General features: G+C 46.8%; 4 protein-coding genes across 6 annotated transcripts in view; 3 read left to right on the forward strand and 1 right to left on the reverse strand.

The window, feature by feature from the left end:
* Positions 1-2,203, forward strand: part of LOC135896571 (sodium/iodide cotransporter-like) — a 39,255-nt gene extending 37,052 nt beyond the window's left edge. For both annotated transcript variants that reach the window (XM_070525857.1, XM_070525858.1), the window contains one exon: positions 1,566-2,203. The gene's annotated coding sequence lies outside the window, so the exon portion shown is untranslated. The remainder of the gene's footprint in view (positions 1-1,565) is intronic.
* An 11,556-nt stretch (positions 2,204-13,759) lies between these two features.
* On the forward strand, positions 13,760-56,445 carry LOC139049943 (putative sodium-dependent multivitamin transporter). 2 transcript variants are annotated; one of them, XM_070525852.1, is made up of 17 exons: positions 13,760-13,876; positions 19,443-19,717; positions 20,477-20,542; positions 21,181-21,232; positions 22,424-22,491; positions 23,868-24,025; positions 24,668-24,808; positions 38,780-38,909; positions 43,845-43,933; positions 46,757-46,866; positions 47,929-47,997; positions 48,133-48,200; positions 48,709-48,795; positions 52,747-52,910; positions 53,539-53,639; positions 55,489-55,586; positions 56,150-56,445. In XM_070525852.1, exons 1-17 carry the CDS (start codon positions 13,810-13,812, stop codon positions 56,300-56,302), a joined length of 1,896 nt encoding a protein of 631 aa, XP_070381953.1. In that variant the 5' UTR covers positions 13,760-13,809; the 3' UTR covers positions 56,303-56,445. The 2 variants fall into 2 exon arrangements, with proteins under 2 accessions (XP_070381953.1, XP_070381954.1); XM_070525853.1 differs by lacking the exon at positions 47,929-47,997.
* Positions 36,304-37,425, forward strand: LOC139049912 (uncharacterized). The gene has a single exon (XM_070525786.1). It carries the CDS (start codon positions 36,411-36,413, stop codon positions 37,371-37,373), a length of 963 nt encoding a protein of 320 aa, XP_070381887.1. The 5' UTR covers positions 36,304-36,410; the 3' UTR covers positions 37,374-37,425.
* A 4,956-nt stretch (positions 56,446-61,401) lies between the features above and the next one.
* LOC139046762 (heat shock protein 68-like) lies at positions 61,402-64,245 on the reverse strand. Its single transcript, XM_070525834.1, has one exon. It carries the CDS (start codon positions 63,452-63,454, stop codon positions 61,541-61,543), a length of 1,914 nt encoding a protein of 637 aa, XP_070381935.1. The 5' UTR covers positions 63,455-64,245; the 3' UTR covers positions 61,402-61,540.
* Positions 64,246-71,664: the final 7,419 nt, after the last annotated feature.

Genomic DNA, 71,664 nt, shown 5'->3' on the forward strand with positions numbered 1-71,664 from the left:
CCCAGATATGGCCTTACACTGCCATATAAGGATCACAGTAAGGACTTATATTGCCATATAAGGGTCCAGATAAGGCCTTACACTGCCATATAGGGGCCCATATAAAGCCTAATACTGCCATATGACTGCAAGCAGGGCTTTATAGCGCCATATAAGGGTACAAATAGGCCTTATACTTGCATATATGATTGAAAGTGAGCGCCTTATATTCTCATGTAAGGAGTTATAAGTATGTCTAAGTTTGAATGCAAGTCATATTTCATACATTTGCTGTCATATTTGCATTGCCTAATGAGAGCGTTCAGAAGATCGCATGTATCCATATACGACTAAATTAAGGCCTTTATGAGTACAGCCGGTTGGCACGCATACCGTCCATATGTAGCGCTTTCTCTCGTGCAAAGCAGAATTTTTGTTCACTAACAGAGAGCTCGTTCGAATCCCTCTAATTGCAGCTCAGCGGACCATTGCGTCTTACCTTACGAATTACGTAAAGCTTATTTCTCGCTTACCAGCTGCTGTCGGGAAACAATAACGAAATTTTTATCCAAAATGATTTATAACGCCCTTTTTTGTTTATAAAGAAAGATAGAACCGTTGGGCCTGGCGGCGTTAAGAAGGCATAGTTATCACGTATCCATGGCGGCGCTTCTTGTAATCATCATTTTCCAATTAACCTTCAGTGCGGTACTGCACTGCCTCCCAGAGGAGCTGTGGCGTTAAGGGCCCCGTGTCACAGAAAATGCGGCGTGGGCGGAGTTCTCCGTGAGCGATAATTTCCGATTATTTTAGGTATATGCATATATGCCACGCCTTGTTATATGACATGCGGTATATACGGGTTACATTGCCACAGCATTCTATCTCTAAAGTTGCTCATATCTTGTCTTGCATTTTTGACAAAGGTATTCTAGGAAGTTTTGACAATGACGGCCGACAAATAAACGTCATGAAACAAAGCACCCACAGCGCACGTCTGTTTTGTGAAAGCTTCTCACTTAAATATTAAAAGTGCGAAACTATAACAGACAGCTGCAAATGGTATAATTTTTGGGCGCGGCTGTGCACAACCTCCGGGATCCGCACACGCCAGAGGCCGCGTTTCTACCAGAAAGCTCACCTTCGTGCATAGCGTTCGCCGCCAGCGTTTCCCGGTAAATACAGTTACATAAGCTGCAGTCGACGGGACGCGTGAGAAGCGGTCAGGGATCTTCGAATGCTATCGTGTTTCACTCTTAAAAGTGAAGCTTAAGCGTATCTTCAAGGGGAGTACGGTAGCGCGATTCAAAGACGGGACAAAAGAAGACACAAAGGGACACACACAGCGCTGTGTAGCGCTGTGTGTGTCCTTTTGTGTCTTCCTTTGTTCCGTCTTTGAATCGCGCTACCGTACTCCCCTTGAAGATGCATTACCAACAAGCCCACATTGCAACCCTCGTTAACTTAAGCGTATTCCAGGGTTCTTTTTTTTTTCTCGCTTCGACTTCCCTAATAAAACCCAAGAATTTGGTGTTGCTATTATAAACGATTTATTATTTGCCGCTTTACTTTCGTTTCATTTGCAGGAACCTGAACATGGAGCAGTCAACGAGCGAGGCGATAGGATATCGTCTTACGAAATTCGGCCTTTGCAAGATAAACAAGACGAAGCCTAAGCCACGCGCGGGGAATACGAGCATCACGGAGTCAAGACTCATCTCTCTCCGTGTCGAAAAGTGACCGGCACACCTGAGCAATACGAAGACTTGTCCGTGAACACCGACCAGTTGCCTAACCCAAAGTACGGCTTTAGAACATCCCTTTCCAGGTGCAGGACAGCCAATCCGGATCCACCAGTTCGGTTCAACTTGATGCCTTCCCCTTGCCAATTCGCTCTCTCCCAGCTACCATACAACATCCCGTACTATAGGCGCCGTGTACGCCGACGGACGCGCCACTTGTGGCGCCCTTGCGCAGAACTCGGTGAAATACCGGTGAAAACGTGTTGGGGATACGGTTCTAATTATTCCCGGCAAAGCCTCATCAGCGGGAGCAACGGTAGCAAAAATGGATCGTCGCTTCGAAGGGAAATTTCTTGTTATCATCCTTTCCTTTGTCGCTTCGGTGTTGTTTTCCATTCGATCGTAGTTAGACGCTTAAGCGACGAAGTTCGTCTGCAGTGCAGCATGCGGTTTAAACGCATTTCGCTAATGTTCGGAATGCTGTTTGCCGCTTATGTTGTTTTCCGCTTCTTTACAGCGTTGCGCTAGCTACGCAGCACGACTGCACGAGCGCATTGCGTTGTACGTTAAAGCTACTGAACTTTGCAAGAACTGAAATGGTTGGTTTCATGTGGCGCGGTAAATCCTCGCACCAGCTGTCGCGCACTTCATGTTTTTACATCTATTTTATGCGTGGCTTTTCACATGTTTAACTGTTGCTAGTTGCTCCATGCATAACTCTTGTCGATTCTTTTGAGCTGCGCAGTTTTCACCCTGCCTTTTTTGTAAAGGGTATATATCACGCTGTGTCTTATCGGAATACCAAGGAAGTGCTTCGTTAACAGCTTTATTCTTTTCGCCCGAGGGCATCTTAGATATTGTTTGCCTTTTTGGAAATGTGTTTAGAAAATAGGTAGTTCAGGGCGAGAATTGCTAATAGCTGCTGCATATGGTATTTTTGTTCCATTTCTCGCTGAAAAGTTCGCGTCCCGTTTGGGAAGTCATCACACCTCGATGCTGCCTGAGCAAACTTAACACGCCGAGTGATTTGTTTATTTCACAACGTAGTCCCTTCTTGCATGTGAGTTTTGTACTCAACTGAATTCTTTCTTACACTTACGCTGCAGACGACTAAACCGGGCCTTGCCGCCAGCGCTCATCTACTTTGACTGGCGCTGCTCTGCCTTTAAATATATCACGTGGCACCTCTCTCTAGTAATATAAAAAAGTACTGAAAAGTTAGTCAGTCTTTAGCTTTGTACGTTTCCAAGCAGCTCCCTTGGGGAATTTAAAATTGCCCAAACTGCAGCGGGAACGGTTGTTCATCGGCGTATGCAGCAGAAGTGCATCGACGGTGCAGTACTAACACGCGCTTTTATTATCCCGTGTGTTTGGTGACTTCGTTGGCTAGTGTACGCGTTTCCATCAATAAATTGGCAATTACTCTTCTTGAGGCGACTTCGACTGCACTTATTCGGTGATGTCAGATGTATTCATCGGCAGAAAAATCACAATGGCATATGCAGATATTGCACCGTGCGGATTTGTTTGATATAAGTCTGCACTATAACGGCGGGTGCTTATAATTCAGGTACAGAAGCAGCATTGCGGCAAGGGCGGAATAAAAAATACCATCGAGAGATCGCATCACTCAACAAAATTTATCGGCTAGTGAACATGAGCTCCATGTCATGTAAATGGAGTTCATGGCGTTTGTCTGCGGGACACACCTTGCACGTATGTGGACCATTTTGCCCCAAACACCGGTAACATCGTGTCCATACCCAGTCGCACAGAGGTGCGCATCTTCCCTACAGCTGTCACCGCAGAAGAAGCAGCCTGGCACCCGAACAAAGGAGATATCGCAGCCGCGAACTTCAGCCATCCTTGCTTCAAAGGGTTGTCGTCTGCTACTGCTCCCGCGTGTGCTGTTGGAAGCGTCCGCTAGCTAGGTGGCTTTCAGTGGCGCCTCTATAGGCAGTGCACTAGGAGTATAGGGTGGCTTTTGCGAACGCTAGCTGTATTCAGTGGAACGATTTGACACGCCTATCTGTCCGGCTTGCGCAAACGTGAGCAAACAGTCGAACACCTGTTCCCGTTGCTGCAATGTTCATGCAGCCCAGCTTGCTTCGGACTCTGCTGAACCGCACTCGAGACCATTCTCAAATACAAAGGTTCTCGCACCATGGTCTCGCGCATCGCAGGTTCAGGAAAGCACTCCTCGCTTTACTGTTGTTCCTATAAAGTCTATAGTGGCCTCTGTGACCACTTTGTTGGCATGATGTGCGCCAAGTTAGTTCCACCTGCTGGCGTTTCTTTTCAGGCTTCTTTTTTTATTGCGACAACGAATACGTGGACACTACAGGCGTATTTCTGCCGTCGGCATCGTCGTGATGTTCCGTATAAAGTCCGAGCGCGATAACATTGCCACCGCGCGCCGTATGCTGTATGTGCGAGTGAAAGCGTGCGTGGGCGAGCCAACGATGGCGGCTGAATCTCGCGCGCTCTAGAGAGGAAAGCGGGGAGTAAGCGCGCTGTCTTCCGTCGCGGGGAGAGGGGTATGGTGCTACTCGGGTGGCGGCTGCGTATGGCGCGGTCGCGCGCGGCCGCCCGGGCCCTATCTCGAAAGCGATCTGTGATGAGCACACAGTCTAGGAAGGAAGGAAGGAAGGAAAAAGTGGAGAAGGAAAGGTAGGGAGGTTAACCAGTTTAGCGTAACCGGTTTGCTACCCTACACATGGGAGAGGGATGGGGGAGATTAAAGATGGGGAAGGGGGAGAGGGAGAGAGAGCACATAGCACAGCACACACATATCGTCCGTTGGAGTCCATCAATCTGGCATGGTACGCGACATCACTCTCACAGCCGCTTGTCCAATCCTGTCTCTTTCAAAAACCGAAGTCTAAGTACATCAAGGGCTCATACCTTCGTGTGCGCTCTGTTCTCGCCGCTTAGTTCGCGTAGAAGCGAGAGGCAGCACGAAGGTCGATTCGCTCGCTGCTGCTGCCGCGCTTTCTCACTCCAGCGCTGTAACAGCGAGCGCGCGGTCATTGAGCGAGACGTGTTGGCGCGTGACACTATGCTTGTTAATTTAGTTGGTAAACGAACGTTTACAAGTTTATACGGCCTATAAAACTACTATCCTTACGTATAGCAGTCGTATGGCAGTCTACTAATTTGCTAACGCAATCGATGCTTCGCCTTTCGGATGGAACCGCAACGTTGTTCTGAAAGCCTGCACTTCCTTCTACAGAGGAAATATGGAACTAGGAGGGAGCGTCACAGGATAAAATTGAAACCAGAGGAAAGTCGATCTGCACGTGATCCCGTCAAGGTAAGTGTTAGTGTCTTCCACCGCAGCGTTCGCCGCGCTCAGCGCACGCTCCCGCCCCCCCCCCCCCAAAAAAAAGACAACGAAGGCGACAGCAACGTGCGGCTGCCGTACTCGTACATTGCAATGAAGACAACAAAGTATACGCACAAGTATATGTACTAAGTATATCCAAAAACATATCAGGAAGAAAAATGTCAAAGTGGTTGGCAAAGCACCTGAACAAGTGCGCGTAGATTAAAACCTACCGAGAACCAAGCAAACGGGGCTGAGACCAATGAGTGTCATGTTTTTGGGCCATCTTTTTGAGCTAGAGAAGTTAAGCAAAAAGCATCGACGAAGATTGCAAGAGTAAGCGAATATAGTTTCTGAATCTACTGAATTATCTGTGAAACTCATTGGTGCGAGGTTTCTTCCAGTTCCTCCGCAAACATGGCGTCCGCATATTGTTTCCGAGGTTCACGTCGCATTTCCAACTCGTGTTCTTTTTTTGCCACAGTCATCGCCGAAGCACGCTGGCGTGCTGCTTCGCCGACCCACGAGGTTCACGCACACGACCTGACGTCGACGCCTCTCCGACCAACCAGCGAGGTTCCGAGACACAAGCGCCTTCTCCTTTGCCCAGTCACCAGCTTTTATCCGCTGGCTCCGCCTTCGTGGCAGCCATCTCCTCCTCCCTACTGCACTTTCTCATTATGTCAACGGAACGAAAGCGGGTGAAAGAGCCTAAGAAAGATGGTCGCTGTAAAAGCGAAGTGGATGGCTTCAAAAAAAGGCTACCTGCGTGACACATTGCTCAATCTTGTAGTTTATTTCCTTCTTCAACTCTCCCTACCATTGCCAAGAACGGCAATCCGAGTGTGCGTCTGCCTGACTTCCTAACTTCATAATAATGAAAGTTGTGTTTTAAAGGATTGCAATAGCCAAGCAGTCACCATCCTTCAAGGAAGCAACACTGATAATTGCCAGAGGGCGCGATACAAGATCAACCAAGATCAGAAACACAAGATCAACCTGACCTCTGCTGCATTTACTCCGGCGCACAGTCATCTTACCATGAATGAATGAATGAATGAATGAATGAATGAATGAATGAATGAGTGAATGAATGAAGTTTATTTTTGTTTACCAAAGAAGTGCTGCATCCTGCAGCGGAGTCGACAATTTGTGATTTTCAGGGCCTACAGGAATCGCATCAGAAGAAATGCAGTAACTCTAGATCGGCCTGCAAGGTACCGCCACCTGGTGGGGCAGAACTTAACCAGCCAAACACAGAATTCATATTGCTGTAACCAAGTGTAAAACATTTTAAACATTTAAAAAGACAACATGACCATGATAACGCTCCTGCCGAAAGTTTACATCAGCAAATTAGAATACACTTGGTTACGCTATATACACTTGGATCAGGCACGTACCCAGGGGGGGGCCCGGGGGGGCCCGGGCCCCCCCCCCCCGAAATCAAGTGGCATACCCACCCCCCCTCCCCACCCACGCCACCACTCCTCACACATTCCTAAAGCGCCGCCAGATGAATGTTGAGACTTCGCAGTTGATCAGCGGTCAGCATTATGCTGCCTTTTTCACTCCTTTTAGATGGCAATAGTTATCGGCATCTCTCGTAAAGTGAAGGAAAGTTTTCTCGTAGATTCCGCACCCGCGCGATTAACTCGAGATGCGTTCAGTTGTCACCATCTATTCAACCATCACGCGCATAGCTGTTGCTTTTGTTAGTTCAACCTTCTTTGTTTAGGCTGATCCTGGGACCAGGAGAGGGATGCGGCTGTTACTCAGCTGGTCTGTACTCTCATGGAACTAGTTGCGGCTGGAGAAAACACCAATTCCGTTTAACTTATCCCTTAGCTTCATTGTTTCCTTGAGTTACGGCTCGCCCCGACGCTGGCAGATGGCTGGAACCACATACACGTTATATGGGTTAGATAAGGTGGGAAATAGAATAATGTGAAAGAGCGTCCATCATGAAACCCTGCAATAACCCTTAAACCCACTAGCAAGATGACCGTTGCCCGTTACCTTGTCTGTTTTAGCCTAACTATATAGCAGTTTTCGTGCAAAATTGGCAACTGGAAACAAAAATCGCAAGGAGTTGAGAAATTAAGCGATCTACTAAGGGAGAGAGCCAAGGCAACAACCAAACTACAAGCAAAAGCGAATTATAAAAATGTTAACCGTTGTTTATGAGAATATTTATGGATCAACATCTTTTTACTTAAAAAGGAAGTAGAGAAAAGGCCGCCGGAAGTGGGGAACAGTTACTTGTTTTGAATGACGCTTCTACAGTTATCGGTCCAACCGCCTCACGTAGCCACTTCTTTGCTGTGCTTATGTGGGTGTTTTTCTAACCTTTCGCAGTGAACGCAGTACGTCTAGAATCGCAGAGTCCTGCGCTCTACGTGGTTGTATGGGACTGGCGGCCGCACAGCGTTACGCAATTCGCGGAACTGTCAAAACTGATCAACAAGGCGAAAATAACTGATATTCGAAACTATAGCATGAGAAAGACTGAAGAAGCCGTAAAAAATGAACGCAGCCAGAAATCAGTAAAAAAAGAAACCTGGAATAGGACAAACCATGATGTATTCACTAAAAGATAAGAAGGATAATATCATCAGCAATCTCGAAGATATAGTAAAAGCAGCGGAAAAATTCTAAGCTGACCAGTATACGGTACCCAGAGGAGTCACGATAGTTCACTTAGAAACAGTAATGAACGGGATACAGAAACCCTCCTATAACTAGCGATGAGGTCAGAAGGACCCTGCAAGACATGAAACGATGAAAACTGGCAGGATAAGGTGGAATAACAGTCGATTTAATCAAAGATGGAGGAGACATAATGTTTGGAAAACTGGCGGCTCTTTATACGAAGTGTCTATCGACTGCAAGGGTCCCAGAAAACTGGAAGAATGCAGACATTATACTAATCCACAAGAAAAAGGAGACGTTAAAGAATTGAACAATTATGGGACCATTACCATGCTCCCATTACTATATAAAATATTTACCAAAATAATATCCAATAAAGTTAAGTTAACACTGGATTTTGTCAACCAAGGGAACAGGCTGGCTTCAGGAAGAGATACTTTACAATGGATCACATCCATGTCATCAACCAGGTTATCGCGAAATGTGCAGAGTACAATAAGCCTCTCTATGCGGCTTATATAGGTTACGAAAAGGCATTTGATTCAGTAGAGATACCAGCAATCGTAGAGGCCCTACGTAATCAAGGAGTACAGAACGCTTACGTAAAAAGCTTGGAAAATATTGCTACATGCGTGAGTTATCTGTTTGTTTGAATGAGGCGCGTAGGCGCCATCACTCCAGAAAAGAGGAGGAAGAACGAACTGGGCTCACGCTGTGAATCTAACCGGTCAGTGCTGCAACCGTTGTTGTAAATATAATCTGTAAATAGTTTCTCGTCTTACTGACTCGTCTTTCGCGTTAGAATATCTACGAGGTTCTAGAGCTACTTTAATTCTACACAAGAAAATAAAGGAGATACCTATAGAGAAAGGGGTCAGACAGGGAGACACAATTTATCCAAAGCTATTTTCTGCGTGCTTAGAGAAATTCAAGCTATTAAACTGGGAAGGCTTAGGAGTAAAGATCGACGGCAAATATCTGAGCAACCTTCGGTTTGCCGATGACATTGTTCTATTCAACAACAATGCAGACGAGTTACAACAAATGATTGGAGACCTTAACAGAGAGAGTGTAAGAGTGGGGTTGAATATTATTATGCCGAAGTTGAAGATAATGGTAAATAGCCGGGCAAAGGAACAAGAGATCAGGATGGCCAGTCGGCCACTAGAGACTGTGAAGGAGTACGTTTACCTAGGTCAATTAATCAGAGGAACTCTGATCATGAGAAGGAAATTCACAGAAGAATAAAAATAGATTGGATCGCATACGGCAGACATTTCGAGCTCCTGACTGGAAGCTTACCATTATTATTGAAAAGTAAGGTGTGCAATCAGTGCATTTTGCCAGTGCGATATGTCCAGTGCCAATGCATTTGCCAGTGCATTTCCCAGTGCCTTTTGCCAGTGCACATGGGGCAGAGACTTGAGAGCAAGTTAAGGACCACGCAAAGAGCGATCGAACGAAGATTGCTAGGCATAACGTTAAGAGTGAAAGAGAGTGGTTTGGATCAGAGATCGAACGGCTATAGACGATATTCTAATTGACATCAAGAGGAAAAAATGTAGCTGGGCAGGTCATGTAATGCGCCGGTTAGATAACCGTTGGACCATTAGGGTTACAGAATGGGTACCAAGAGAAGCGAAACGCAATCGAGGATGACAAAACACTAGGTGGAGCGATGAAATTAGGAAATTCGCGGGCGCTAGTTGGAATCGGTTGGCGCAGGACAGGGGTAATCGCAGGGAGAGGCCTTCGTCCTGCAGTGCACATAAAACAGGCTGATGATGATGATGATGACGACGACGACGACGACGACGATGATGATGATGATGATGCTGATGATGATGCTGATGATGATGATGATGATGATGATGGTGATGATGATGATGATGATGATGATGATGATGATGATGATGATGATGATGACGATGATGATGATGATGATGATGATGATGATGATGATGATGATGATGATGATGATGATGATGATGGAGGTGGCGGGCCCCCCCCGAAAAAAAATCCTGCGTACGTGCCTGACTTGGATACACCATACACCATATTACAATTGGATACACTACAGTAGCTCTGTGTTGTCTGGTTGAGCTCGTGTCACCAGGAGGCTTAACCGTGCCGGTGGTTCATATTTGCGCCACCACTCATCCGTTAAAAGAACAGGCCACTTGCGCTTGCGTTTGCCCGAATAGCGAAACGTTACTGTATTAGGGTAGTAATCAGCCGGCGTGAAGTGACGGCCGCAAACGCGTAGATGCTGGTGCCGATTAGATACCGACAGTCCGATACGCTGCAGCCACTCCGCTCGCATGCTGCCTTGCAGAGGGACACGGTGTGGCATGATGCACGTTCTACCAAATAGGTGAACCCAGAGCGCTGAATAGGCTTGTTGGAATGTTGGATTCATGGTTACGAGGCGTCAGCGTAAAGACAAAAGACAAAAGAAAGGAAGTGTACAAAACAGGGGCGGACCGCAGCCAAGCTGGCTGGGTCATGAAGTTCTGGGTTAAGACATGGAAACGTGCCCGTTGTACCAGAAATGTGGCAAATCAGGAGTGTTAATTGAGCCATTTGAAATGTTGGATTTATAGTTACGATGCTTCAGCGTAAAGACAAGGGACAAAAGAAAGGAAGTGCACAACAGAAGCGCTGATCGTAGCGAAGCTGGCTGGGTCATGAAGTTCTGGGTTAAGACATGGAAAGGTGCCCGTTGTACCAGAAATGTGGCAAATCAGGAATTTTAATTGGGCCAGTTGGAATCTTGGATTCATGGTTACTATGTTGCAGCGCAAAGGCAAGGGGCAAAAGAAAGGAAGTGCACAACACAAGCGCTGACCATAGCGAAGCTGGCATGGGTCATGAAGTTCTCAGTAAAGGCATAGAAAGGTGCCCGGTTTACCAGACATAAGGCGAATCAAGAGTGGTAATTGGGCCAGTTAGAATGCTGGATGCATGGTTACGATGCTTCAGCGTAAAGACAAGGGGCAAAAGAAAGGAAGTGCACAACACAAGCGCTGATCGTAGCGAAGCTGGCTGGGTCCTGAAGTTTTGGGTTAAGACATGGAAAGGTGCCCGTTGTACCAGAAATGTGGCGAATCAGGAATGTTAATTGAGCCATTTAGAATGTTGGATTCATGGTTACGATGCTTCAGTGTAAAGACAAGGGACAAAAGAAAGGAAGTGCACAACACAAGCGCTGACCATAGCGAAGCTGGCATGGGTCATGAAGTTCTGAGTAAAGGCATAGAAAGGCGCCCGGTTTACCAGACATAAGGCGAATCAAGAGTGGTAATTGGGCCAGTTAGAATGCTGGATGCATGGTTACGATGCTTCAGCGTAAAGACAAGGGGCAAAAGAAAGGAAGTGCACAACACAAGCGCTGATCGCAGCGAAGCTGGCTGGGTCCTGAAGTTTTGGGTTAAGACATGGAAAGGTGCCCGTTGTACCAGAAATGTGGCGAATCAAGAGTGCTAATTGGGCCAGTTGGAATCTTGGATTTAAGGTTACGATGCTTCAGCGTAAAGACAAGGGGCAAAAGAAAGGAAGTGCACTATACAAGCGCTGGTCGTAACGAAGCTGGCTGGGTTATGAAGTTCTGGGTTAAGACATGGAAAGGTGCCCATTGTACCAGAAGTGTGGCGAATCCGGAGTGTTAATTGGGCCAGTTGGAATGTTGGATTCATAGTTACGATTCTTCAGCGTAAAGACAAGGGGCAAAAGAAAGGAAGTGCACAACACAAGCGTTGATCGTAGCGAAGCTGCCTGGGTCATGAAGTTTTGGGTTAATAAATGGAAAGGTCCCCGTTGTACCAAAAATGTGGCGAATCATGAGTGCTAATTGGGCCAGTTGGTATGTTAGATTTATGGTTACGATGCTTCAGCGTAAAGATAAGGGACAAAAGAAAGGAAGTGCACAAGACAAGCGCTGAGCGTAGCCAAGCTCTTCGGGTGCTGTACTTGCCCACTGTACTAGAAATGTGGTGAATCAAGACTGCTAATTGGGCTAGTTGGAATGTTGTATTCACGGTTACGATACTTCAGTGCAAGGACAAGCTGAGAAGTTTCTCCGAGGGCAGCTCGGGCCGTTCAGCCGTCTCCTCATGCATAAATTTAACTTTTTTTAAGTACTCCAGGGCTCACGGAAGCCCAAGCCGGAGGGGCAAGGTACATACAATAGAAAACACTGAATATAAAAAAATAATTAAGAAAACCCGAAGTAGAATACAATATACAAGAAGCATTTTGGAAAGAGAGAGAGAAATCAACTTTATTGTTAGACCAGGCTTCTTGAGCCCAAAGGTGGGTGGCCTCCTCAGTCCAGGTAGCCATGGCTCGCTGCCGCCGCCCGAGCCCTGTTCACCAACCGTAGCTGGCTGTCAGCGTTTTGAGTCACCAGCAAAGCCTGCCACAGGTCATCTGATTTTTCCTCTATATCCGCTTCTTCCTGCATGTTATCGCCTGGTGGTGATAATGACGGTGGTACTTCGCGGTTATTTCTTGCACGCCAGCACCATATGGCGCAAGGTGTTGGGCGTGCCCGGCGGGAAGAACTTGGTGTCTCGCCCGTAGGTGCCCGGATACATGGCGTGCAGCAGTGTTCCATGAGGGTAGGTTCCAGCCTGGAGTCTTCTCCAGGTTACCGCTTGCTCCCTACTAATCGTCTTATGCGAGGGCGGGTAGCGACGCCTCTGCTTCCTGTAGTGCGGCAGGATGTCCGAGTACTTCTTGGATATCCGTTCATCATCCTCATCGCAGTCGTTGGTCCATGTTCTCTGCGTGTCGGAGATGGCTCGGCGTGCATGATCTCGAGCCGCGGCGTGCGCGACCTGGTTCCCCGCCAGAGACTCGTGTTCCGGCGTCCATAGGATTTGTGCTGTTTCTGTCTCGGTGTTGGTCAAGACCTGAAGTGCTGCCTTTGCGATACTTCCGTTGACATACCTCCTGCATGCTTTTTGCGAGTCCGTCACCACGGTAACCAGGGTCTTCTTGCACGTTGCGATGGCCAGGGCTATGCCCAGCTCCTCCGCTGTGCTCGCTTCCTTGGCACGTATGGATGTGGCTATAAGTTGTTCGCCCTTCTCGCCGACCACGCTGATTGCAAATCGGTCGTTTGTTCTGTACGCAGCTGCGTCCATGTATTTCACATTTTCTTCTTTGCTGTTGGTGCGTTCCAGTATGTGCTTGAGCGCCTGTATTCTCGCCTGTCTCCTTTCCTTATCGTACTCGGGATGCATGTTTCTGGGAATGGTATTTATGTGTAGCTTGTCTCTGATCTCGTGGGGAATACGCTGAGGTAGGTGCCTCTCATCCTCGACTTGGTAGCCCAGATCTTGGAGCAGGGATCTTCCCGTTTTTGTTAGCTTTAGTCTCTCCAAAGAAGTTTTAAAATATAGTATGCAGCGTTACACAAGCATGATCTTTACAGCGCAAAAAAAAAAAACTCGTAGATGAAACAATACAGAGAGGACTGAGAGGAAAGGACCGACGAGAAGTTTGTATGAAGTACGCTGCACAAGCAATACAAGACACATTTGAACGAACGGGACGCGGGAAAACAGAACAAGTATTAACGCCATAGTATAATGAAGGCGGTTCGGGCCGCTGGCTGGTCTGACGCCGAGGACTGGCGCGACCAACCGTCGACACCAGGAACGCCCGCTCGGGGCGGTCACGACTGCAGACGATGCGATAAATTCCAAGCTGCGATCCAGTCGCGAACGGATAACTGCGAACGTACTCGTGAACCGCAACATGCCGGCGCGAGTCGCATGTACGTAGCTTCTCCAGCACTGTCCAGCTTTAGCGCGAGGCGGCACAAACACACTACAGCTACAGCACACTGTAATACAGCGTCGTTGCACCTGCAGAGTCGGCAGCACTTATCTGTAAGCGCTGCGAAAACTAGAACCCATATAGAGCGCGCACCTGTGATGAGTTTTTATCGTTTTGTTACTCGCGCACCGCCGTGCGCAGCTACGCACACACGGTCGCCACAGAGTGGCGCTATAGTTTGCGACGCCAGTGTGCAACTCTTGCTACGGCTGTTATTTTCCGTCAGACGAGTGTTTCCGTTGTGCTATGGTATAGCAACGTTCCGCGATGGATGCTACGGGCTCCTCGGCTTGGGACTACGCCCTTTTCGTCGTCCTGACGCTGCTCAGCCTGGGTGAGCGGCAAACGTTACCCTCATTGCAAGCGCGCCGCGGTGACTTTAGTGCATCCTAGATTTCTACTGTACAGTATGCCCAGAGGACTCGGGAGTACTCTATTCGAAACAATAATGGACAGTATACAGAAACGCCTACCATATATATATAGAGATGAGATCAGGAGGACCTTGAAAGGCATGAAACGGGGAAAAGCGGCAGGAGAGGATGGAATAACAGTTGATTCAATCAAAGATGGAGGACACATAATGCTAGGAAAACTGGCGGCTCTCTATAGGAAGTGTCTATCGACTGCAAGCGTCCCAGAAAACTGGAAGAATGCAAATACTAATCCGCAAAAAAGGGAGACGTTAAAGAATTGAAAAATTATAGGCCCGTTAGCTTACTCCCAGTATTATATAAAATATTTATACAAAAATGATCTCTAATAGAATAAGGGCAACACTGGACTTTAGTCAACCAAGTGAACAGGCTGGCTTCAGGAAGGGATACGCTACAATGGATCGCATCCATGTCATTAATCAGGTTATCGAGAAATCCGCAGAATACAAGCCTCTCTATATGGCTTTCATAGATTACGAAAAAGCATTTGATTCAGTAGAGATACCAGTAGTCATGGAGGCATTGCGTAATCAAGGAGTACAGACCGCTTACGTAAATACCGTGAAAAATATCTACTGAGATTCCACAGCCACCTCCATTCTACACAAGTAGGAAGATACCTATGGAGAAAGGGGACAGACAAGGAGACACAATCTCTCCAATGTTATTCCCTGCGTGCTTGGAAGAAGTGTTCAAGCTATTAAACTGGGAAGGTTTAGGAGTAAGGATCGACGGCGAATACCGCAACAACCTTCTGTTTGCCGATGACATTTTTATACTCAGCAACACTGCAGAGAGTTAGAACAAATGATTGAGGACCTTAACAGGGAGAGTGTAAGAGTTGGGCTGAAGATTAATATGCAGAAGACAAAGATAATAATAAATAACCGGGCAAGGGAACAAGAGTACAAGATCGCAAGTCAGCCTCTACAGTTTGTGAAGGAGTACGTTTACCTAGGTCTACTAATCACAGGCAACCCTTACCATGAGAAGGAATTCTCAGAAGAATAAAAATGGGTTGGATCGCGTACGGTAAACATCGTGTGCTCCTGTTTGGGAGCTTACCGTTATCATTGAAAAATAAGGTATACAATCAGTACATTTTACCAGTACTGACATATGGGGCAGAGGCTTGGAGACTGACAAAGAAGCTTGAGAACAAGTTAAGAACCACGCAAAGAGCGATGGAACGAAGAATGCTAGGCATAACGTTAAGAGACAAAAAGAGAACGGTTTGGATCAGAGAGCAAATGGGTATAGACGATTTTCTAATAGATATTAAGATAAAAAAAATGGCGCTGGGCAGCTCATGTAATCCGCAGATTAGATAACCGTAGGACCATTAGGGTGACAGAATGGGTACCAAGAGAAGGGAAGCGCAGTAGAGGACGGCAGAAGACTAGGTAGTGCCACGAAATTAGGAAAGTTGCGGGTACTAGTTGGAATCGGTTGGCGCAGGACAGGGGTAATTGGAGATCGCAGGGAGAGGCCTTCGTCCTGCAGTGGACATAAAATAGGATGCTGCTGCTGCTGCTGCTGCTGCTGCTGCTGCTGCTGCTGCTGCTGCTGCTGCTGCTGCTGCTGATGATGATGATGATGATGATGATGATGATGATGATGATGATGATGATGATATTTCCACTTCATTCTCAACGGTGACCCGACGCTGCAACTATGTGCCCGAGGGGAGGGGCGAAGGGGGAGGAATGGGGGTGATGAGACTAGCATTTATCTACCTGGATTAGGGCACAGGCTCGCGTGAGCTGCGTGTGTCGTTGCGGCTTTTCTCGCCCTTGGTAAATCTATATTTCGTTCTCCGTTCAAAATGTTGTCGTACAGCGATGCTATTGAATATGTCAAAGAATCCTAACGGTCGTGCACGCGCACACCACGTGCGCCGCTGAGTTCCTTGCAGAACCAGCAGGTGGCGCGCGGGGGACAGAAAGAAAAAGAACCAGAAAGCTCTCCTTCGCATGCATAGCGTTCGCCACAAGCGTTTCCCGGTAAACATTACGGCTGCTTAAGCTGCAGCTGCCGGGAAGCGGCTACTGTAGCATACGAAGCAGGGAGTGACGTAACTACACTTTCGTACGTATGAGAAGAACCCGCTTAGCAATTGGCTTGTGTTGTGACAGTGCTACGGGAAGGCCACGTACACTGAGGACTCCTGAACAGCAAAGTGCGTACGAGGCGCGGCAAAAATGGGTCAAGTGCATTTCTCTTCTCTCTTGTGCGCTCTGAAGGTGCACGAAGTAGCGACGCAAGCCAAGTCGCGGGCCGTTGAAACTTCTTAGGCTAATTACTAGTTAGGTAAAGCAAGCAAGTTAATGTCGCCACGTGAGCAGTTTCAAGCTACGTCACAATGGGTAATCGTTATCGTTTAGAGCTTCGCTGCCCAACCACCTCCACAGCGTGCACTGGAGACCATGTTTTTTTTTTCTTTTCTGTGCAATTGTGTACGTGTACGCGTTTTCATGCATTGCGTTTCTGTGCGCCGTGTGAACACGCGTGCCTGCGTCTGTATTTTTGTTTGCGTTTGTCACGCGTATGCGCATTCAACTTCGCTGGCGCCTGTGCGGTGAAATAGCACTGACGTTGTCGATGAGATTCGCGTAATGACTTTTCTCTTTTCTTATGTTCTAACGCATGGTGGCCCTAGCTTACAGCTTAAGCCTGTTTCACATGGTGCGATCTAACGCTGCGTTTCTCGCAGCTACAATTTTAGCAAATGCGAACTTCGCATTGAAGTTTCACATGCACCGCGCGCGGCAGCTGAGAATTTCCCATGTGCGAGCGCCGAGCGGAGGTATAAATAAAAACAAGGTAAAAATGCTTTCGTGAAAGTTGCTTTCTTTGTGTGTGTGTGTGTGTGTGTGTGTGTGTGTGTGTGTGTGTGTGTGTGTGTGTGTGTGTGTGTGTGTGTGTGTGTGTGTGTGTGTGTGTGTGTGTGTGTGTGTGTGTGTGTGTGTGTGTGTGTGTGTGTGTGTGTGTGTGTGTGTGTGTGTGTGTGTGTGTGTGTGTGTGTGTGTGTGTGTGTGTGTGTGTGTGTGTGTGTGTGTGTGTGTGTGTGTGTGTGTGTGTGTGTGTGTGTGTGTGTGTGTGTGTGTGTGTGTGTGTGTGTGTGTGTGTGTGTGTGTGTGTGTGTGTGTGTGTGTGTGTGTGTGTGTGTGTGTGTGTGTGTGTGTGTGTGTGTGTGTGTGTGTGTGTGTGTGTGTGTGTGTGTGTGTGTGTGTGTGTGTGTGTGTGTGTGTGTGTGTGTGTGTGTGTGTGTGTGTGTGTGTGTGTGTGTGTGTGTGTGTGTGTTCTTTACTTTATCAAGACAAACATTAAATAGGCAGGCCACAGTGGCATGTCTTAAGACCCGCGTTGTGATTGGTTCCGCGTACTCGACGCATTTGCATTTTCGCAGAGAAGTTCAGCATGCCGAACAAGAAAAAACTTCGCACGCACGAAGGGGCCGATGGCCCATTTTCCGCACCTGCGAGTTCGCAAGTACGAAGAACGCAAGCAAATTTACAGCAGATGTAAAAGCATTTGCATATTTACTATATACGGAGCGACTAAACGCTGCAGCATGCTTGATCGAGCAACAGCTCTGGGATTGCGCTGTGCGCCTATCCGTGACTTTCTTGCCTCTATGTGTGTTTACATCCCTTCATTCTATTTTTTTTTTACTGCGGCAGCTGTTAAAAGTTCGCAAACAGCTTTGCCGTGACGCATGCCGTTGCGCAATTGTGGCGCCATCAAGTAGCTGTCGTTAACCTGTCGTAAGGCCACCTCGTCAGCTTCACTTTCGATATGGCAAATAAAAATATATGTTGCAGTTTCACTCGAAAGGCGAAGCATCGATTGCGATAGCAGAGAGAGAGATAAAGCGGTTAACCTCTCTCTGGGAGAGGAAGTTAACCAGAGATTATCTCCGCTTGGGTGTACGCTGTATCGGGGGAGGGGGATAGGGATGGCGATAGATGAGCGAAGCAGAATGCGAAAACACACATACAATACAGAACTGTTTCTATAGGCGCTTTCGCGCAGTCTGCAAAGGCGTTACATTGCTTTACATTGTGTCAACGTCCCCCTAATGCATTCTACGTCCCACAGCGTACAGTCACAGTTTGTCACGAAGTCCAGTGTCTTTTAAATAAAGGAGCAGTGCCTTCATAGCGGTTCGCGCTGACGTTCGTGTAGGCCAGTTTCCAAAAATGTTGTCTTCCGTTAGTGAGCGCTTGTCCAGTTGGTCTATAGCGTCGCTAAGAGGGCTGCGTTTTGGGGGGTTGAAACGAGGGCGCCCGCGAAGAAGGTGCGAGATTGTTTCGCTGCACCCGCAGAAGTCACGAAGTGGGCTACTATCCATTCCGACAAGAAAGGAGCACGCATTTGGAAATGCTACTCCAAGCCACAGACGGACCAGAAGGGTGCAGTCACGTAGTGGAAGGTCGGACGGAATACGGAGCTGTAAATCAGGGTCCAGGATACGAAGGCGTGCAACTATCGGAAATAAAGATAGTACGTTTACCGGCTGCATGAACTGCTCTAAACATTCGCTTACCATCCACACTAACAAGCGTGGCGCTCCGCGAGCAGAGAAACGTGACCATTTCTCGCTCGATAGCCGCGGAAGACTCGTCAGATAGCAGGCGCGAGGAAGAGCAGCAGCAACGAGCAGAATGCCCTCTGTGCTGCTTGTCGCTTCAACCCGAACTAAGCGGCAGGACGAGCGCACACGAAACCATCAGCCCTCGGCGCGCCTAGACTTCGTACCCGGCGCAAATTACTTTCAACATATGGCCTGCGCGGCCACGCTCAGCCACGCCATAGAGAAATGCGGCCGAAGTTTAACCCCCCACCCCCGGCGTCCCCTCTGTACTTCGCGTGCGGTGGAAGACGGCGCCCTTACTCCCCGCTCTCCTCCCTTGCGCACGCAAGGTGATAATGAATAATGGACCATACATCTCAGGCCCACCCTCGCCAGCTTTCGCTCGCAGCTACAGTATGCAGCGCGCGGCCGCCATCTTATCGCACTTGGACTCTAGGCGGAACATCACGACAACGCCGACGACGACTGCGCAAATCCGTCTGGAGTGCCCATATGATTGCTTTCCCAATAAAACAACCGCCACTGAGAACGGAAGTCATATCCTGCAGCAATGTTCATCTGTGAGCCGAACGCACTGCGCTGTCGCGCATCCTTGTCGCTTGGCAATCTCTGCGAGGTATTGCGCCCCACGCAGACTCCGAGAGTGGTGGTGTCGATGCGGGATTCTCTGAGGCCACAGGTGAGCGGACAACGCTGTGGCAACGTTGGGCGCGCCTCAAAAAAAAAAGGGGGGGGGGTCGTTTTTGAGAAGATGGGGCGGCGTTAGCTGCGAGCGCACGTTTATGTCGCTGCAAATACTAAGCGCGCAATCACCTGCTCTGCTTGAACTCTTCCTGCGTCCACGCGCTTTCGATCCGTCCTCGCAGGAACCGGCCTCTACCTGTCGCTGCGCAGGCGAGGTCGGCTGAGGACCAAGGACGAGGCCTTCTTGGGCAGTCGCAGCATACACGCGCTTCCCCTGGCCGTCTCCATGGTGGCGTCCAACGTGACCGCGGTGGGCATGGTGGCGTTCGTGGCCCACTACTACGTGCACGGCTTCCACACCATGTGGCACATACCGACCTTCGTGCCGCTAGAGGCCGTCATCGTCTACCTCTTCCTGCCCGTCATGTACGAGCTCAAGATCACCTCCGTCTTCGAGGTGAGGACGCGCGCGACTATGTTAAAGGAAGTGTTATAAGGCCAAGCGTCGAAAAGCAAGCACGTACAGGGCAAGGAACGAGACGGAACTTTATCCTGTATTCGTGTGCCCGCGCTTTACGTGCTCGCAATGTCGCACGCACCACCAGCCCGAAGAAAGGTATTCGCCGAATAAGACGAGTAGATGGCGCTTTCGTCACCGCCGTTCACGCTGGTGACAAATAATGGGAGCATCAGCGGACGCAATGTAGGCCCCATGTTGGTATTCTATGCACGTGGCGTTGTCCATTTTAGTGATGAGAATCGCTCTGTAATCGCTGGTACATGACTTGTGAAAAATAAGAGCACTGAGGCACTCGTTCAAGAGGCAACGATCACTGCATGTCGTCAAAATCACTTATCCGTGTCAAAAGAGAAAGATGGCCCCCGAAAAAAGTTGATTCAAAGGGTTAATTTCGATGGTGTTCACAACGCACCAGGTCAAGGCATAGATACATTGCAATTGTATCATATGATACAATATACTCGGGCAGCAATTATTGGAGATACATATAGAAGATATAGGCGCCATGCCCCACACATATGCATGGGGCAAGAAGTGCACGTGGCCACATCTCGATGTGGCTGTAGTATCGTTTAACACGAGCGAATCTGCGCAGTAAATTGGAAGCGCTTCTTCAATCCAATACACAAATGTCGCATTCATTTACTATGCCTAACCGTGCAAGTTCCGTTTGTTTGTTTTTCATGGGCAACGCAGTATCTTCGGATGCGCTATGGAAACGGCGTGGGAGTGGCATCGTCGGTAATATACTTCGTGCTGAGCGTAAGTGCACAACAGCGGTTCGAACTATATCACGGTGCGTTTGTGTAAGCGTGCGTGCGTGCGTGCGTACGTACGTGTGTGTGTGTATGTGTGTGTGTGTGTGTGTGTGTGTGTGTGTGTGTGTGTGTGTGTGTGTGTGTGTGTGTGTGTGTGTGTGTGTGTGTGTGTGTGTGTGTGTGTGTGTGTGTGTGTGTGTGTGTCACAAGATCTGGCTTTTGTGGGTGCTTCTAAATCAAAACTGCACCGCGAGCTTTGAGCTTGCGCTGTAGCGTTCTGTCAGCACGAAAAAGAAAGAAAACAACATTTAACACACACACCCCACATGCACACAAAAAAAAAGAAGGTATAGACCATTGCGAACTTTTAGTGCAGTCTTATCACAGGAAATGGGGAATGCCCAGCTGCAATGCAAGCACAGCAACTTTTTGACTCATGACAACAGCACTGCATTTGTATCTGCCTGGTATTTACAAGCCAGGTTAAGGTGACTTGCCTAGCGTTCGCGGCCAAAGAGAGAGTCGCTTTACATCATCTGCCCCACACAGAACCCCACGTATGCATGTCACATTTAGCGGTAGACTTATTTACCTAAAATTTGTAAATTATTCCATTTAATTTATTCCACTTCTACGTTACAGCAAAGTATAGGTGGTGCGGCCATCTACAGCGCCGCATTATCAATGGCTACAAGTGAGTGCAATATATTTCTACTGTATTTAGAAATAACTGAATGTATTGGTTGGTATAACCTAGCTATTTTGCAAAATTAAAGAAAGAACAGTTATGCCAACCAGGAAACGCCGTACGCAGAAATCAGTGGAGCGGCCATTATCGGCTGCCATTTTCTTTGCAAAGTCACTTAGTATAGTGGAGCGGACGCATGACGATCTGCAACGCTGCATTGTGAATTGTGTAAATCCTTAAAGGGGTCCTGAACCACCTCCGGGCTAAGTGAAAAAAGAAGAAAAAGAAACTCCGCGGGTAGCGTATACGCTGCTGTGAACATCTCAGCAAAGTTTTGCAGTCGCGAGCGGAGCGTGGAACTCGCATGCGGAACGCGAAGAGTCGCTTTTCTCTCACACGCTCTCTCCTTTTCAAACATAACCTTGCTCCTCACTCTTTTCCGGACGCTTTATTTCGTAACATAGCAGATTCCCATGCGCGGCTGCTATTAGAGAATGGCTGACGTCCATCGATAAGGGTGTTCGGATCGGTGCGCTTGTTCTTACAGTTACTGTGTACATTTATTGAATACGTTCGGTGCCCCCTATAAGCCTCGAAATACTATTGCTAGAAGCAAATAACACGATGCCGTAATACGGCACAATGCTTGCGAAGAATCCGGTCATTTCTCGCTGGCCGCAATGTTTTAGTTTTATCTTTTACGTTTATGCCGATTACCATAGCTGCGTTTACAAATATTTCAAGCTGCCTTGTAGTTGGCTTCACCAGAAAATCAAAAATACCCGGAAAAAGTTTAGTTAGTTAGTTAGTTAGTTAGTTAGTTAGTTAGTTAGTTTTAGTTAGTTAGTTAGTTAGTTAGTTAGTTAGTTAGTTAGTTAGTTAGTTAGTTAGTTAGTTAGTTAGTTAGTTAGTTAGTTAGTTAGTTAGTTAGTTAGTTGCTTCTTTATACTGCAACACGCCAGAAATTATGGCAAGGTGAGCAAGGATACTGAATGGAAAGCTTTCAAAGTTACACTGTAACGCAAGTCCCTTAGTACTAAAAAAGTATTACAGGACTGTGATATAACTTTAAGGACATCGATTTTACGTCGTATGTTCACCGTTATCTATAGGGATATGATAACAAGCAGCAAATGAGGGCTAGCACGAGCGCAATCTATTGCGAACGTCACCGCCTAATCTGTCTCTTCATCGCAGTTTTTGAAATAACGCCAGCAGCATCGAGCGTAATCCTCGGTGTCGCAGGGACTACGTATACAGCATTGGTGAGTTTGTACAGCAGCTACAAATACTCATCTATATTTCGAAACTTTCGAATGACGAATCGAATAGCCACTATACTACAAAATCCGAATGTCAATCGAATACTTCACGTCGCCGACTGAACACAATAAAACATACCATCCACGTAGGATAATACGCACTAAAGCACGTTAAGCTGCGTCGCACAGACGGCCAGACTTTGACTAAAAAACGGCCACTCAAAATGAAATGTTTAGACACGGCACGTAGTTCGGCAGTGTGTGTTGTTAGGTACTGCTAATGGAGACAGTAACGGGCCTACTGTCATCGGATTAAACACCAATACGTTCCATTGCAGCATACTGCGATAGAATAGTGGCACTATCTAAGCACATAAAGAGCGGCATAATTTGCTCCTACCATGGGAGCTAATATATATGCATATATATTTGCAAACGTCAAGTATTTCTCGTTTGTTCGCGAAGGTGTTATTTATTTTAATGTTTCTTTTATTTTATTTTTAACACACTTTCTTCACGTTTTGTTGCTTCAAACACTGGTTTTCACCTGGCCTTTTCTTCTTGCACTACATTTTGTTAACCTGTACAAACCCCACAGCGTATCACAGCAAGCCTCCGTTGGAAGTGTGAGCAGGAGACATAGAGGGTTCGATGCCCGGCCGCCGCGGCCACATTTCGACACCGGCGAAATGCGAAATTGCTCGCACACGATACGATTTACGAATCTCATTTAGGCAAAAGTAATCCGGAGCGCTTGACTCGTGACACTATAGTGTTGCTTGGGACGATGAATCAATCGATCGATCGATCAATCAATCAGTTAGAAGTTAGCTCCCGTTTTTTGTCTGATGTCGTCCTGTCTTACTGCTTGGCACAATTGCCACGCTGCTTTCGTCCACACAAATTTCCGGATGCTTATTTGTTCGAAAGCCCCGAGGATTGCGCAGTGACCCCAGCTAAGCAGTACATTCCGGGACGTCAAAGAACCTTCTGCCACACATTTCGCGTGCGCAGGTGATAAAAACACACTGACAGGATCGCCCACTCTGTCGGGCTAACTAATTACGGAGGAGGGAAAGGAGGGAGGGAAAGAGATAAGAAGAAGGCAGGGAGGTTAACCAGAATCACGTCCGGTTGGCTACCCTACACAGGGGGAATGGGAAAGGGGGAAAACAAAGATAACAGGGAGAGAGTGGAGGGAAGGAAATTGCAGTGAGTTCGATGACGTGTGTGGCCTTACAGAAATTGCATTGGTAGTCACAAATGGTCGCACAAGCCCGTCATCCTTAAGAAACACAAACACAAACTAATTGCGGAGTTAACGACATCTCCAACCATCTGCGAAGCCGTCGCCAGTTGACATCTTTCCGCTGTTCCAGGGGGGCCTTCGAAGCGTCGTCTGGGCCGACGCCGTGCAGGCGCTGATTATGACTGCCTCGCCCCTGATAATCATCTTCAAGGTAATCTATGACGCGGCCCACAGCGCGGCGCCGCTGCGTCCATTGGCCGACATGAACGCGACGGCCTACTTCCTGCGGTGAGCCACCCTATACACGCATAGACATCCTACACCTAACTTAGTGCATGTGAAATCGCGGTATGGACTCATGTTTTCTCTCTCGCTCTTTCACTCCCCATTCCCCTCCCCACGTGTAGGATAGCAAACTGGACTCAGTCTGGTTAACCTCCCTGCTTTTCCTTCGTCCCCTCTCTCTCTCTCTCTCACCCTACATGCTTTTCTTGCGCCCTTGTCTTGCGTATGGCTGGATCTTATGTGGCCGGCCGCATAACTTCATCCGCATTACATAATTAGGCATATTCGTTCATGTTCCAAACACACACAGTCCACTAGAAGTTTCCATTCGTATGGCTTCAATTGATTGATTGATTTCATTGACTAATTTATTAATGGAGCGAGAGAGCGTTAAAACATCTCCGAAGCAAGAACATCGTTGTCTTGATATTTAATTAGAACGCGACTCGATGCCTCCAAACCACTATGAACAGCCCAGCTTGAACTTTAAAAAAAAAGCACTATAGCTTCAGAACTGCGATTCACCTTTAAAGCAAAATCAAGGCTTCCCAGAACCGTCTCATTAATAACGCACTAAGCTGTAAAAAATTGTCCAGATGTATTCAAAACGCCTAACTTGAGTCGTGGTTCAATATTGTTCCTCAGGACAGACATCGACTTCACGACGGACGAAACCATCTGGGCCTCCTCGCTGGCAGCGTTTCCCAACCAGCTCATGCGGCTTGGCCTGGACCAAATGATCACGCAGAGGTTCCTGGCTGCGAGATCTCTCCACGACGCAAGGATGTAAGCTCGCCGTGCGTCCCATGGCGCAAGCTATCATGCGAAATTCCGCGCCTTATGTTTAGGGAGTACTGTTTAGGGAGTTTAGGGAGTGCAGTCAGTGCGAAATGTGTTTGCGCAATAACTTTTTGCGACAAGATTACTTTTTGTATGGACAAGATTACTCTTACGTGTATTGCGTCTACAGTGCGCATCCGCATATTGGACAACGTGTATATAGTATCTCATTGTATCATAACACAATCACCCGCCACCTACCTTTCCCTGTATTTCCCACTTGCCCTTTCCCCAGTGAGGAGTAGCAGGCTAGAGACACGCTCTCCAGGCCGACCTCTCCTCCTTTCTCTCCATTAAAATCTACTCTTTTAGCGCCTACAGAAAGGGCGCCACACGCCCTGCACCTTGGCTCGACCTTTCGTGTGACTGGACGATTCAACACTCCGGTTGAGTTCCAGTTCGCTCGTGCCCTAATGAAGCGGTAAGAGTTGCGCTAGAAATCTGCGTGTTCTGCTTGCACTACGAAGACGACAAAAAAAAAATTCTGCAGGCTTCAGTAATGCAGGAAAGAGGCGCAGGGCCGTGCCTCACTTTATCTCCGCCATATTCCCGCGCTGTTCCCCTACAACGATGAACCAGCAACAAGCCCAGATCGAAGCGCTGCAACACTTAAGATTAGTCCGATTGTATGAACTCACTTACTGCGACAGACTATAGGCGCAACGTATACAACTTTCTCCGCATTGTCATAGCTGATAAGAAGCTAGTAGCCGGTTTCCCCCGTGTTTACAGAGAAAGGAGTGTGGCATCTAGCTTATATTTAGACGAAAGAAGGGCCATATTCGCGTGATACGCAGGCAAGGAATAAAATGTGCATGTTAATTAGGAACGTTGCAGTATATTAGTTATGGAAGCCCTGTAGAACGTTAACTCTTTAGTGACGAGTATTGCCTACAGGCAACGCACCAGGACTGTTTTCAATACGTGAGCATTCTTAGGTGAGTACCCCGGCAAAATATGTCCGTAACGCGAAAAGTGTCACACCGTTCATCTACAATATAAATTAATAATTGGCGAAGTTAAGACATTTATACGTTATGATAGTGTAAATGTAGATGATCGGTATAGCTTTATAATCGATAAGGAAGGAATGGAAATGAAAAAAAGAGAGAAGGGAGCTATAAAGGAGCTATAAACGAGAAAGAGGGCAATGTCTTCACGGTACAGTGGGGAAGACGAGTGGGCACAAACAAATACTGTTTACAGCACACAACAGATACGTTGCAGGGCCGTCAGCTGCTCTTTCCCTGTGACAGACTACGCGTTTTTTTTTTTCACTTAATCTTCCTGAACATTCCTCTAACGAATACCAGACTGAGGAAACACCTTAGGAAATGAGTTTTCCAATTTATTGCTATATAACTTCACAAAGTCAAACTAAAAAAAAGCTAAAAACACTCGTTTTACGATTCCTCAAAACATACCGTGTTCACCTCCCTGTCGGCTTAAAGATGCGAAAGCGAAGTAATGAAGGTTTTCTAGATACTTCAAGGACAATCAGCTGTCATGTGCTCAGATAACACTGTCATTGTCAGATAATGTTGCCAAGTCGAGTGAGTAGTTTTGCCTTTTCACAACCACTGATATTTTTCTACGATTGTCTACGGAAAGTAAAGAAAAAAAAGAAAGAAACCGATGTCGTCGTCCTATAATGGTGATGCCTATATTCTGAGGAGCCTCATTTTTATATTACTGCAGGCCACTGGTTGAATCATTTCTTCCCACGTTACCATTTTGCTGGAGCCAAAACAAAAGGACATCAGCGCCTTCGCCGTCAAGGTGATTGTTAACCTGGAGCAGACATGCAGTAAAGCGACTGCTGTCGTATGCTATCTTGTGCGCAAAAAGAAAATGTGCCAAGAACCCCTATCACGGCCCCAGATGCAGCTTTCGTCGACGAGGAGGTGTGAAAATGTCGAGTTGTCTTTGCCGGCGATTTAAGCGTGTGAAAAGTAGAACCGGTGATAGTACAGAGGGTAGGAGCAGGCGAGCGCGTGCATATTAGAGAGTTTTACATTAGGGGGCGCAAGCCGCTCGCGTCCCCTAATCTAAAACACTCTATTAGCGCGCTTTCGGGAAAGCCGATTAGGAAGGTGATAGCGAAGGCCAAGGAACGCATGTAAAACACAGGGAGGCACCTAGTCGTGATAATGGGCGGAGTGATTGACGCACTGCAATGACGAGGGGCAGGGATCGCGAAGCAAACAGCCAAAGGTGTCACCGACCTGAGGAATGCTTCAAAGGAAGTACAAATCGCAGTGTGCACGGTGCCAGAGGTTGAAAGGCAGGTGTATACCACTGAAAGGGCAGTACTAGCAGCAAACCGGCCTATTTGGACGCCAGCTAAGACAACGAATCTTACGCTCACTGACGTCAACCGAGAAGTCCACTGCGCAGGCCGCGAAGGCGCTTTTGTGTGTGACGGGATACATTTTAGCGAAAGTGCAGCAACGCTGGTTGGATGTCGATTCGCGGCGCGGGCTGTAGCTTTGTTGGGGGGCGGGCACCACGCAATAAAGAAAGAAGATTACTGAATGCAGCGACGGACCAGCAAAGGGCAGAATTATACCACGAGGAGTAAGGGAAAGACGCACAAAGGATAAGAATAGAGAAGGCAAAAAATCTGTTACGCATAAGCAAGCAGGAAAAATGGCTGCAAATTCAAACACAGCTGAATGACGAAGAGATTAGCGTGTATGACTTGACCGAAATGCATCTACGCGATTTGGAGCAGCCACCTGTTATTTAAATTCTACCTGTTCGACGATTCGACCAGCCACCTGTTATTTAGATTCGAAGAGGAACAGGCCGTCCCCGTAGGGCGTCCGGCGAGGACGCTTGATCAGCACCGAGTAATGTCCACACGACCATCGAAGGCCTTTACGTGAATGCCATCAGGTAGGGAGGACGTGAGAAGCTTGATCTCTTTCTTGACAACCTTGAAGAGCTTGGGATCGTTTGGCTGCAGTATCGAAAGCTTGTAGTTGTGGCAGTCTGGCCCTATATCCATCACTCCTTGCTATCCTGCTCCCCAGCGGCTTCGCTAACAACACCCGAGCGGCTTTCCTCGGATTCCTTCGCTGCGGCTCCGACACTGGCTACGGCTTCCGGAGCTTCGTTCACTCTCTCGACATCGACGCCCGGCTCGGAGGCAGGCTCGCTGGCTGCCATCCCAACGTGCGCTGGCTGCCATCTCAACTTGCGCTGGCTGCCATCTCAACTTGCGCTGGCTGCCATCTCAACGTGCGCTGGCTGCCATCTCAACTTGCGCTGGCATCATGCCAAATCGAACCACGTACGTCCTTGTGAGCCCTCGGCAGCCTGGCCTTGAGGATGGCGCACAGCTGCTGGCAGATGTTGCGTGGCTCTAGTGAGCCGACCCCGCTGCCTTCCAGCCGGCAGCTGACGCTCGTGGGCTTTCGCAGATGCGAGGCCGTCGGATGCTGTGAATGCGCGGCGGTCTCTTCCCTGGTTGGCTGTGTTGGCGACAGCGCACCTTCCGGTGCTTGCAGCTGCTCGTTGATGACATTTTCTGATGACGAAGCGATTGGCGTGCATGCCTCGAAATGCATCTACGCGATTTGGAGCAGCCACCTGTTATTTACAGTTTTTTATGGGAGGGATGCAACAAAACGACTGGGTCAAGGAAAGGCGGAGGCGTACGCATGCTAATTAGGCGAGATCTGAAATGGCAAAGGGTAAAAGAAACATGCAAGGAGCATTCATGGATTAGCGGCACATGGCAAAGCAAGAAGACGCGGCTTTGAGTAGCTTACCCATGGGCAGGTAGTGATAGCAGAGATAAAAATTCGGAATTATTTGACTGCATTAGAAGCGATATTAATGAGTTCGAGAAGTCGGGGCCAGGTGATATGAGTGAGTGATATGAACCCGTACATTGATGATTTAGACGGACATACCAATTACAACTATTCTCTAGTGCTGTATCTGTGCGGTGAATACAACCTTATAGTAGTTAACACGGAAATTAATTGTCATGGACAGGAAACGTGGCAGTGCGGAAATAGGCAGCCGTGTGTCGATTATGCCTTAGTCTCACAAACGGTCTACGAACGACCAGACCAAATGATAGATGGAAACGGAAGAGATAGCCTGGGTAGCGATTATAAACGTTTAACCTTAATATGTGGGAGAGATACCAGCGCAAAACACGAACCAATAGCATCAGAATTTCTAAAAAAAATATGAATGAGAGTGAAATAACAAAGATTGCAAAAAACATAGAGAAGAAAGTGGAGGCGTTTCCTACAGAAATCTGGGAATATAAGGAGCTGGTGCACGTTATGCAGCAGGAGATAACACAGATAAGGGGAAAAAAAAGAACTGTTGGATTGGAAAGAGGGAACCACTTCATTTGTGGAACAAGGAAACAAAGCAAGCTATAGAAGAGCTTAAGCAGGCGTCTAGGGATCATCGAGAAGTGCGAAAGTTGGGATTACACGGAGAGGTGCTCCTTAGAACAAATACGGAGAAAAGAAAAGGGTGGCGAATGAGCCCGTGCAAGGGAAATATATATGCGCAAGTGAATGCTTGGGGCGAAACATTTGCAAGAGAAACAAAGGCGCACCAAAAAAGACCCTCGAGCCATGTAAGAGCATTCGGAGCTCCAACAAAAATTTGCAGACGGCTTTAAAGGATGAAGACGGTGCGCTGCGGTACATCACAGACACCGTTAGGGCTAACTTCGGCACAAAAGAAAGCATAGTTCAGGCCCAAACTAATCCAGCATCGAGAGCACCCAGCCTGAGAGATTAAATGTTACCACAGAAATTGTTCGCTAAAAAAAAATCCCAATGAAACGTCCTTAATAAGATCACCGCAGGACCCGATGAAATGCCAATACACCTAATCAAAAACCTCGGTCCGAAGATCAAGGTACTGCTGATTAATGCCATTGAAAAAGTGATTAAAACGAGGAAAATTCCAGCTGGATGGCGAGAAAGCAAGATAAACATCATTTACAAAGACAAACGTGCAAAGGATAGGACGAGCTCGTACAGGCCAGTTAAAGTAACGTCGGTGTGATATATAATGACAATGCAGGCCATAATACTAGAACTTGCGAAATGGGCACACGATTGATGCGTTGGGATAACTACAGAATGGATTGAGACAACCCAGCCGCTTAGAAGGTATTTTTTCTGTGCTCACTCAGTGTATAGAGATTTCCGCAGCTTAGAATACACCTTCAAGAATGGCATTTGTAAATATTAAGAGACCCTAGAACAACGCAGATAGGGAGTTCTTATGGGATATTCTCAAACATGAAGGCATCGATAACGATTTCGCGTATCTTCTGAGGGAGATATATAGATATAACGGAGTGAAAATTGTATGGGAAGGCTGAAATTTTAATAACGTGGTGGAATTTCCCCAATGACTGAAGCAAGGATGTCCTCTCTCGCCATTGTTGTTCAGGCTTTATGTTAAAGACAACTGGGAAAACAGTTAACAAGGGTTCGGTGTATCAAACACGCGTAATGGACAAACGGTGATACACAAGTATGCGGACGGCAATAAATCGTCATGACTCGCACACGCGACAGTGCAGCTGGAGCCAAACTGCTATCTATGCCATTGTAGGACTCTCATGTCAGCAACGGCATGGCCGCAAAGTTTCCCTAAATTTTTTTTAAGCTACAGTCTCTAAACTGCAGATACATATCCGTCTTTAGAAGCCAAGTGACCTTATTTCACACGTAGCAGCGAACCTTACTTTAAAGCTTCGACACCGTTTTATCACACTAGGGTTCACGCACAAGTATCGCTGCTATATATTTTAACCGCTTCACGCGTTTACTTTCTTAACCTCAGTTCAGCTTTCATATGCTTCGGAAGAGGCACTCGCTCTTTTGTCATTCTAAATTAATAATACCCTCGTTACAAGGGCGCCCCTGGCGACATCGCTAACCGCGGTTAGCTCGGTTACACAGCAGGCGAAACGACGGTTATAGGCGGCTAACCGCGCTCAGCGTGACCGCGGTTCCCGTTAAACGTGATTAGCGAAATCAAGGCAGCAGGCAAATCGGCCATAAGCACGCTAACCGCGGTCGACACAAATCGAGCTTGACAGTCTCGGTTGAGCGGAGCCGTCAGGATCGCTGACCGAGATCTCAGACGACGGGTCTATGTCGTCGGCGGAGTGCAGAGCGGGCTCTTCGCAGTCGGACCTCCAAAAAGCGCGTCGGCTGGCCCGACTCGACAACGGCGACGCTGATACGAATGCGGGAGGACAACGTTCCCGCAGGACGCTGGAACATCCGGAATGCCCGCCTGTACGCATTACAAGTTGACAGTACTGGCTATTTATCCTCGTCTACCGCAAGAAGTACTCGAGCTAAACGTACCTAACTTAGCTTAAAGAATACAGCCTTTATTGCGATAATTACGGGTATTCATTTTTTCTGAGTGCAGTAAGGGAATGGAACGTGTTCCCCAATGACCTTGAGGACAGCCCTTCCACCGAGTTTACGAGCTATCTGATTAGATTTACTGTTCCTGAAATGCTTGATTGTAAAATAACGTTAACAGTCATTTCCTTTGTGTCACAGTAACCTTATGCTTATAACAATTAAGTGTAATTCACCTTTATTCTGTGAATGAGAGTTCGTTTTTGGTTTTAGGCGTGAGATTGGGGGGGGGGGGGGGGGGGGGGTCTTAGCTCCCGTTGTCGGCCACCTTCGGAAGACCTTTAGCCAGAATCCTGAGCCGTGATCCGGGCACTCAAGGCGAGAATGAAACGAGATCATCCGGGCAACCAGTCAAAACTAAAGAAAATGCGGCCACTGGCCTCCAACCCTTTGTGCGAGGCCGCATTACGTACGCTAGTTACTGGCCAAGCAAGTTACAAAAACTATTGCTTCCGAGTTCTTCCTAATGTTTGTTCACAATATCAATCCAGCTGTAACTTCTAGTACGCTGAAGTTTTATTTGGTCGTTTCTAATACCGGCGTTCAAAAGGCAGATACAGGGCGCTGTACACTTGATTGTTAGCTGTCGGTGCTGACACGGGGTTGCCTGTGTACTTTTCAACGCCGGCGGTCCGTGAGTTCCGCAGCGCGACAGGTGCGCCGGCAGCATCCGACGCGCCGCGGACGGCTGTTTGGAGGACACGAATGTTCAAATGAGGTTCTGTCTGGCAGGAAAACATTGCGTCCATATGGATCAGTGCACAGCATGGCGTGGTGCGGTGTGGTTTGATGTGGTGTGTGGTGGGGTGTGCCGTTGCGAACGTATACTACACCCATCTTAAGTTTGTGACTAGTATTATTTCCGACTAATCTGCTTTGGCGGTTGCCATTTCATGCTTACCTCTACTCTCCAATACGGAAGAACCAGCATTATTTTTTATTATTTTATCTTATTGTGCTCCCGTGGTTTGCTGCACAATGCTTGATTATTTTCATGCATGACTGTCCTCTATTACCCTTGCTACGAAGTCTTCCTTCTTTACCAGCCACAAGTTACATTATCGTTCACTTGTTAATAATGTACGTAAACAAAGACAAATAAGAAACAAAAGCTCTGAAAGAGGTGGCTAGCAATAAAACCAAAGAAACAGCTGATGCCAACATGAAAGTATGTTCGCCCTTATTTGAAGTTTGTTAGAAGTCTAGGTGGCTCAAGAAAGAAGACGGGCTATTTTTTAAGGGAGGAGCAAGAAACCAAAACTTGGCAAGTAATACGCTGGTATTCACTAACCAGTAATGCTGCTATCGCACTACATAGTTCTGTTGTGTTTTTCTTTTTGCAAATGCAGTATTTACCTGGCACTCTCAAAACATTGCCCGCACATCACCTGTAATGTTTCACCGTTGCCTTCTAAATGTTAAACGGTGTATCACATTCATTTCTTTCACAATGCAGAAAAAAAAATGTCTATGTAGTTGGCAAAGTGCGCTTTTATAGCCATCAAGGACTGAATTTTTAAATACCTGATCGAAAATAAACATTTTCTATCTAAATATGCAAAATGCATCGAAAATAAACATAATCCACAAAAAGAAAAAGCATTTTCTTGGAACTGCTTTAGTGATACGAAGAAAACACCATACAGAAAACGTGGAAGTGGGCTTCACCGCAAGTCACCAATGTCTTTGTATAGAATTTGAACAGACAGCTCTCGTGCTATGTGAACCAGGGATGTATGCTTAATTTCCTTTACAACACGAATGTTACAACACTGTAACCGACGATCTTGCACCGGTCTGTCTCCTCTGAATGCGCTTTCAAAAGAAAGCGAGTCGCGTGTCAAACTTATTTTTCTTCGTCCTGTATTCCTGCTCCAAGCTAAGAAATGACACGTGCTGCCTGTAGTTCAGTGTTAACCAAAGATATTTAGCAAGAAATTCGGCACTCAATACTGGAACTCGGCAAATAAAGAAACGCTAAAGAAAATCTGAGAATTGCCCACTAATGCGGAAGCATTCTTTGGCTCGGTTGTTGTTACTTCGCTTTTGCTTTCTCGCTTTTCCTAGCTTATGCGTGTCTACCCATCGCTTTTTCGATGCCAAAGAATGCCTGCGCATTAGCAGACAGTTCCCAGAACTTGTGTAGCACTCTTGTACCTTACCACGTTTATCCTGTTTAGACCACATCATAACGTGCCAAACAGAATTCCATTCCACACAATCACGGGATTGCAATTCTCTTTTATCGGTGTATTCAGTACAATTTCATTTTTGCGTATCAGCGAACCTGTATTTCTTTCTGTGGAGGTTGGGAACCTGCTTCTTCTCCTTCAGTTTGAATGTCTCGCTGTTCCTGCCTCCTTGTTCTTGTTTTTTAGTGAAATGGTGCAACCCACTCTGACCATGCTTCTTTCCCCTCTCCCACTCTTTTCATGTGTGCGCATTTTTTTAAAGATATTTCTGTCTCCCCTTACCCCTTCCCCGGTGCACGGAGCAAGCTGGATATATATCTTCCGGTTAACCTCCCTGCCTGTCTCATCTCTTCCACATATATATATATGGGCATGTTCAGATAAGAACGGTAATCGAGGTCCCATGACCATTTTTTGTTTTCAATGAAATTTTTATATCTGATGGGCAAATGTGTCCACACCAAGGAATCAACCTTAGTTTTGCAAGAAACTTCGTAGTTTTCTCGGAAAAAAATCGTATGTCACAAGAGGTGGAGAACGTCGTTTTTGCCACTTCGCAAAGTTGCAAGTTTGGAGCATCACTGCATCCAGAATAAATTTTTTACGCACATAAGTATTTTTCTGTGATCTCTTTGTAATATGTACTATACGAACAAATAAAAAAACATTTTTTCGCTGTGCTAATCTTCTGAATAAAAAATCCCAAACTTCGCTTCCGGAGCTATTCGGTGCAAACAAGGCACTTTTCAGGGCAGCCTCAGGGGAAGATGCGTAAAGATATCTACACTTAATCTTTTTCTCAATATTTTCCAGCTACTTTTACTCACTTTAGACAAGTTTTGTAGTTCTAAACTTGACAGATATTTTTCAATATGGCCTCAAATTCGGCCGAAGTTCAAAAACGTCAAAAAAGTGACAATTTTGACTTGGATTTAAAAAAAAACATCCTCATCGAATTTCATTAAAATTTGCCTGAATAATCCTCAATACTCGATAATATTGGGGTACCAAAAAAGTGTTGCATTATATTGTTTTAAAGTATGAAAATGAATACATAACTGAGTTCATGATTTCAATCCCTGCGATTGCTCAGTATTTTCTCTTAGGATGCGCTATCGTAAGAAGCTGGATTTAGTATTGTCTTTTTGTGGGTAACTTTTAAACGCTACAGTTGCTGAGTTCATAAGTGTGATTCTTAAGTTTTTTTTTTTTTCTCTTGCAATCAAAGGTCTAAAGCTCCTATTCGCTTTCGTACTCTTCTAACAGTGGGACTTAACTTACTGTAAGCATATTTGAGAACGTTATCTTGGAGTGACGTGTGCTTAGTGGTCGTTTATGCAAACATTTAATGCACCCGTCGCTACTCTCAAGATGCCTTTAACGAGCTGCCGCCGCTCCATGGATGAACCGCGCTTGGCAGCCGTTCCTATGGCTATATAACGCCCGGCGCGACCCTGAATTTCATAGCACCATGTGTGCCGCCACCGCACCGTGGCTTTAGCCATCGCTATCATCTTTCCATCGCAACGCACCGAAAGCCTGGCGGTTATACCTCAGCCTTGGACCTTCGACCCAGACAGGCCCGATGAGCGGACGTTGTTCGGATCTCGAGTTTCGCGTGTCGTTTTGCAGGCCTGGTAGAGGGTGGGGTCGTTTTCTGTACTCACGTGGTTTCTCTGCGCTCGAGGGCTCCCACGACAAGCATACTTGGTATCTCAGTCTCACCTCGTACGCCAGACCGAACCAGCGTCAGTGTCGACGGCGGGCAGCCTGTGTTAAAAATCCATCCATCCATCCATTTTTTTGGAAAAGCAGCCCTCGGCCCTGCATCCGTCACCTGCTCTTCTGTCCCACGATAATCTTCGGAAGCGGTGAGCTTTCGCATTCATGATGAGATTTCCGCAGCGAACGTTTTGTGCCGACTACTCAAAAAGGCACAAACAGAGAATTGAAAAAGGATGTAATTTTCGCAGTGTAAAGACACTCAATGTCGCTTCTCTCAAAAAAGTCCTACTTCCCGAAGAAGCTCTCCGAGTGCGAGAAAGTGACTTCATCTGTCAGAATTGTTACCGTCGGTTCAAGGAAGACACAGATAATATGCAGGCAGAGTCGACCGAAACATTCGAAGAATTCCGCCCTGGAGAAGAAATCGTAGAAAATTTAAACTCCAGTGTCAGCCTTACCTCCGGAATCTCGCCCCTAAAGCCACCGAGCACTCTAAAAAAAACGGCTCAGACTTTCCTATGCAAAGCGAAAGCAGGAAGAGGTGGCCAGAGCCATGGTGACGAAAATACGATCAGGGATACAGGCAGCATATAATATCCCAGAGACTTTGCGTGCGCCGCAAGAAAAGTCTGCGCAATGCAGCAGGTGGGAAGACAACCTACATGCTGCCTACAATAGGTGTACGTCCTTTCAAGAGCGTTACCAGCTGCTGACGCTACTACCACGTAACCTAACTGTGAAATATGTGCAGGAAGTTATTCCAGAGGCAACGAGGTACGTTATTCAAAAATCGAAGAAGATGGTGGATGAAGAAGGCGTATGGTCAACACAGGAGCGATATACAAGATGTAAGCTACAACACGAAGACATTACCACCGTTTTAGTATATTACACCATGGATGAACTTGATTGCTCTAGACAGACACCGAACAAAAAGGATGTTGTGAGAATCGAAAAGGAGGGAGAGAAGGAATGGGTACCTAAACGGTTCATGACGCGGTCCTTGCGAGAAGCATTCCGCCTCTACAAGCAAGCTCACCCTGCCTCCCAGTTGGCCTCACAAAATTCATATCCTTGCGTCCTAAGTGGGTGAAATGCTCGCCACAGTGGCAAGTGTGTGTTTGCGTGTGCTGTGCAAACTTTCAGTTGTGCCTCGTGGGACTGCAGAACGCCTCCGGAAGGTCGCTTTCTCCCGATGATATGCAGAGTCTCTGCGTATGCCAGGAACCTACTGCGTCATGTTTCCTCAGGAATTGTGAGCACTGTCCACAAGATGGCATTTTCACTTTGGAAAATTTTGATATGAGCAGCGAGGACGAGGTGTTGATTGCTTCATGGGAATACGGCGAGCTAGTTAAAAAAACTATGACCGCTTCATCATTTATGAGAGAATTTCTAAGAATGACCATGAAATGGATTCCCTGCAACTATATCAGATCTGTGCAAGCAAAAGCAATACATGAAGAAAAACAGAGCTGCGAGAGAGGTGCAATTGTTTTGCATTTTGATTTCGCCGAAAACTGGACAGTTGTGCTTCCAGACGCAGTACAAGCGTACCATTGGCAGAAAAAGCAGGTCACCGTGTTTACCTGCGTTGTCACGTCAAGAAAATCGACTCGGAACTACGCCGTTATTTCCGACGATATGTCTCATGATTCAGCTCAGGCATGTTTGGCTCTGTCAAAAATCAAAGCACACCTGGAAGACAACGCGCCAATCTACACCAAGATAACACATGTGAGTGACGGGGCTCCCGCTCACTTCAAGAATAAATATCAGTTTCATGAGCTACAACGCATTGAATGTCAAGAGACTAAATGGACGTTTTCGGCCACTGGACACGGCAAAAATGCTTGCGACGGCGTTGGTGGGCTTGTGAAACATCGAGCATCACACCACAACTTGCGGAAGCCTGCAAGTGAGGCCATACAAACAGCCAGCGGCTTCGTGGACGCAGTTCAAGGAACGCTAAAGAACATCACCATTCTGGAGCTCCCACAGAGGGAGCTTGCAGGCTTTCGCGAAATGAAGAAGGAAGAATGGAAAACGGCAAAGAAAGTGCCTGGAGTTCAGACACTCCACATGTGGAAGTACGTTAAATCAAATGAAGGCAGTGCATCCTACGTGGCATCCACCGCTGCTTCGGAATGGAAGAGACTGTGATCTGGTTTGTACTTCGGGCTGGACAATGTAATGTGTGCATACCGAAGTCAACTGCTGCCGTTTATTGTTACGATTTTCTGAATTGCAATCTGCACATAAACGGCATGCCATTTGTAAATTGTGTCCCGATTAAAACTCCTGCTGATTAAAAACCTTGCAGATAAATTGTCCCCTTCCGAAGACGACGTTTTGTCTCCTGACTGTGCCCTGTCGAACCGTTGAACACAGAGGTAAACAGATGCAGGTGCGGAAACGTCGGCTTCAGAAACACATTAATATTCATTTTAATATATAAAAACTTTTCTAAGCACCGATAAATGATCTAATATTTTTAAAGAATCGATTACATACCAATGTAACTTACAATGATAAATTAGGCAATACAAAAAACGTTTGACCGCCGCCAGCCAGTTCTTGAGACATCAGGTGGAATAGCGAATTTATTCCCATTTTGACGCATCAAGAACGCCGCTAACAAGCGAGTAGAAGCTCTACAAACATTGAGGATGGTTCGGATATTGTGGTAAATAAAATGTAACCAAGTTCAGTGAGTGCTAAAACAAATTTCTGAGAGTTACTATTTCTAAGAGGCAGTAATAAGCAACTCTAGATAACAACAACATGAACTAAGTTTTGTATTCATTTTCATACTTTAAAACAATATAATGCAGCACTTTTTTGGTACCCTAATATTATCGAGTATTGAGGATTATTCAGGCAAATTTTAATGAAATTCGATGATGATGTTTTTTTTTAAATCCAAGTCAAAATTGTCACTTTTTTGACGTTTTTGAACTTCGGCCGAATTTGAGGCCATATTGAAGAACATCTGTCAAGTGTAGAACTACAAAACTTGCCTAAAGTGAGTAAAAGTAGCTGGAAAATATTGAGAAAAAGATTAAGTGTAGATATCTTCACGCATCTTGCCCTGAGGCTGCCCTGAAAAGTGCCTTGTTTGCACCGAATAGCTCCGGAAGCGAAGTTTGGGATTTTTTATTTAGAAGATTAACACAGCGAAAAAATGTGTTTTTATTTGTTCGTATAGTAAATGTTACAAAGAGATAACAGAAAAATACTTATGAGCAGAAAAAATTTATTGTGGATGCAGTGATGCTCCAAACTTGCAACTTTGCGAAGTGGCAAAAACGACGTTCTCCACCTCTTGTGACATACGATTTTTTTCCGAGAAAACTACGAAGTTTCTTGCAAAACTAAGGTTGATTCCTTTGTGTGGACACATTTGCCCATCAGATATAAAAATTTCATTGAAAACAAAAAATGGTCATGGGACCTCGATTACCGTTCTTATCTGAACATGCCCATATATATATATATATATATATATATATATATATATATATATCCCCAATCGGGAGGGGATGTCTCCTATTATTTTTATTCTTCAGAGTAGCGTTCGCCGGTGCCGCCCTGGTGGGATTCTTCTACTCTCTGAATGGAGTGACGGCGCTGGCCCTTCTGTACTGGTTCAGGGACTGCGATCCAGTTCTCTCCGGCTTCATATCCCGCCACGATCAGGTACTCAGCCGAATCTGTATAAGCCTACTGGTCTTGCTAAGGCCTGCGAGCTTAGAGTACTCCGATAACTCTTACGTATCAACGTACAGCCTAATGGAGCCGTGACGTGATGCGGCATCTCTTCAGAGGTCGCTAGCCGTCTGCTGGAGATGAAAGTCTCTCGAAGCTGACTTAAGCTGGAAGAGGCTAACTTGTGCGCATGCTTACGCGAGGTGTGGAAGGATTTCCTGGTGATGTGTCACAGAAGTCAGCACCAAAGAGAAAAGCGTGGCATTCAGTCGACGAACGTAAAACGGCAGAATCAATCGGAAAGCGCAAGCTAAATGCGGAGCTTTGAATTCGAGTACTAATTAATTATTAATTACTTATTAATATTTATTAAAAATTATCACTTAGGGTGCGTTGTGCGCACAATAAAAATTATTGAACCCTTATGAGCGTTCGTTTATCCCATGGATAACACCCTTAATTTTAATGTTTTCTTTCTTTCTTGTTTTTCTTTCTTTTTTTAGCCGTGCGCGATAGCGACCTCAAGATACACCTGCGATAAGAGAATCTGTACTTGAAAATAGTGTACTGTATCTGACCACCAGGAGCGCGCCAACATACCGGAGACGAGAGTTTGGCAGCGAGACTTACAAAAGTCTTCATACAATTTTTCGCGTCATCCGCTTTGGTGTGGAGCTGTTTCCGTGTCGTCATGTATACATCCCGCAGTCACCAAAAAAAAAAAAAAACTTGCCCCCACATACAGTTCCATCTTGTCCCTTAAGGGTGTCACGTGACTGTGTCATAACCATTGCGTCAGTGGCGCGTAGCGCAAATTTTACGCCATTCTTTGGTAACCGCAGCTGTACCCGGATGAGCGGCCACGTTGTACGAGTGTTGAGAGTTACCGTTAAAGCTAGCATTAATTTAAGTCTACCCGCATTTACTGGACTTCCAGCAGGTTTTAGACTTATATGATTTAGTCCTTAGTGGTGGTCGACTGGGAACGTACCGTTTCTTGCGCTGACTTCTTTAAAACACGCCACCAGGAGACCTCGAGCCACGCCGTCTCCGTGTATTTCTCCATCCTGCGCAAGGAGGTTTACACAAAAAAAAAAGTTTTTTATTATTTTTTTTTAACCTCCTTGGTCCTGCGTCAAGCTGTTTGTTCCGTTTGCATGGAGGTGCACGAACCAACTCAACTGAGTACGTCAACCTTCACATTCTTTTTATTTCTTCTTTTTAGCCAATTAATGTCGCAATCTAGCTACCGTGAAACGGAAAAAACATTTCATGCGAAAAGTGCACGACGGTTGCGCGCGGGGTCTCCCCTGCGTCTTCTCTGGACCAAAATAAAGTTACTTGACTCACTCACTCACTACACGTCACGTTCCAGAAAAGAATTTTTTTTTTCCGCAAAGTTTCCGTTTCCTGATTCAGGGAACATGAGGACGCAGAAGAGGCACATAACCACCACACCTATAGCGCCACGAACTTCAGATTAAGAAACGTGACCCATCGAGAGCCAATCAGAGAGCCAACAAGGCTAGTAAAGGCGACCATGCATGGCCGCACGGTTCGGAATAGCTCTCAATGAGTCACAAAATGTCACAATGAGTCACAATGTCACAATGAGTCACCAGAGTGCTCAAAAATGAACACCGTAAATAAACTGCTATACTGTGACTCGTCGAAATAAGTAAAAAAAAAAGCTAGAGCCCGATTAACGATCAATTTTTCCCTAAAAGCGCTCCCATGCACGCGGAAACGGACAAATATAATGTACAAAAACACAATTTAAAGGGGCACTAAAGAGAAAAATAACTTGAGCTGTTTAGTCAATTAATAACTTTGTATAAAACTTGTGTAAACCCAGAAAACCAAATGAGGCTTGGTAAGTGAAAAAAACTCGCAATGACAAACGACATCTGGCGACGCCGCCTTGAAGTTCACGTTATCTGCCGTTAGCCGTGACGTCACAGACTTTGACGGCATGTGCTCGGGTCTGATTAAGTTTTCTTTTTTATCAGTAAAGACTTTTTAGAGGATGTTTTGTTTTTAAAGAACAAAGGACTGACGTCAGCACGCGTGAGCCACAACGGCTTAAATTCGAAAAATATATATATATAGCTTGAAATTCGTGACAACATACAGCGTACCGGCGCTGGGATATGTGCGGGAAATCCAAAAAAAAAGAAACTGATCATTTTCTTCACTAAGAATTGACCTATTAAGGCGAAATTAGCGATCGAATCTGGAATTTTGAAAGAATACTTCATCGGCCCCAAACTTATTCAGCGTACCCTTTATATGTATAGAAAAAATATCGTTGCTTCATTATTCTTTAACGCTAATAACACTTCAATGCGCTGTTTACAATAAAGGCGAAGTTTATTTATATGAAGAAATACTTTTACAGAAACAGGTTGCGTATAAACTAGCGACTATTTCATGCTATACTTCCGAAGACCAGTCACAGCGACAAGCTGTCACCACAAAGTAACACGTGGCGCCAGCTTGTCTAACATTGTGCCGTGTATTGTCTAGAAACAGTACCACGCTTAGTGTTTAGAAAAAGCTTCTTTCAACGGCACAATTCCAACAGATCGACAACATGACGAGGAAATCATAGCGCACGTCGTAATTTTCATACAGAAACCTCACAGCCCGGCTTCGCAAATGCTGTCTCACAAAAATGTCTATCTGCAGCTCTTGTGACACCTTGTAAAACATTCGAACAGCGCAGGCTAACTGCAAGACTTTAAGAATCTTTGTCGACATGAGTCTCTTAACCAAGCGTCATAAACAAGCCGACATAAGTTAATAAGTCAGTATTTGCTTCCTAATAAGCTTTCGTTTATGTCGCTGAAACGTTTCGTGCATGTCGCTGAAAGGTTTCGCGGTGCGCGTAGATTAGAAATACGCCATTGTTGCGGCTCGGGGTAGCGTTTAGGCCAGGAATCCTCCAGGCACATAGAAGAGTTCGTCACAGGAATAGGAGCGAAGGAAGAAGGTTTATTTTACGTTATTTACACTGCCTCCAGATACGAAACCCCACTCCATGTAGGAGCGTTTTAAATCTATCAGCTCACATCAGGAGGACACGTCAGGGACACGACACGCCAAGCTGTATCCATGCAGTTTGGCGAGCCCGCGGCCCCTTCAAATACATTTTAAATCCACAGAGTTTTCTACAAAAATGATCACAGGGAGTTCTGACGCTAGCGCCTATTCGAGCTACAAGCATGTCCGTTCGGTCAGCATGCGAATGCTTGTTAGTAAATACATGGACTATCGCCTAAATTCCATCGTTGTCGCTTACGTCACCCAGAAGCGGTCCGCAAGCACGCTGTGGCTCCGTACTCCCACCAAGCAGCGCGCTGGCTGCCCGTTTCTGGATGACGTAAGCCAGAACGTCGCCTCGAGGGGCGCCGGTTTGCGCTCGCTGCAGCTTCCCAGTTTCTGTTTCGCGTGCTCTGATAGCCGAACTTCACGGATCCCATTTTTCAGAATCCAAAAGTTGACATCGCTTGTACGGAGAGCTCGCTTCAATTTCTCAATTGCAATGAGCCCGCTGAAATTAAAAGATAAAAAATTATGTAATGAATTTTCGTTTATTAGTGACTAACTAACACGTATCATAGTATCATAGGTCGCGCAGCGGTCGCCACCATTCACGGCGTGTATCCGAAGGAACCGTATTTTTATTCCAAACGGCTATTTTTCAATATTAATGTGTTCGTAGAAACACCCGGTATACTTGCTTTGACTGCCCTGGTGCTTAGGCCTGTCGACGTAACATACATGCAGGTGTTATCTCCTGGTTGCCATAGCTGGTTACTAGATGTCAACTCCACTGCTGCTATGCCATCATCAAATATTTTGTATTTGTGGAAAAGACGGATTCAAAAGTTGTCGATTTAGACAGTATCAGATCAATCAGATGTCACGATGACCAGTGAGAGAGAGAGAAAAAGGAAAGGCAGGGAGGTTGACAAGACTGCACCTTCATGGTTTGCTACGCTACATTTGGAGAAGGGGATCGAAGCGGACAGAAAAGGGAAACGGCAAGGGGTAAGGAAGAACAAGTGTGCGCGCACGCACACAACGTTCACCGCGCAATCAAAAGAGGTCGCAGAGCTCAGACGTCTTCAAAAAACTAATTGACACTTACGTATCCAGACGTGATTTGAATGCAAAAGCCGTAAGACTTCACAACTCTACCTCATTCTACCTTGCTCTAATTTGTACGAACCTTAATCCTCCTTAGTACACCTTATTCCACCTTGCTCTAATTCGTACCAACCTTAACCCAGCCTCATCCACCTGCACTGTACTTCACCTTCGCCTTTGCACCCCCCATGTTCTGTATTACTCATGACGTCGTACAAGACGGCGATGAGTTCACTGTGAGGATAATTTTGTTGTCACTCGTTGCAGACAACGCCGGCTTATTTGCCTCATGACAAATACAAGGATTTCGCATTAAAAGGCCAGCAGCGTTCTTGTGGCAGATGAATGTAGAATTCCATGGCCCTAATCTATTTTATATATATATATATATATATATATGTGTGTGTGTGTGTGTGTGTGTGTGTGTGTGTGTGTGTGTGTGTGTGTGTGTGTGTGTGTGTGTTATTTATTTCTGAACGACCTGTCGTCCATTAGGCTTAATCATTGGCAAACGAAGGAAAAAAAGTGCACGACAGGCCCTACTTATTGGTCTCATCATCACAGTGACAAACGTTACACGTGGCACGATCCACGATGCCGATACGGAAACAGCGTATATAGACGTTCGTGAAAGCGCAACCGACGAATGCGAGAAAAAAATTCAGCCAGGCTAATTGTCGCGCGGGCAAGCTCGACACGACAGCGACCACGCACAGGATGAGCAACAAACAGCTGGCTCGTGGCGCGTGACCGCACGCTCGTCTCTCGTTCCAGATCGTTCCGTACTACGTCAACAAGAGCGCCGGCGCCATTCAAGGACTCCGAGGCCTGTTCCTGGCTGGAATCGCTAGCGCGTCAATCAGGTACCGAAATTTACCGAACGACTCTCGTGACACTCGAAATTCAACGGCTCCGCCAGCGAGCTGTCACGTCTATCGCGATGAAGGACTTCCTATACTTGGCATTTAGTTTCCAACAGGAATTACTCGAGGGAACACAGGCGCCAGTGTCTACAACAGCTGCAAGTATACGGCGGTTCAGCCAGCGTATGAATTATGGCTAGTATGTGGATTTGTCTAAACATTATTTTTCTGGCTTAAAACGGCTTTCGAATATTTTTATACATACTGCAGCCTCTTAGGGCTATAGGTAAATAGATATATGGCAGCGGTATCTGTTACAGCAGACAAGAACACAAAAATACAACAAAAACTTAAAGAACTATACACCATGCAGCTATGGCATCTTACAATAGAGAGAGGCAATAGGCGTAAATCGTACGTGCTTACCTTATTATTCTATTATAAAAGCAACAGCTCGCGGTGATTACAAATGTTCGCAGAGGTTGTGCGCGCAGAGGCCTTGCTGTGTTTGGAAAACTATGAGTGCTCCGATACGTAGACGCATTGGGCGTAATAAATGAAGTGACGATAACATTTGCAGCCACCAACACGAGGACTGGGCAAATTCATGCACAAACCATCATTTCTACCGTAGCTGAGCGATCACAGCGCTAGGGTGGTGATTCTTGTGTGGAACTCGATGTGCATGGCCTCAGAGACTGGTGCGCACCACCTGATGTCGGAGGCTAGTGTATGGGCCACATCGGGAAAGTACACGTGTGGAGAGACAGCGCTTTCTGTCAGCGGGACAAAAGGAGGCGACATATACACTCGGCGTTTGTGATGGTCTCCTATTCTAGCATTCGAAGGCGTTGTCTCTGCGTCCAAGTATGCACCCAACCGGCCCAAATTAGCACACGTGCATACGGTACGGTTAATGATGTTCATCATTACAACATCAACATAACATCAATATACAACATCAGTATAAACCACCACCGTCACTGTTTTCATCTATCACTTTCTTATTCCACTTTCTTGATGACACCCCGTTGTTACCCGCGACAAAATTTCAGTCGTTTTACCAGCCGCGCTTTCCTTTTATGCGAAGCATATTAACGTAGGTTTCGGGCCTTCGCGCGACGCCCGGTGGTGGCCACAACTGACCCTGAAGTGGGGTCACGTGACATGACGTCACGTGATGACGTCACACAGGCTGCAGATGGGGCCTCATATCGCGCCGTCGGTCGCCTTCCGGCGGTGGCCACCATTGACCTTCAAGTGACCTTCAAGTAGGTCACGTGACATGACGTCACATGATGACGTCACACCGGCTGCAGATGGGGCCTCATATCGCGCCGTCGGTCGCCTCCCGGCGGTGGCCACCATTGACCCTGAAGTGAGATCACATGATGTGACGTCACGTGATGACGTCACACCGGCTGCAGATGGGGCCTCATATCGCGCCGTCGGTCGCCTCCCGGCGGTGGCCACCACGCTTCGGTTCGCGCCGTCGCGCGCGACGCGGCGGCGGCGCCACCATCGCTGCATCACGTGATATGTGACGTCACGCCAGGGATGAAGCGGCGCGCGCCCAAGGTCGATCCAAATAGGTCGCGAAGCTTCGGGCGAAAAGCGGTTCAGTACAGATTGTCACCGACATCAGCATGGGGGGTTATGGGAGCAGCGATTGAAGCGCGACTATGTTTGGAGGGAACAAACATTGGGAAAGAAAAACGCGTTTTTTAATTCAAACGAGACACACTTAGATTCATTCAACGAAAATAAAATTCCTAGTCAATTTTATATATTCGTGATGAGTTAAGAAAATACGTTTAATTTTTATATTATTAATAAATGCATTTCTTTTCGGCGCCCATCGCTACAGGGGGCGTTGACGCCACTATCACTCGCAGTGCAATGCACGTCTTGAAATGGACAGAAAGGCGCACTCGTATCACCTGTTGAAATACGCCCCCCTCAGAATTTGTGCTTTCTTGCTTGTCGAAGTTTGTCTGAATTTGGTGACGCGGGTAGCTTCATTGCTTCTTAATCTGTTCAGTCAAAAGTAGTGAGTTACGACCGCCAGATAATTGTGTAGTTGTTTTCGTGCGACTGCGCTGGCCGACGGGCTTGGCATCCGACAAAAGGATCAGCAGTCTACACCTAAAGCTTTCGTCGGCCTCCAAAGAATGTATGTTCCATATGTTCTGTGCAGGGATGCGATTTCGACAACCGTACGGCTGGCCTTCTGCTGCATCGCTTTCCACGCTGAAAGCTCGAAATGCCCATCAAGCCGAATGGCGGGGCATTTGAATATATAGCTCCAAAGGAAGAACAACAAAACAAATTTCGCGCCTTCGAAAACAAAATGACGTCACTTCTGCCTTTAACGGACATGGCGTCACGCTATTGTTTTTTCCGCCGGAAGTGTTCCCACCACATACAGATGGCGCTAAGCCCCATGAACCGGCGATGGACCGCCATGTTTTGAACGTATGGGCTCCTATGGAAGCTTCGCTACCAGGTACATTTACCTTGGCGCGCCCGCCGTCGCGTCAGTCTCTGTGCCCGCAACCGCGCCAGCGTCTTTGCGCCGGGCGTGTATGCGGTCAAGATGCCTCCAAACGCTAAGGATACGCTAAGGTTAAGCCCAGTGGATGCGAAGCATCCACTGGGCTTAACCTTGATAAGCTTCCAATTTTTTTTTTCGAGAGCTACGGCGCGCTTTGCAAAGCCTTTGTTCCCTATCGAGGACCAGCCACGAAGCATACCTACGGAATATTGGGCGTAACAGGGGCGCACTAATTTTTTTTCACTGATTTCTTTTTCCCTTCGTTTCAGTACAGTGTCATCAATAGTGAACTCCCATGCAGCTGTGCTGTATATAGACATAGTGTCACTGAAGTTCCGAGTTGACGAAGAAAGGACCATGTTGGTAACGACAAGTCTTGGTAAGCTTACAAATTTTCACCGGGCTTTCCTCGTTCTTTTCTTTTTTTTTTTTCTCTCGCCTGCTACTAAGTTCAACGTAACATCGGTAGTTCTAATCTTGCACACATAAGCAAATACCCAAAAAACCTGACGCTAGGACAGCCGCACCGCGGTTACTGAATTGTTAACACAGCGCACGTGTACGCCGAAAGATCCGAAAACAGCTCCCGCCTGCTGCTGTAGTTGCCTTTTCGTACACTTTCATTTTCTTTTTCCTTGTTACTTCTACATATTGTCACGTGGTCGTGACGTTGAATAACACAGTAGCAGTACTGTAAACGACAAAACTAACTTTTATTGGGCGAACCTGTGCCCACAAAACAGGCTACACTTATAGCACAACGATAGCGGCGAACATGCTCGGCGATCGTCGAAAATCTGATCAGCGGGTCAAGCGCGTCGGCTTGTATAGAGCAGTCGTCGAATGTTCCAGATTAACCGATGGGACCCACGTGTCTTCCACAAAGTTCTGCACTATTCGCGTCGCGCATACATGCAATCAGATTACACAAGTTGCGGTGAAAGACAGTGGACGGAACCATCGATAACATTCCAGAAACTTCTTTTACATGCAGGCGCGTCCTGCGCTGCACGAAAACATTTGTTAGGCGGCCAAACGTGGTCGCCCGATAAAGATAAGTACACGTGTCAATATTAAGCAATCATAACAGTTGATTTCCACTACGCTTTCTCTGGCTTCCTTGTCAGTTTGCACGATGCTGTTGTATAATTAACTAACCGAGGCTCTCGGTTTCCCTCATTCCTCTCGCTTCTTGTCCACGTTCCTTTGCTCGTGGTCTCATAGTGCGAATCGGCGATAAACTGCTTCGTGCTACGTCTTCAACGACATCAGTTCTGAATAAATGTGGATTTACGTCCGAAAAGCATAGTTAGGCTTCGCGGAGCGACGTTTCTTTTTTTTTTTTTCTGCTGAACTGTGCATTATTCTCGGTCGTCTCGTGCGTTTAAACTGCCCCGAAATGTCAGCATACGATCGCCTTCGCATTGCGTTCACATTATAGACGCCGGGGCCACCAGTCGATTCTGCTATTTCGTGCTCAGGAACAGAACCCGCTATGTGCGGCTTTCAGGTGAATGACAACCTCTTCAACCTTGCGTAACTGCGCAGTCCATCTTGAGCGAAGCCAACGCAGAATTGGTTCGATCTTGAACTTCGATTTAGAGATGGAAGAATCTTGCACATTGTTTTCTTTTTTTTTACGCAGCTGCGGCAAGTGGAACGATCATGACACTCGTCGCTCTGCTCGTGCCCTATGTCAGTTCTGCAGCAAGGGTGAGTGGGACTGATGCAGTGTTGGTAACTACATATAACATGATGATGATGATGATGATGATGATGGTGGTGGTGGTGGTGGTGGTGGTGGTGGTGGTGGTGGTGGTGGTGGTGGTGGTGGTGGTGGTGGTGGTGGTGGTGGTGGTGGTGGTGGTGGTTTATTGGCGTGCTCTTTGAAACGAGGCGGTGACAAATAGTCACCTAGCCTGCTTGAGTTAATTAGGGTGTCATACACAACTTTAAAACTCGCACTTTTGTGTGCATCTCCTTCATCTTTTTTTTTTCTCTTCCTCAAAACTTCTCTATCTAGCTTGTACCGCCACCTATGCCTGTAACGGATCCGGTCGCATCAATCTCTTCACTGCTCCTTTTTCGCCAATACTCTAAACGCATCTTGCTTATCTTTACTGCACTCTTATCTCGACTATACTTCGGAGACTCAATTTGAGTCTGTAGAACAAAGCTGGAATCCTGACCGCTCCGTGCGGTCCCGCGTTTCCCGCCGCAGTTCTTCATCGCTCTGTCCTCGGCAGCGTCGGGCCCCTTCTCCGGAATCATGATCCTGGCTTTCCTGTTTCCGTGGGCAAACGCGAAGGTGAGCGTATTGGGACGGTCGCGCTTTGTGCTCCTGTTGTTTTCGCCAGTTCGCCTCTTGCGCTTCGCGAGGGCGACGAACGCGCCCTCGCGCGTTCGCAGGCCACGCGGAAATTGGTCACTGTATATGCACAGTTACGGAGAATGATTATGCTAGAATGCCAGCAAACTTTAGAGTAGGAAAAAATCGAGAGGCAGACATAGACAAAGAGACAGGAAGGTGGTCTGCCTCTCGATTTTTTTCCTACTCTAAAGTTTGCTGGCATTCTCCTAGCATAACCATGTACCAACTAGCCCAACAAGCCACTCTCAGGAGAATGATTGTTAACGGCCAGCGGACACACAGCCTCGTAAAGACGGACCATTTTCCTAACCTCCGAAGTGCGCTTCGCTGCACGGCTCACTTGCCAAACTATAATGGCGGCACCAGCCACCGTTCCCACAAAAAGGGAGTACTGGGGCAGTACGCGGTGGGGCTTGTCTCTCACGCACGGTTTCATAACGAGAGCAGCGTTTACAATTTCCGTGTCATAAGAGGTGGAAAATTGTGCTCTTATAACGACAGCTTGTATAGAAAATGACCACGCACGCCTGGCAACAAACTGTCTCGCAGGGAAGCTAGCTTTACAATTGCGAATTCTACAGTTACGAAAATGGCCCAATAACCTGAGCGCTTCCTATCGACTGTGGTATGACGTCTGAATCCCGTCACAACGCGTGCAAGCAATACCGGAGGACGGGGTTGAACAAGGCGCGCCGCGCGTCCGACCTCCCCCGCTAACAGGGCTCATCGTTCCATCTATACAGCACTGAATCACATACGAATTTGAGGATGGGCCGACACAACTCTCTCTCCTAAATACGGAGAGAGTTGCAAAAGCGAAATGCAAAAACGCACCGGTGTTCCGTGCATCGAGGGCACGTTAAGAATCTCCAAGTGGTTAAAATTAATCCGCAGTTCCCCAATGAGATTGTGGTTTTCATGCGTTGCATATTGCAATCACTCACTTCAGCCCTTGGGCGCGGCCGGGCAGCCACCATTGAGGGTATGAGCCATTGTTCATTGCTGCGCGTCTCATATGTGGGTCTATTCTCTTTTAAGTTTGCTATGTTTGTTATTAAGTTGCTTCTGTTTTTATGCGTTGCATATTGCAATCACTCAGTTCAGCCCTTGGGCGCGGCCGGGCAGCCACCATTGACCTTTAGCGCAACCACGTGACGTGACGTCACGACAGCCGGAGGAAAAGCTGGGCCCCAACTCGCGCAATATGCAACGCATTCTTGGCTTAACCAAGCTAAGCCTGGCCATTTTTTTTTTTTTGGCACGCAATACCCCGGAAAATGAATTAATGCCCTGTCATACTCGGGCTGCGTGCGGTCACCTATAACGCCCCTTATATAACAGCGACGCGAGACTGCCAGCGCAAGCTGGCATAAACACTGCTGCAAGTTGCATTGGCAAAATCCTGCAATACCGTATCGAGCGCGGCGATTTTCGTAGCTTAATTACGATGCATAATAACCCTTATCGTGATGTTGGTGTGCGGACACCGTTTCCTTGAGCTCTAGGATGCAGTTTCACTGTCTACTGCTTCCTTCTGTGGGCACTTGGTGCTTAAGCAGCCTCACTCTTGTAAGATGCATAGCCCAATCTTGGAGTCGGCGTAATTCAATTTTCAAGTTTCAACTAGATTTTCGTCACAGCGATGATGATAGGCTCGGAAGAAAAGTAACACCTCTAGCTTGAGGAGAACCAGAGCCTTCCTGATAATAATAATATTTGGGGTTTTACGTGCCAAAACCACTTTGATTATGAGGCACGCCGTAGTGGAGGACTCCGGAAATTTTGACCACCTGGGGTTCTTTAACGTGCACCTAAATCTAAGCACACGGGTGTTTTCGCATTTCGCCTCCATCGAAATGCGGCCGCCGTGGCCGGGATTCGATCCCGCGACCTCGTGCTCAGCAGCCCAACACCATAGCCACTGAGCAACCACGGCGGGTCCAGAGCCTTCCTGATAAGCGAGACACAAGTATGACACATATTAAGTACTTTTACATATAAACTCATACCTCGGTCCTCCCGTAAACGTAGCCTACATTGGTAACGACAGAGAAAGCGTATCTCTGCATCACACGTAGTATTGTCTCGTTGTAGCGGCGGTGAAGAAACCTGTGTGAATCACAAAACTAACTTTTCGTTAGGCGGGCATGCCCCCACAAATGCAAGTGACACTCAAAACACAGCGATAGCCCCGAGCTAAGGCGGCGATCGTCAAATCTTGATCTGCAGGTTGTGGGGTTCTCCTCCGTATGCTCTTGGGACAAAGGAACGACAACACAGTAGTGCAAACAATCACAAGGGCATTTATTGCACCTTTCATAGATCAATGCTTGCTAGCCGAGTTGCTATCCACAAAACATGCCGATGGGCGCGCGACAAATCTAGAAGTCCGACTCACCACGACCGGAAAACGAGCGAATATGTTCACCCCATGCTGGATCCCAACGCCTGGTCGTTCGCGCGTTCGGTCACGCCAACGGTGGCGCGTTCGAAGGCGGCCACGCGAGGCGGTCTCGCAGAAGCATGGGTCGCTGCACGCGCGGCACGTCCGTGCTGCTTGCCGTCTCGAACCCCAAGAGAGCAAGCGCCTTCCTTTCGGCGCCCAAGTAACCTCGCCTTTCGGCGGCGTTAGCAGCGCAACACTCGCGCCATCTCTCGCACTGCGCCCCAACCACATCGACCGCCGCGGGCATCACGCAGGCCACGCGGCGAAGCCGCATTATAGGAGCCGCGCTATGCGGGAAAAACATCAGGGACGCGCAAGAGTCGCGCATCCCCACAAGGTCAAGCGCGTCGGCTTTTATGTGTGCATACGACTCGTCAAAGCTTCCAGCGTAATCGCTGGTGCTCGCATATACCTTGCGTAAAGTACAACACTACTCGCGTCGCGCACGCACTCTGATTACACAAGGTTCGGCGAGAACATAGGCAACAGACTGAATCAACGATAACATTCAAGTAAGTTCCAAACCACCCAGGGGCGTCGTGCGCTAAACGATAACGTTAAGCTGTTAGCGGGCGAAATGCAATCCTCGGAAAGAAGGATAAACAAGTGCACGCGTAAGTATTGTACATGATTTGCCAGCGCCACAACCAGACAAAACAGTCAGTGTCGCCCGAGAGGCGAAGCATCGATTGCGATAGAAATTTAGTAGACATTTATACAAAGTAAGGATGGTATAGCTTTATCGGCCGTATAAACTTGTAAAGATTCGATTACTAATTTAACAAGCATGGTGTCACGCGCGCACAAGCAAACATGAACACATCTCACTCGATGACCGCGGAAACGCACTGTCAAAACGCTGGAGCGAGGAAGCACGGCAGCAGCAGCGAGCGAATCGGCCTTAGTGCTGCCTCTCGCTTCAACGCGAACTAAGCGGCGAAAACACGGCGCACACTAAGCTATCAGCCCTCGGCGCACTCTTTCCCCATAGCAAATCGCTTTCAAGATAGGACCCGCGCGGCCACGCCACACGCAGCAGTCACCCGAGTACAACGCCCCCACCCCACCGATGTCTTGCACGCGACGGAAGACGGCGCGCTTCCTCCCTCTTTCCTATCTTGCGCGCACGAGACTGAGTTGCCATCGTCGGCTCAACCTCACACGCTTTCACCCGACATACAGCGCGCGGCGACGATGTTATCGCCCGCGTACTTTACATAGAACATCACGGCGACGGCGACGGCAGAAATGCGCCTGGTGTGTCCATATATTGCTATCATAATAAAACACAAAAGAAGAGGCGCTCACAGGCACTGCATGGAACATTCCAGGACTGATCAGCGTGTTTTAGTGGGATAATAGGCTGTTGCTGGTTTGCACTTTGTTCAAGTTCCCGTTATTAACATATGCATATTTCAACCTCCTCTGCACTTCTACGCCAGGGCACGGCCACGGCAGCCCTGGGAGTCTTCGTGGTGCAGATATGGCAGACGGCCGGCCGGTTCTTCTCTCGCCTCGCACCGCCCCGGATGCAGTACGGCCTGGACAGGTGTCCCGCAAATTCCACTACCCTGGGCGAAGTGGCGCCGCCTCGAAACGTCAAAGTGTGAGACTCCGCGTTACAGTGTTTCATCCTCGTTTCTTACTCTTGCTTACATTTACTTGTTACATTTACTCACTTATTTGCTTGAATACATTACTTCCTTTATTTTAATTTAGTTTTCGTTTGCTTTTACTTTTCCTTCTTCACTTCCCTACGTATCACTTAAATGCCTTACTTACTCACTTTGCTTACTTACCTGCTTTACTTAGCATTTACTTTATAGTCACTTTACTTGCTTTCCTTCTTTAACAACTTCTTTAAATATATTACTTTTATTGCTTCCTTTACTTTCACTTACTGATTTTACTTATTTGCTTACTTTGCAAAATTTACTTCCTTAATTTACTTATTTTACTTACACAGTTCATTTACTTTAGTTGCTTGCTTTATTTGCTCTACGTACCTAATTACTTGCATACGTAGTGACTTTAGTTTACTTACTTTACACTTAATTTACTTACATACTTACTCCCTCTACTTACATTATTTCACTTTTGCTTACAGTACTATTACTTTTATCCACGGCGGTGGCCCGTGGTTTGATATAGGACGCAATTCTCTGCGTCCGCGTTCGCCGCGAGTGATCATCCAGAAAGCGCTTGCTAAACTCGTTGCCTGTGCCGTCACGCAGGTCGGAGGTGTTCCCCATGTATCGCGTCTCTCCCTTCTGGTGCTGCCTCGTTGCCGCCTTCTCAACCGTGCTCCTCGGACTCGCACTCAGCCTCGTTTTCGGTGAGTGCTCCTCTCATGTCGCCTCTGTAGCTCCGCCAAACAAGGGTTCTGGGGAAGGGCCCCAGCATGGAAGATGAACAGAGGCACACTTCACTCAAGCCGACCTCTCCGCCTTCCTGCTATTAGAGCCTCTCTCTCTCTCTCTCTCTCTCTCTCTCTCTCTACTTATATATATATATATATATATATATATATATATATATATATATATATATATATATATATATGTGACATCTGTCATGACCACTCGTGCAACTTGAGGGGTTTCACTCAGACTCGACGTGTAACGTATGGATACTCAAATTCATAATTCAGTACAGTGCCCCGAAAGCTATGGTTCGCGTCCGCCAACCATGAATAAGAATCGGCTCTATCAATGTCCGCCTCTAACCGCCCTCCGCGCGACGGCCACTGATAATAATAATAATAATATTTGGGGTTTTACGTGCCAAAACCACTTTCTGATTATGAGGCACGCCGTAGTGGAGGACTCCGGAAATTTTGACCACCTGGGGTTCTTGAACGTGCACCTAAATCTAAGCACACGGGTGTTTTCGCATTTCGCCCCCATCGAAATGCGGCCGCCGTGGCCGGGATTCGATCCCGCGACCTCGTGCTCAGCAGCCCAACACCATAGCCACTGAGCAACCACGGCGGGTGACGGCCACTGAATGGACGTTCCACGGAAGAATTAGTGTTATACAATGAGAAGCCCTCCTCCTCCCTTCCCTGGAACGCGCAACCAGCCCTCGTTACTGATCGCCCGCGACACAAGCCCTAGCCTTATCTGCACTGCATGGAACTGTTTGTTTGCTTCCTTGTTCCTTCGGTTGTGGCACTCACCCACAACGGGGATTAGCCAAGAAGCTGGCGCCTTAAGATTAATGGGAAGAGGGTCAGAAGAAAGAAAAAACTTAAACGAAAATGTAGGTCAGGGTGAGGTAGAAGTTTTATAATTGTAGGAATTAGAATTTGCGGTATTCTTGGCGCTATTAGAATAATTTCGAACACACGATCAGCGATTTAACGAGATATACAATCACTCATTTCGAGGATTAACTGTTGAGATGTAGTATACAGGTAAACAGTCCTTTTCTTTATCCTCAACTATTCTATATCTTTGTACTTCCCTACCATGCTACCTTTCCTGCTGCTGACCGCCATTCAAACTATGACAGTTCAGCCGGTGGAAGTTTCTTTTCTTCCTCGTTCTAGGTTTTGCTACTTCATAAACAACCTACTACTACTACTACTACTACTACTACTACTACTACTACTACTACTACTACTACTACTGATCCACTAAGAATTGTTACTTTACAAGAGACACTGGTGCGTACAGAAGCGTGGGCTGACAGAAGCCGTATGGAAAACTTCAAACCAGCAAGGCAAGATTCAAAAATCGTCAGATAAGGGGACGCGTTTAAGCGGGTGATTGCATATTCGATGAGCGATACTCAGTGATTCGTATGGAAAAGCGATTCGCTTCCGATTACGAAATCGACAAACGGTGCCATTGTATTTTTTTCGCGCTTGAGCTGCTCTGTTCCCGTTCGTTTTGTCCACAATGGCAGAATACCAGTCGCTTCTGGAATAACCGAGTTTTCTATCAGTTAAGCCCCTAGTACATCATTATTATTACTACAAACAAATGTTGCAATGAGCACTTGGAAAGCAAAAGGAAGCTAAACTATCCATGGCGCGAGAGAAGTGGATTTGGATTTTTAATTTTTTTTAATCCATGCAGTAGTGCAGATAGGTAACTTCTCCCTATGCACACAATGTATTTTTTTTTTTATGGAAGGCGCTAGTTACGCACTTGTTAGAATAAATCTCACGTCTCGCCCAGATCGAAGAAACGGTGACAACGGCAACGCACTCCGCCTCTCGAGTCCCCTGGCACTGAAGTTCTGGCGGCGAATCGGCCTTCTTCGCCGTTTCGCGAAGGTAGGTTCATTCGGTCCAACTCTATCAAACACAAATCCAGAGCACCGATTGAGCAGCACGAATGTCTCGCTCACAGTTCCGTGAGCCGTTAATAAGACAGTCACGCCCCCGACGCCACGCATATACCGCATCACGCCTATACGCACACCCCGTCATATATGCTAGTCCGGCGCACAAGGTGTAATTTGCGTGAAGAGAATTAAGTTTTAGTCAAGGGCTTAATTAAACGCGCTATAAAACTAACCTTGATGCGTACAACTGAGTTTCCTTTCGTCCCTTACAACGTGCAATATCGCGCAATGTTTGCGTTAATTAATGCGGAACACCGTTCACAAGCTACGCCGACACGAAAACACCTCATCAGGCTGCCGAGCACTGTGAGCGTGACCTCCGAGATCGGGCGCCGCGCACCTCCCGCGATCTCGGAGGTCGTGGCGCGAGACCTCGGCGCAGCGATGTCGGGAGCAGAAAAAACGACTTACGATGTGCTTCTCGAAGGGGAGGATATCGAGGAAATGTCTACGTGAAACGTTGTCTTGTTTTTTGTTTTCTTTTCTTGCCAGGAGGACGAACCTGCCGAAGCCAAGGACCAAGATCACAAAGCGCTCCGCCTTGAACTTCAACCCCTGAACGACGATCGGGACGGCCTCTGCGGTGCTCCCGAAGCAACGTGTGACGATGGACCGACGCTGTCGCTTTCGCCACACCAAGTGTAGCCGCAATGCCTTAACATAGCCACATAATTTACGGTGTATAGACGAACGCGATGTGACAACTCAGCCACGTGCGTCACATAAAGGCTGGTTCTCTCGTGTGTGCGAATACGCTCAGGCAGGACGATACAATTGCTTTCAGCAATTTTTTTAGCATTCATATATATATATATATATATATATATATATATATATATATATATATATATATATATATATATATATATATATATATATATATATATATAGTGTTCATCTCTTATATTTACGCGTAAGAGAATGCTTCACCTAAAGGTTCCTATTCAAACACATGGGAACGTAGAAAGCGATTTATTCGGAATCCACTGCACTGATTTCAATCAGGTTTGTTCAAATTTAAGGGACCTTCAGTAGGCCCCACGGAAAAATTTTGTTTGCGCAATGGAAATTGTAGAACGCCATCGAGGGAGCATGTTTTACCCGAAGAACGTTTTCCAAATCGGCTGTTACTAGAAGACGAAGTCAGGGGAATCGAAAATGTCGTGACGCCATGATGCCGGAAGGCGAGCTTCACTGCCAACAATCCCCGTTTTTCTTTTTTGTTTTTTTTTTCCTCGGCTACCCTCAGCAAAACGACATTCCTTGCCCGCCTTCGCCCACACCGGAGAGCCGAGGGTCTGCGTCACGATGACGTCACTTGCATACCCAGTCTTCTTCTTGCTGTCTGTTGCAGTACAGCGCACTCTCAGTGGCACGTTTCGTGCGTTCCGCATTGGACAATTTACAGAAGTCGCGTGTCATAACCGGCGACGTGGCGGCCAGTGCGTCTTACATGGAGGCGTCTACGCGTGTGACCTAGATTACGCGGAGCACCCGTCGTGGTGGCTTAATTAGCGGCTATGGTGTCGCGCTGCTAAGTATGCGAGGTCGCGGGATGGAATCCCGGCCACGGCGGCCGCATTTCGACGGCGTCAAAATGCAGGAAACGCTCGTGTCCCGCGCGTTGGGGGCACGCTAAAGACTCCCCTGGTGGTCAAAATTAATCCGGGGCCTACCTCTCCCCCCCCCTCCCCCCCACTACGGCGTGCCTGTTTATCAGACCATGGTTTCGGCACGTATTACCGCGCCAGAATTCAATTCAATTAACTCTAAGCGCGAGAATAGGCTCCCTAAGCCAGAAACAGCACAAAAAATGGCCAGGCTTAGCTTGGTTACGCCAAGAATGCGTTGCATATTGCGCGAGTTGGGGCCCAGCTTTTCCTCCGGTTGTCGTGACGTCACGTCACGTGGTTGCGCTAAAGGTCAATGGTGGCTGCCCGGCCGCGCCCAAGGGCTGAACTGAGTGATTGCAATATGCAACGCATAAAAATAGAAGCAACTTAATAACAAACATAGCAAACTTAAAAGAGAATAGACCCACATACGAGACGCGCAGCAATGAACAATGGCTCATACCCTCAATGGTGGCTGCCCGGCCGCGCCCAAGAGCTGAACCGAGTGATTGCAATATGCAACGCATAAAAAGAACGGCGACGAGGGTGGCGACGCCACCTTGAAGTTCCCTCACCAGATCGGCGTGACGGCGTAGATTTTGACGGCGTCGACTTTACTCGGACAAACCGAATACAAGGCTTGCCCGAAAGGTAAAACAAAAGGCGGGCGTAAAGCGCTTTACCTGGGGCCTAGGTTGTTGCTTACCTGTAAAGATCTGCACTCTAAATGAGCTAAAGAGTGAACATAGCAAGTTGAGCCCTGTAATGTCTAAACACAGTTACGCAGTTACATGTGAAGGAGAATTGGAACAAATTGTTGATATTCATTTCTGGTCATGGAGAGCACATCTGTAGGTAAAAATATATATATATATATTTCAGTTGTAGTTTAATTACTGTATTAATTTGGCAACTGGTTTTGCTAGACCATCCGCAGCTTTTCACTTCGCTCCGGCATGTCAACAGCGCAACTATGTGACTTGGCTTATGTTTCCCTCTCTTCAATCAGCGTTTTGGGGCATCAAAATCGGCGGCGCCTATGCGATACATTGGGCATTACAGAGAGCACTTTCTGACTGACCTAAATACAAAATAAAATACTTTGAAATCAGTCACGTCACACTGGTGTACCGGCGCTGCGATTTGGGCCCGAAATAAAGAAAGAAGAAACTGATTCATTTTATCTTCCAAAGCGCGCCTATCATCGCGAAATGAACGAAAACAGTTTTCAAAGAATGTGTGATCAGTCTAGACTATATAGCTTTCCTCTTTAGTGTACCCTTAAACGGGCACTCCAACACTTTTTGAACACCATACAGTTGGTAAATTCAAATGTGTACGCTAATGCAATTAGTTGAGAAAATAATTAGGGGTGCACTTGTTAATGTATCGATTACGCATTTCAATTTATCGTGCAAGAAATGTCGACCACTTCAAGTATTTCAGCTCAAGGAATAGAATATTGTTACGTGCTACAGGCGATTTTTTTAAGCTCTTTTAACATTAAAAGACACCCTATATAGAATGCCAAATGTTTGCATGTAGTGTATGTCGGCGACTGCATTCTCAAGATTGCACGTTCTGTGACGTTGGTGTTGTGATGAATGAATAAAAAATAACATGTCGACTGTCCTTACTTCATTGAACGCTTTTCGCTTCTTTTCTTTTTTTGAGTCCTATTTGTTCATGTCTCTCGTACGTGAACTTGACAGGCGCAGAACAAATCGCTAGAAGTAGCTATGGCAATGGATGCACGACTTCCGAGAACATTTCTTACTATTAAAACGAAATCTTCTCCTTCAGAACCTACAGATAGCTCAGAGAAATGGTAAGGATTCACGGTGTGCAAAGTTACACATACAAGAACCGCGGACGACGCACAACGAAACACGGGAACAAAAAGGCCCACGCAAACGCCCACAAGCGTAAACTAAAAGGTCATGCTGTGACGTCTCTCACAGTGCCACGTGACTTTGAGAATTATTCGAGGCAACAGGTGTTATTTGTTTGTGTTTGTTGGTTCAATAAAGTTTGGAGAAATAATAAAACCTACAAGCCGAATGTCTGCGAGTCTTTGTTTCACTTCGTACCGTAACACGAGAGATGTATGACCGACCTCAGAGGCTTATTGGAGCGCAGTAAATTAGAATATGTTAAATTTTCTCACGGCCTCAACACAGTGTTTCAAATGTATGTCAGGAATATAATGGTCATGCTATGACGTCTCTCACAGTGCCACGTGACCTTGAGAATTATTCGAGGCAACAACTGTTATTTGTGTCTGTTGGTTCGACGGAGAAGTACCAACTCTACCTCTCGGTTCGAGGACCTATGCCCAGGCTGCGATGAAACATACATTTCACTCGGATCTCGTGTACCGAAAACCTTCCATCGAGGGGATGCTTCCGTTTCGTCTGCTCGTTTCCATTTCGTGCAGTCGCGCGCGCAGAGAGCGAAACTATGTCGTTTTATACCGCGTTCCAGCGCGCTCTGCGGTCCGCTTGCGTCTGCCTCAGTGTTCGGGTAGCACTGACTTATACCGCTAGTCACGTGTTCTGGGGCGCAAAATCGGCCTCTGCTCGAAACGGGACAAACGCAATAGCGCGCGCAGGAGACCGTCAACGGAAGCGCGCCGCTCAGCAAACAAGCAAGAAAACAAAATGCGGGGCCTGTGATGTGTGCGTAACGCGATTCTCCAGCTCCGCTGTGGGATAACGCGTGGAAGGAATTCCGTTCACGGAGGCTAGACGGGCGCAAGTGGAGAGAGTGTGTGTATTGGCCGTGACGCTCGAATCCTGAAATCATGGGTTAGCGGCACTGAAATAGTTCAATCTCGACTATTAATCAACCAATTCGAAAAATTCTTGCGGTAAAACGCTCCCTAGAGGGAATGTAACAACTTCCAGCGCATAACCTCTTCCTCTTCCCCTTCTTCATTGCCCCCAGTGTAGGGTAGCAAACTGGACGCTCGTCTGGTTGACCTCCCTGCCTCTCGTCTATCTGCTTTTACCTTGTGCTTGGCGCATGGTAGCCCGAGTTGCTTACGCGCCATTAAACCCAACACTCTATTTGCTGTCTCTCTCTCCAGCGTATAACCGAAATTTGCTATGTGGCCTGGTGAAGGGCCCTTTAAGCTAGGGAGCTAAAGCTTCCTCTTAGGTGCATACTCAGCTTTGTTACCTGCGCTCAGCACCCCTATGTCGGTATATGAAAACTATATACTATTAGTACTGCAAATTTGAATCACAATGTTACTGCGCTGAACAGATTATGTGCCCATAGCTACTTACCTTTACCGTTCTCGCTAAGGCAGGTGAAGTGAGGCACCCTTCGAGTTTGCACACTAGCTAATCCAGACAGCGTATTCACAGGCGGCGATCAAACGATATCATTTTCTACTATTCAGCTACTGCATATATACCGCGATCTTTTCTCGTGCATGCTTAGTCGAATTTACCAAGTATGCCCACGTCAGTGCCACCTACATTTGTCGGAATTGTATTTAGGTTCAATAAATCAGACCACCACATGTAGCTCCTATGCTATGTAGCGTAAGAGCTACATAGCTTCCCGAATAGCGGTTTTACTGTTACCTCGGTGTATTTCGCATATCCATAATTTCTAGAACATAGGCCTTACTTCAAGACAGAAGCTTATTTTATCCAACCTTAAAGCTAATGCAAGACACGTTTGTGATTACTGCAGACGTATAGCGCGCAGAGATCAACACAACCGAACAGTTAAACAAGCTTGAAAATTACTTGAATAACGCTTTCCAGCGACGACTAAGACATCATCACTTTTTTCGCAAGGTACACTCGATGAAGTTCTCCGAGCTATAGCCTTCATTTTGAATGCAAACTAGCTATCACTATTTTATATGTAAATCACAAATTTCCTTTCTCACACTTTTTTTTCTTCCGCCCCCTTACTCGAAGTTTTTCAATCCCTCATCTAATTACCCATACGAAGTAGGATATATAAGTGACTTAAAACACGCCGGCAGAATCCTCCGCATTTCACGAAAGAGCTTTCTCTCTCTTTGACGTACACGCATTTACTAAGTGAAATGGGGGCACAATGAACATTGGCCAAGGTGCCACATATCGCACACAACATGAGACTACACAATTTTTTTTAACACGTCCCTTTATTGTGGTGTCTCAATAAACGGCCACACAAATTTCATAAACTAGATTACTATGAAAAGTTCAGTTACATATATACATATAACTATGAAGGATAAGTGACTAGATCACATTCTATTCGTTTAGTCCACTTCTTCTATAGTGGGTCCGGAGTGGTGCGATGTAGAGCTGTGCTTTGGTCCCTGTGCTTGATGGAGCTTGCTCATAATCGGCATACAGGCTTGCTGCAGTTCCTTGAGCCGGTGTTCGTACTCATCCTTCTCAGCCAGGCTGTTGGCATCAATCCAAGAGATGGTCTCGCGACACTTGGAGAGCACAGAGTCCTTATCTGCAGCAGACAGCTTGTCTCCTGCTTCTTCAGCTGCTTGCTTGACTCCATAGGCATAAGACTCCAGAGAGTTCCTAGCAGCCACTCTCTCGCGCTGCGCGTCATCTTCTTGCTTGAACTTCTCAGCTTCAGCGAGCATGCGCTCAATGTCCTCCTTGGAGAGACGGCCCTTGTCGTTGGTGATGCGGATGCTCTCCTGCTTGCCCGTGCTCATGTCCCGAGCAGAGACCTGCAGGATTCCGTTGGCATCCATGTCGAAGGTCACCTCGATCTGGGGAACACCTCGAGGGGCCGGCGGGATGCCGTTCAGGTTGAACGTTCCCAGCAGGTGGTTGTCCTTGGTGAGGGCACGCTCGCCTTCGAAGACCTGGATGGTGACAGCGGGCTGGTTGTCCGAGTAAGTGGTAAAGGTCTTGGATGTCTTGCAAGGGATGCGCGAGTTTCGTTCCACGATGCGCGTCATCACTCCGCCCGCCGTCTCGATGCCCAGGGACAGTGGGGCCACGTCGACCAGCAGCACGTCCCTGATGGCCTCGCTCGAGTCGCCGCTCAGGACGGCCGCCTGCACCGCTGCTCCGTATGCGACGGCCTCGTCGGGGTTGATGCCCATGGACAGTTCCTTGCCGTTGAAGAAGTCCCGGAGGAGCTTCTGCACCTTGGGGATCCGCGTAGAGCCGCCCACCAGCACGACGTCCTGGATCTGCGACTTGTCCATTTTGGCGTCGCTCAGTGCGCGCTCCACCGGTTCGAGCGTGCTTCGGAACAGGTCCATGCAGAGCTCCTCGAACCGGGCGCGGGTGATCTTGCTGTAGAAGTCGATGCCTTCGAAAAGCGCGTCAATCTCGATGCTCGCCTCGGTAGAGCTGGACAGGGTCCTCTTGGCACGCTCGCAGGCGGTGCGCAGTCTCCGCACCGCTCTCGGATTTGCCCTGAGGTTCTTGCGGTGTTTGCGCTGGAACTCTTGCACGAAGTGTTCGACCATCCTGTTGTCGAAGTCCTCGCCTCCCAGGTGCGTGTCACCCGCAGTGGATCGGACCTCGAACAAGGAGCCCTCGTCGATGGTCAACACGGAGACGTCAAAGGTTCCGCCTCCCAGGTCGAAGATGAGGACATTCTTTTCACCGCGCAGGTTCTTGTCGAGTCCGTACGCGAGAGCGGCTGCGGTCGGTTCGTTGATGATGCGCAGCACGTTGAGCCCAGCTATGGCACCGGCGTCCTTGGTGGCCTGCCTTTGCGAGTCGTTGAAATAAGCAGGCACCGTGATGACGGCGTCGCTCACTTGCTTTCCCAGGTATGCCTCCGCCGTCTCCTTCATCTTGGTCAGAACCATGGCGCTGATCTCTTCTGGGTTGAAACGTTTGCGCTCGCCCTTGAACTCGACGCTGATCTTGGGCTTGCCACAGTCGTTCTCCACCTTGAAGGGCCAGTGGCGTATGTCTTCCTGTATCTTGGGGTCGTCGTAGCGGCGCCCGATTAGCCTCTTGGCGTCGAACACCGTGTTCTCCGGGTTCATGGCCGCCTGCGCCTTGGCAGCATCGCCGATCAGCCGTTCCGTATCCGTGAAGGCTACGTAGCTCGGCGTCGTGCGGTTGCCCTGGTCGTTGGCGATGATCTCGACGCGGCCGTGCTGGAAGACACCCACGCAGGAATACGTGGTGCCGAGGTCGATGCCGATGGCCGGCACGTCAGACTTTCTGCCGATAGGCATGACGATTGTTTTGTGGTAGTTGCGTTCCGTTCAGAACACTTGCTCACTCGTTGCAGTGAATGAGTAATCTGCTGCACCGCGCTCGCGACGCGCGATTTATACCGTTCGCGCGCTTTTCTAGAAACGCCCAGATGTGTCGCGCGCCGCGGTAGCCAATGAGGCCAAAGTGGGTCGGTGACGTCAGGAGAGCCGCTCCGCGATTGGTCCCTTGCGAGCGGAAGCGTCGAGAAGACTCCCGCATCGTCTGCTCGCGAGCCCTTGAACTTTTGACAACACCGTAGTTACCTTTCTTATGCATGAACTTTCGATGTCTTGTAGCTAGGATGAATGCGCTTCGTTCAAAATAATCTCGCCGTGAAACACTTTGTGAGGGTTTAGCAGTTCAAGAACGTTTCTTTTTTTCTGTCGCGATCGCGAGAGCAACACAAGCGGTTGCTTCGTCTGTAATATTGATCGCCACCATCCTCCAAATAAAATCATTTCCTGGCACACCATGTGACACCATTCCACGTTTAATGTTCCAGAAATACCATCTCCTATCTGATGGTTGTCATGAACGGACCGACCGAGAAGTTTCGAGCGCTTTCGTGGTGAAAAGGGGGGTATACTCATGTGACGTAACGACTTCGCCCCCCCCCCCCATCAGGAAGGTACGTGTCGTTTCCCGTATGCCGCTGTTTCGCATAAAGAATGTCGTCTGCTACCGCGAGCATACATACCGAACGCTGACGCATAATAGTCTCACGCCCAACTTGCAAAATATGACCCGCGTGGTATTGTATCCGATGTCGCCTTTTAGGGCAGCCGAACTATTAAACGACGCGACGCCTTGACACGGCAAGTCGACAATGAAGCCCATCGGAACATCAAACGGCAGCTCGCCCAGTCGCACAGCATCGGCCAGTCCTAGGAAACGCCGGCTGAACTACGCGAGTTACGACGCCGAAGAGTATGACCACGGCCGGAGCCTGGTAGATTCCACGGTATATATGGCCTGCAAAGTCCGAAGTTATAAGCCGCAAGTGCTCACTGTGAAGACGCTCGACGATTTCGTGGAAGTCGGCTGAAAACAGGATGAAAGCAGTGGAGACCATCGCCCTTCTTGTATTTCGACACGCTCTCTTTACAAGCGCCCAAGCCAGAGCCTCCCAGCAAACAAACAACCAAGACGACCACAATTTCTACTGAAAAGGATCCTTTACAGTGACAAATCGAGAGGAAGCCGGACCTAATTGAAATATGCATGAACACCCGCATGTTGGGCTGTGATGGGTTATGTCATACCTTTAGGAGCATGTCTTCCTGTTCAAAAGCTGTTCATCTCGCACCAACACCGAAGCTAGCACATAGAACAAAATGAAGTTATATATGTTGTTTGAAATACAGCATCGCTTGAATTTTATCATTTTCTGTCACTGCTTCTTTAAGGCTCCGTAATTAATTATTCATAATTAACAGTTGTGTGAAGTTTACTGGCAAGTCAAAGATAAGAATAGTTACAATATGTCAGGCAAATGAAACCTGTCAAGATGCTATGCGACTTCGGGGAAATGCTCACCCAAAACAAATGATCAAATGTGCAATGTCGTACTAACTGATACAGGTATTTCAAATCTCCTCTAGCGACACCCAACAGCTTTTTACTGATGGCTTTTCTTGCATTTTCATTAGCTCTTATTATTTCTAATTATACGAAACCTGGTTTCCTGGAGAATTTTCTTAGTACCACAACACTGACGTGTCATTCGTCTTCAAGTGCCACCATATTCCTTAAAGCTAGTCCCACTAATCAATTTAAGAGAACATGCTTAATGTAAAACCAGAAAGTTGCCACAAGGAAGCACAGTTTATCATTCCTGTTCTCTCCTTCTTCTTTTAACATGGTGCAGTGTTCAGCTATTAAAACATGATAATCGAAGCACATAGCTGCTGGCGCATTTATTTGTCACCAGTATCCTCTGGGGACATCAAAGTAATTCATTGTGGTATACAATTTGGTCCCTGAGTGATCAACTGGCGTTCTCTGAAGGCGCAAAAAGCACCGGTTGCATTGTGATCCACGTATCGCAGTTCAATCACTGAGCAATCTTCCCATGAAACATACCCCCTTACCCCCTTTGTAATGGCAATAGCACGCAATTATTGCTTAGTACTACTATATGATACCTGTAGCATACCTCCACAGTTAAAAGAACTTCACACTCAAATCCCACAGAATGGCAGTCACAACGTAAACAAATCGACAGGAAAAAATCATGTAATCATGAGCATGACAGCAGTAGCTCAAACAGGTAAATTTTTCAACCCATTTACACTGCTTGAACAGACATGTCACTTAAGGTGAAGCAATTAAAAGCTTCAAACCATTTCCACGTGCCCTCCTGTAGAGCATAATGATTCACATCAATTCTATATATTAGCCACACTGTAATAACTGTAATAATAAATGACACTGTTAGGTCTCAAATACGCACAATCCAGAAAGATATGTGAACATGTTTTATCTGTCATTTATGAACCATATTATCAGAACTAAAGGATACAACTAAAACAAGAAGCAGACAGAACAAAGCCTATCTGTCTATCTGCAATATGTGCCCAGAACAAACCCTATATGTAATATGTGCCTTGGTGCACAACCCTATTCATAGCTTAGGTGAACATGCTTCAGAACTCGTCATGTTAAGGCCACACTAAGCTTGGTTCCTGCTTCAGGGAGGTGAACCTACTCCCCTACAACCCTACTGGTACATGTCAGAACCAGGCTGCTACAGTATGCTTCTAGACTCGCATAATGCTGGCATGTGCTCTGCTTCAGAACCCTTTCTTCGAAAGTAACAGCCTTCTTAATGACAGCAAATAGCACCTGCGCAAAGCTCCTCACATGTGGAATGTGCTGGCCCTCTATGAAGATCAAACAAAGTAGGAGGAACGTGGCACAAGCTAGAGCTGGCAAAAAAATAAATAAAGGTTAATGGGATGCTGCACATTGCCATGTTACAGTGTCCGGGTGCTCACTAATCGAAACAGTCAAGTAAATTCATTAAAATCACTCGATTCCCTGTACATACCCAGTCAGAACAGCTAGCTGCACACACGCAGAAAACCATGATGTGATTTCTTCAGCACAACACTGCCGCAATACAATCCACGTATGAGGCATTGCTTCTGCCCAAAGCAGTGGGGTTGCAGCAGTTTCAATGAAAAAGACTCACTGAATTCATATGCTTTTGTTTGCCACTGGTTGCACTGTTTAGGCCATTTTCATCCAAAACTGTGGTCACATTACAAACATAAGCTGTTACTGCAAACCCATTGCTTTTAGATGCCTACTGGCTTCTACTGCAATCTTAAAAAAAGTCTGCATTCTTTGGGACTTGTTCCACAACAATAATCGTGACCTAGAGGATTGCCTTTCTTGAAATCCTCCTCCCCCCTCCAACCTTCAAGCATTCACCCAGCATTTACTGGTGGCACAACGATTAAACGTTAAGAGCCATGTGATCCGGTTATCACGTTTGAATCACTGAGCATTGCACACGCATCCTGAAGTATGCACACACACTCAACTTGCTCATAACTGAACTGTCATTAGGGCCCATAGTTCTAAAAAATATTAGAAGTGCTTTCAGTCCACGTAATGCTCAAGTAACGTTACTACAAGAGCCGAGAATGTCCAGCAGTTTCAAACTAGAGTTGCAGAACAAATGCGACACAGCCTTCAGAGATTGCGTAATGAATGCCAACTGCCTCCATGTAAAGCATGCTGCAAGTTTCCAGGAACATTGCCCACTGAACACACTTACAAGTCTAATGACTGGTGCCATTTAAAACTAGTGTATGTCATGTTGAACTGTAGCTGGAATAGAGAGTCATGAAACCATAAGCATCGTATCTGCTTGTGCTACACAGCCCTCAGACAGCACATCTCTCTCACATCATTCTGATACAGTAGCTGAATCAATGGCTCATTGAGGTTAAAAGAACAAGCTTTCCCCAAACCTCATGAGCAAATGCAATTCTGTCAATAGTATCTAAGATAAAGTATGCAGTTGTTCAACACTAATACAATGTGCAAGTTTTTTTTATGCACTCCTTTATCTAATGTGCAGCTGGTCCATGCATATTCATGATTATTCATGAGAATTCATTTACACACTACCACTAATTCTTAACAACTCACTCAGATTTCTATAGCTCTAATATCAATGTCCATCACGTAATGAATGAAGCTGGAGGAAATTATGAAAGCTAAAATAATAATGCATGGCACAAACACTTACGTGCATGCCAAGACAGTTACTGCGGCACATATGCATCTTCATGGTTGACATGACAGGGACTGTCAAGACCTGCAAATTGAAGCTTGTTTTAAAGACACATCAGTAGTTGTCCAGGTGAATTTCCTCCTGCAAACAAAAGAGTATGGGGACATAATTAAGTTGTCATACAGAACAATGAAATTTTGTTTTACTAGCTGATGCTGGAAGAACATCCTGCCAAAATATTGTATGTGCTAAGTACATAATGAGGAGAACCAGTATTTTCCTTCGCATGTGTAAAGGAAGCTCCCAGAAAAAGGTGTGCAATTTCATGAAAATATTACTCAAGGCTTCGCCAAATTGACTAAGTATATATACTGACAGCCAGAAGCTACTCAAGAAGAATCATACATTCTGTGGTGAAGAGCGTCACACCGAAATCGCCACTTCTGCAATGCTCCAAAATATGACAGAGGTTCACACGAAGCTGGAAGCTAAACGTGATGAGCAGTTGTACAGAAGATAGGTTTAAGCCAACATTTCTTTTGACAAGGGGGCTGGCTGGTCTTCATCCAGGCAGCAATTGCTTTCCTTAGGAGCGTGTTTAAGTATGTGCAGCTCACCCTCCCCCATCCTCAATAGGGAAGGTGAGAGTGCATTTACTATACAAGAGGCAGAAATGGAGTGGGGGGGGGGGGGTTAGTTACTATAGAGAGGCAAGAGGTAGGGAAACTGCCACTGTTTAAGCAGCCCTGAAAAAAAATGGAAACGTATCAAGCACGCAAGCAGGTGCTGACAATACGACAGGAAAAGAAAGAGAAAATGAAAACCAGTAGGATAAACTGAGCTTTATTGAGACCTGCTGAGTTGGCAATAAAAGTATGAATACACAGCTATTCGACCGCTCAGAGAAAGAGAAACAAGACTGGCCAAATAATAAATAAATGAAATAATAACCTTATATTAGGGTATTTTACAAAGTGCTGAAGAAGCTTGCCAAATGTCTTGAAAGATCTCCAGGTGACGGAAAGTTGATATTCTGGGAGATTAGGGGGCATATTATGTGTGATGCACGGGGAGATTTTGAAAGACTATCAACTACTGCAATGGATTCTGTAAAAAGTGGCTTAAGCAAGTGCTCTAAAGCATTTTACAGCCATTATCAGCTATATGTATTGTTACGGAAGGATGAAAGAAGAGAGAGGAAGAAGATTAGAGACACTGGCTGCTGCGTGTTGTTGGTGGTATGCCATCTTAACTACTCTGACTCATCGTGTATATATATATATTGTAAAAATAGTCTTTCTACACTAGCATTCCCCGTAACAATATGTTCCCCAGTGTCCCAAGAGCATCCCACATCTCACCAAACTTACATATGATGACAACAAAGGGTCATTGTAAGTGTAACGTGAGGCGAAACTTCAGTGTTTCTGGTTTGATTATAAGTTTTGGAAATAAATTTTCTTTATTTTCATGCGTTATACAATTTCCATTGGCAGTTTCTCTGGTGTGTTCAGTGTGTTACACGCGCTACTGTACTTATATTGAGTCAAACTAAGGGGAGCAGTATGGTAATGTGTAGGCGAGTGTAATCTTGAAAACATATGCCAAGCCCATCTACAAAATTCTACGTCCCGAGCTCCGGCTCAAGAGTGCCTTTACCGTGACTGGTTACTTGTTATTTGCTTTGCCTGTGACCCTTCCCACATTGCGACACAAAAGTTGCAGCACATCACGGTCTCTGGCAGCTAGGACAGAAACGTCGTGGCACGGGACACTTTGCGACTACCTCCATTTGTCAGAAAGGGTGACTAACAAGCAGCCTGGCAGGGCTAACAGCTTGGTTTTGCTTGGCAGGGTAAATACTCCAGAAGATATCACTGAAGTGCAGAAAAAAGAACCAAAATTTGGCAATGCACCTATCATTCAAGCATACAAGCTCCAGGCAATGAATAGGAGAATAGCAAAGAAGGCCAGCCCAGCATATCCACCAAAAGTTACCTTCTGCATAATGTCGATGGCCTTGTAAAGTCAAAGTAACCACACTGGTCTAGACGAGAAACTTTGTCATGGGGTTATTTGTTTCCAACTTTCATGAAAATGCTCTGTGCCTGCTTCCAGCTGACAAGGAAGGTGGAATTTTCATCCTTGCCAACTCTCAGTTCACAAGTCAATGTAAACGGAATGCAGGTTAGAAAGGACTTCGCGCACTTGTGCAAGAACTTCACTCGATAGACCAGTACTATAAGCAAATGTTCTATAAATGTATGGCAAGCATTTCTTTTAGCAAAAACTTAAATGAGAATGTTGTCTTCCATTCTATTGTGAGCAAGAAACTCTTGTGGCAGCACTGCACTGGTCTGTTTCGGTTGAAACACTGAAAACAACTAAAAGTTGCAGCTCTATTTATCAAAAGCGAATCCGATAAAATAGCTAACCACATTTTGGGATCTTTCAAAACTCAGCCGAGGGAATATCAAAGCCGAGCACGATGTGGCACTACGTCGGAGAGCCACACCCTGTAAAGAAGTGCCTGACGAAGTTTGAATCATGGCATGCGGCAGCGAATCCCGACATGGCACAAAGCCACATGTCCTTGCCAGGCAAAGCATGCCCTATCAGTAGCTGACGCAACTAGCTCGACACATTTCATTACAAACTTTGTCGTGCTTTTCGTCACGAGGCACTTCCGTCTGAGATGATAGCGAGGCCACCTTTTCAGTGCAACCACTTCCAGGGCCAGCTTTTCTGTGTTCTGATTGGTTCCAATATTGCAAGATTTACCGTTAAGGTCTGATGATGAGAGTCTAGAGTTAGGTGCTTTCTTCAAGAGTTAACAAAAAATGAGGGTGCCCCACTTCCATTAAAATAATTTATGCCTGCTTCAAGCTGTGCCTCCAAATTCGCCATTCAAACAACTGCTCCCAAGGCACTAATAAAAAATTTTATTATTGAATTTTTGTTAGTTATGTTCTTGGAGCTCACTTTACCATCCGCAAAGAATGTATGTTTGCCTCGCCTAAGAACTACTCTGCAAAAATCCCACATTCACCGTGCTTACAGCATTTTTATAAGAAATCTGCATGGTCTAAAAAGGACACCCTGTATATTTCATGACAACATTGTGTAATAGAGTCGAGAGTAATGCTTGCCCAGTGTCCATTCCTCTTTCACGCTGTGTCTGTTTTCTTGCGCTCAGTAGGTAATCATGTCACGCTGAGTACAAAGTGCATGATTTAATTGCAGTAAACATTTGTAGTAAATTACGTATCCACATCCTCTGAAGGGTTATAGGCGTTTTGACGAAATAGTTGTTCAGAAACTTGCAAGGTGGAGAGACGTAATTATTAAAGTGAAAGTGAGACATCCACCCAATCGTAGCAATTGCTACCAAGGAAACCCACACGAGTTCCTTGAAAAAAAAAAAGCCCCGCATTTGAAGAAAAATTCAACATGATCCAGGACTTGAACCGAGGACCATGGCATTTCCAGGGCAGCCGTTCTACCATCTGAGCTAACCAGGCGGCTAGCAGATGGCAAAGCGAAGTCAAACTTATCAACAACTCAAAGCAAAAGCAAGAGTTTTGACATAATAGTTGTGTGGATACCCGCAAGGTGGAGACAAGTAATTATTAAAGGAAAATTGGGACATCCACCCAATCGTAGCAGTTGCTATAAAGGAAAAAGAACCCTGTGTCTTTCATGATGATGTTTTGTGATAGAGTCAAGAGTAATGCTTGCCCAGTGTCCATACCTCTTCTTTCATGCTGTGTTTTCTTGCGCTCACTAGGTAACCATATCCTGCTAAGTACAAAGTGTGCGATTTAATTGCAGTAAGCATTCATAGTAATTATTACGTATCCAGATGCTCTGAAACAATATAGGTGTTTTGACGTTATAGTTGTGCAGAAACCCGCATGGTGGAGACAAGTAATTATTAAAGGA

This window comes from Dermacentor albipictus, chromosome 9, assembly GCF_038994185.2.
Source record: "Dermacentor albipictus isolate Rhodes 1998 colony chromosome 9, USDA_Dalb.pri_finalv2, whole genome shotgun sequence".
Lineage (NCBI taxonomy): Eukaryota > Metazoa > Arthropoda > Arachnida > Ixodida > Ixodidae > Dermacentor > Dermacentor albipictus.

Bases quoted from the DNA above. Each gene is read 5' to 3' on its own strand.
- LOC139046762 (XM_070525834.1), bottom strand. From the start codon at position 63,454: ATGCCTATCGGCAGAAAGTCTGACGTGCCGGCCATCGGCATCGACCTC.
- LOC139049943 (XM_070525852.1), top strand. From the start codon at position 13,810: ATGGATGCTACGGGCTCCTCGGCTTGGGACTACGCCCTTTTCGTCGTC. The intron at 19,718-20,476 runs GTGAGGACGCGC...TGGGCAACGCAG, and splicing joins AGATCACCTCCGTCTTCGAG to TATCTTCGGATGCGCTATGG. The intron at 47,998-48,132 runs GTGAATGACAAC...TTTTTTACGCAG, and splicing joins CCGCTATGTGCGGCTTTCAG to CTGCGGCAAGTGGAACGATC.
- LOC139049912 (XM_070525786.1), top strand. From the start codon at position 36,411: ATGCAGAGTCTCTGCGTATGCCAGGAACCTACTGCGTCATGTTTCCTC.